This window comes from Ruditapes philippinarum, unplaced genomic scaffold (assembly GCF_026571515.1).
Source record: "Ruditapes philippinarum isolate M1 unplaced genomic scaffold, ASM2657151v2 ctg328_1_1_1_1, whole genome shotgun sequence".
Lineage (NCBI taxonomy): Eukaryota > Metazoa > Mollusca > Bivalvia > Venerida > Veneridae > Ruditapes > Ruditapes philippinarum.
The window spans coordinates 194,784-265,010 of NW_026857729.1; the positions used below are offsets into that span (position 1 = coordinate 194,784).

General features: G+C 34.2%; 4 protein-coding genes across 5 annotated transcripts; all 4 read right to left on the reverse strand.

Moving 5' to 3' along the window:
- Nucleotides 1-12,701: 12,701 nt before the first annotated feature.
- On the reverse strand, nucleotides 12,702-28,853 carry LOC132750727 (mucin-2-like). 2 transcript variants are annotated; one of them, XM_060740762.1, is made up of 9 exons: nucleotides 28,496-28,853; nucleotides 21,987-22,109; nucleotides 21,594-21,748; nucleotides 18,151-18,254; nucleotides 16,136-16,377; nucleotides 15,219-15,551; nucleotides 14,937-15,010; nucleotides 14,226-14,414; nucleotides 12,702-13,363 (listed from the first exon to the last, which is right to left on the reverse strand). In XM_060740762.1, the coding sequence occupies exons 1-9, from the start codon at nucleotides 28,649-28,651 to the stop codon at nucleotides 13,129-13,131; spliced, it is 1,611 nt and encodes a 536-aa protein (XP_060596745.1). In that variant the 5' UTR covers nucleotides 28,652-28,853; the 3' UTR covers nucleotides 12,702-13,128. The 2 variants fall into 2 exon arrangements, with proteins under 2 accessions (XP_060596745.1, XP_060596744.1); XM_060740761.1 differs by lacking the exon at nucleotides 28,496-28,853 and adding an exon at nucleotides 24,732-25,072.
- Nucleotides 28,854-39,452: 10,599 nt separating this feature from the next.
- Nucleotides 39,453-44,515, reverse strand: LOC132750728 (salivary glue protein Sgs-3-like). Its single transcript, XM_060740763.1, has 4 exons — nucleotides 44,172-44,515; nucleotides 42,657-42,739; nucleotides 41,790-41,972; nucleotides 39,453-40,023 (listed from the first exon to the last, which is right to left on the reverse strand). Exons 1-4 carry the CDS (start codon nucleotides 44,433-44,435, stop codon nucleotides 39,789-39,791), a joined length of 765 nt encoding a protein of 254 aa, XP_060596746.1. The 5' UTR covers nucleotides 44,436-44,515; the 3' UTR covers nucleotides 39,453-39,788.
- A 1,025-nt stretch (nucleotides 44,516-45,540) lies between these two features.
- On the reverse strand, nucleotides 45,541-51,595 carry LOC132750735 (uncharacterized). The gene is made up of 5 exons (XM_060740770.1): nucleotides 51,374-51,595; nucleotides 48,262-48,375; nucleotides 47,188-47,342; nucleotides 46,723-46,826; nucleotides 45,541-45,737 (listed from the first exon to the last, which is right to left on the reverse strand). Exons 1-5 carry the CDS (start codon nucleotides 51,530-51,532, stop codon nucleotides 45,541-45,543), a joined length of 729 nt encoding a protein of 242 aa, XP_060596753.1. The 5' UTR covers nucleotides 51,533-51,595.
- A 9,855-nt stretch (nucleotides 51,596-61,450) lies between these two features.
- On the reverse strand, nucleotides 61,451-69,022 carry LOC132750729 (uncharacterized). The gene is made up of 5 exons (XM_060740764.1): nucleotides 68,417-69,022; nucleotides 65,265-65,458; nucleotides 64,421-64,626; nucleotides 63,481-63,658; nucleotides 61,451-63,160 (listed from the first exon to the last, which is right to left on the reverse strand). The coding sequence occupies exons 1-5, from the start codon at nucleotides 68,588-68,590 to the stop codon at nucleotides 62,347-62,349; spliced, it is 1,566 nt and encodes a 521-aa protein (XP_060596747.1). The 5' UTR covers nucleotides 68,591-69,022; the 3' UTR covers nucleotides 61,451-62,346.
- Between the last annotated feature and the right edge of the window lie 1,205 nt (nucleotides 69,023-70,227).

Consider the following 70,227-nt stretch of genomic DNA (forward strand, 5'->3'; position numbering starts at 1 on the left):
TTTCTCTTACTGAATTTCAGAGTGTGTGTTTTGTTTTTTTTACTAGGGGACCGTGTGCCGTTTTTCATGGAATGGCACTTACGTGTCACATTGAAGGTTCCTTGATAATCGCCTTATTAACACTTCTGCGGATGTTTCAAAATTCAAAATTGTACCAGTTCATGTTAAATGTTGAATTTTGCTTAAACCGGTGCTTGGGGGCGTGGACGGTAACTTGCACTTTCCATTATCGTCCATGAACAGGCTCAACTGCAACATTCTCAATTTTGTCGTTTTGAGCGTTCTTTAGGGATTCTTATTTTCTCTATTTTACAGAAAGTAACATGATAAACTTTAAAACGAAAAGTTAATTCATTTTGATTTAATTCATTTTTATTTTTAGGCGTTATATAATTATATATCATAAATCGTATGAAGCACACTTTTATTTTAATCCAAAATTATCAAAATTGATTACGAGATAAAAAAAGTTTGGAGGGAACGCCGTGGTTTTCTAACAAATTCGAAACTGTCATTTTAAGAGGAAAAATGATAAATTTTGCAACAAACATTTCAATACATCTACTTAATTCATTTGTATTTCTGAGGCACTCATAGAAAGCTTATGGAGTAATCTTTCATTTGATACCAAAAATATTTGACTTTTTATAGAAATAAAAAAAGTTAGAATGGACGCCGTGTTTTCCTTCACTTTATTGAGAAATAGGAGAGAGGCGACGGGTATTATACCTGTCCGTACATCTCCGTGATAGAAGATCGTAAATACTCAGAGAGGGGCGGGGCGTCATGCATGAGTTAAAATCGTTTAACTTTGTGAATCTACTTTTGTCATTTTAAACATGTTACTGTGTAAACGTACTGTTGTAGTTCTACGACTGGAAACACGTTTTATTAAATTCTATTTTCTGTATTCGAGTTTTACATTTCATTTGTATTTTTCAGGTACATATAGATATCTACAAGTGTGCAAAAATGCTTATGTGGAAGATACGAACTTGTAAATTTGTTGTTGTTCTCCATGTTAGGTCAGTTGTTAAGATTTACATGTAAACTTGTTATTTAAAAGCGGGTGCCTTCAATTTAAAGACGGGATTAAGAGGCATATCATTTGCTGTGCACGAATATAATAAAAAATGCTAGACATACCCGTTCGCATTTTCAAAAGTAGTTTTCAAAAGGAACACATTACATGTCTGGAATTTTGGCAACGATCGCCCTCCATAGTAAAATTTGTTGTTACTCACAAGAAATAACTCCATTCTAATATATCTGTTATTATTTATGAGTTAGTTCTCTGATTTCATAGTACATATCTAAAATCCTATGTATGACCCATGGATCCAGACCAGCCTTTGCACCCGCGCAGTTTGATCTCTACTTGTTATAGGGTTTGTAAGCGAACAGCATGGATCCTGATCAGACTCAAACCCATTATGTTGGTTTTGTCATGACACGGCTCATGCAACTATTTACAAAATGCATGCAAAACATCGTTTTACTTATGTATGGCAAATACGAGTATGTCCTAATTTATCATCATTTATTTAACTGCATACCTGTATTCTGAACACGAATTTGTGACAAATTATGACATTTTTGGAGATTGTTAATAATTTACAGCCCCATTATGCTCCAGAAATTCTTAAGTTTTTATTCCTCAAAAGCTTTATATATATATTTTTTGTGTACTTTAAAAGTTTCCAAAATGTTACAAATGGCCAATTATCAATGGCCATTTTTCGTCTGTTTCTTTTTATGCAATATGTACAGTTATAGTGATTTAGTATTTTGTATGGAAATCTTACTACTACTTTGTTTACATTTTACTACTTTATTGACAATTATTTTACATTTATCGCTACATCAGGTAACAAACACCTTACATGTTCTAAAAGCATTATCTAAACATTATAAAACACGTACTTTCTAAAGAAGTAAAATATTATTCTGAAGCATAATGTGCCTTTAAGGACAGCTCAAGGTCGCTTGAGTAATTCAATATTTTATCAAATCAAACGATGGTATTTGACTTGTACGTAATTTACTGAATGGAGTCCGAGTTTATATTTACCGTGATTTTAGTTCGTGATCATTTAAAGCTTATGTCTTTCTGTAGTTGAAATAGGATGCTAGGATAGTGCAGGTATTTTCTCTCTATGTATAAATTATTTAAGTGAATATCAGACAAGTTATACTTATTAGTGTTCAACATTATTTGCCGACCAATTAAATCGATCCAATTTCAGCACAAAGAAATTCCTTCTTATGATCAATAGATAGAACAGGCACGTTGTTTTATATATATCAAATCGAACACTTAATACAATGGTAAGAAGCCCCGCCTTATCATTGACGACGTGACATCGGTGAATTTCTAGAGAACGAAGTCCACGTTTATTCACAGAACCCGTTTTTTGTGGCGTTTATGATCCACGGAGTAGATATAGACACACCCAAACATTTTGGTCATTGTAAACAGCCATAAATGGATGATGCACTCAGTTAGGCACATGAAGGGTAAAGTTTTACTCCCCTTCGCATCGTTTAGGGATATAATATTATTTCAGTACACTTCACATGGACGTGTTCTCAATCAGAGAGAATATCTGTGGAAATCTATTGTAGATAGCATATTTACAAAGTTTAGAACAAACAGTCCTGGTGATTGGTTTTGTGTCTTAATTTGATTTTCAAAAAGTTTTCGGTAACCTGTCGCAATGTAAATTGTTTACATAAGATAATAGAGAAAATACAATGTAACTTGCGCGTATTGACTCCCATGTATTCCAATTCACGCAGATTTGACAATTATATTGAAGCAAAGATACGTAACTAGTACTCTACTATTAAAGTTAAAAATTAAGGAGTTATCTTTCTTCATCAAAAGTCATTTTTTGTGTGTTCAAATGTGTCCTTTGCTAATGAGCTATAGTAACAGGTAGACTTCCACTATGTATTGATCACCATATTAAATGTACAATACTGGTGCAAACGCGTATGTATGACTGAAAATACAAATCTATTTCATGACTAAACAGCAGGATAGCTTGGTTGAACAATATGGCCTTACTTTTATATTGAGTCCAAAAATGCAAACGCTTGTGTAATAACCATGTGAATCAAATGTCTTATACGGTTAGATCAATAGTCGAAACTAACTCCGATCCTTTATGGCTACTTAAAAATAAATTTAATGGTTTTGTAGCGCGATATTGCCTTTCAAAATTAAATGTTTAGCGTTTAATAGAAGAAAGAGTCAACCGTTTTTAAGAACATTAAGATTTTAAACTAGACGGCTCTCGTACCAAAACTCATTTGTAAACGTTGTCAATATATTAGAGATTTTCGACCATTTACATACACAGAGCATGTAAGGAAAGTGGCCGTTCACCCTCTTACGAGAAATAAACAAAGAGTTGTGCTCCCTTTTACAACAGGGCAGATTTTAAGGCAGCCATCTCAAGCTGATTTCGTAGCTCGAACCCACGACATCTGTGTTTGCTGAATGAAAAACGTATACAACTTTGTTTTACCACAAAGGGGCTCTTTGGCATATGTTGTGGTCGTCAATTCATAATACCGACTAATTAAGATGACTTTAATTTCTCAATAACTATGTACACCACAGCAGATCCTTTCTATGAGATAGATAGATAGTCCCTAGATCACCTACAAAACGTTAATATTGTCATTATACGAGTTGTTTAACATGATATTAGATATTGCGACATTTAACGGCAGTGCTGTGACATTTAACGGTAAGGGACAATGGTGGGACATTAAACGGTAGTGTTGCGACATTTAGAGGCAACAGTGCGACATTTACCGGCAAGTGCAACATTTAGCGTCGTTGGGCCACACTGTATTCAAAAATTATTTGGCTTCTAAAACATGTGATTAAGTCTTTAGTCACAGTTTACAGTGTTGCAGACATTTTGACCAGTATTTTAGTACGGAATGCCGTTAGGGTCATCGCCTATGAATGGTTTAATCTGAAACGCGATACTCGACAGTACGATGAAGAAAACGCGAAATCACGAAACTACGATGTTGAAAACGCGACAGTACGATGGTGAAAACACGATAGTTTATCGCGTTTTCATCATCGTAGTATCGTACTGTCGCGTTTTCATGATCGTACTATCGCGTTTTCATCATCTTAATTTTGCGTTTTCACCATCGTAGATTAGTAATTTCGCGTTTTCACCATCGTACTATCGACTATTGCGTTTCAGATCAACACATTCATAGGCGATGGCCCTAACGGCATTCCGTATTTTAGAGCTCTATGACTGTGTTGTGTGTTTGTTATGTATGTACAATTTTGTTTGCATGTTTCACACTGTCTTTTAATTACATGTATTTAAAGCGGCCAAATAAAGCATGAGTGTTAAAATTGAGTCCTCTAGTTTGGAAGAAGTCCAAACCATTGTTTTTATGTTTTGTAAATATAGTTAGAAATTGTTACAAATCCCTTTGCCTTTTAAGCTGCATGAGTCCAGATTAGTTGAACAGTTTTCAAAAAAAAGATGTACTAAGATTTTAAGAAAAGTAAAAAATATTAATAATTCAAATAATAATTTACTTGTAACATGCAATGAATGACTGATTTTGCGGTATCTATGGCCATGTTAGATTAACGAAATAATGGATTTTTTTGCATATTATTACATTTATTTTGTTATTTACGTGGAATAAAAATGACGCTTTGCAATGGGTAAAAGTTTCTTTGTTCACTTGAAACAAATAACTTCTAACAACATTTTTCTTCAAGATTTTCATGAAAATAAGTTGGAATCTAATAGCAAGCTGCTAATAGGAAGAATTTTCTAATTTTTTGTTGTTGAAACTGGTTGGCATCTTCACTAAATTCTATATGTATTTGAGATATGAACGACAGCAATATTCACTCAGCTGGTTTATCAGTTGGCAGGAATATGATAAGAAGTTATTTGTAATTAAAATGTTTTAATGATGATAAAAAAAGATTTCTTTATTTCTTCACACCATTTATAACACATGGAATGTATAATAACATGTCACCACCTTGACATTACATTAAATTCGTAATATAAAAAACTATCAAAAAACCCTTTTATTGCTAACGATGAACAAACCACTTGCATCGTTATAATGGTTATTGGCCAGCAACCTGCACGTCATATATACACTTGGAAATAAGTTAAGCACACCCCGGAAAGTTGTGTAACCGCCACGTGCCCGGATGATAGCCCCAATCCTTCTCCTCATACTACTAGTTAGGTTTCTAATGCAATTTTAGCCATTCTTGGTACAGAGATTCTTCCAGCTGTTGCATGTTGACTTCAGGTGGTTCGTACTATTGCCCAAATAAAATTTAAAATTTCAGTTGTGGTCATGTCAGAATTGAGGCAAAATGCTGGGTGTGAGGAGAAGGATTGAGGCTATCATACGGGCACGTGGCGGCTACACACGCTATTAAATATTTGGCTGCATAATGTCATTTTAGGTTGCGTTATCTACGACATGCACCAGTGAATGTTTGGTAAACGCTCCAACACCATATTTTTGGCAAAAAAACAACACATTTGCTTATGCTTAAATAATTTGATTAAGAATAAACTAAACTCATAAATTTACTGGTTTATGATTACTAAATTGGTATCACTACTTATCACATTACTATTTCTTAGCTCAATTTTAAAAGTCGTCATCTACTGACAGTGCTTTCAATCGCAACAAATTTAAAATTTCCGGGGGAGGCTTAACTTATTTCCAGGTGTATAGTTAAATATCACCAAAATTATTCTTTACACCCCGAGTATACACCCCAAGTATTTACTATATAGAGATTGATATGAATATAACGAAAAAATTCCTGAAAAAATAACCCTTATATTTGGCATCCTCCATAACATTTACTGTATTTTGGACCGGAGGTCGAAATGTTGAGTTGTGTTGAAATCATTACGTTTAATAAACTGATCTCCCTCGTCGATTTTTTGTTTGTTTGTGCAAGTTTATTTATTAAAACATTACATCATTACATGCTCTTTTCTGCGGTGTTTTACTGTTATAGAAAACACGACGATTTGATGTTACAGTTTAATTGTGTTGAAGTCCACTCATAATTCGATAGACAAAGATATCTTTTCATTAAAATTTCCAGTTTGTTCAAAACAACACTTTAAATATTTCGTCACCATAATCTCACTTCTTTAATGCATTTGGAATAGATTTGTTATGTTGCTAATATCCAGTGCCCACTTTAAAAACATGATCTTCAGGAAACATACGTATTATTTTCATTTCAATGAAAACAGTTTGAAATTACTGTTTGATCTTTGTTTGTCCCACACATCTATTTTCCTCAACACAGAAATGCGTACATGCTTTAATCTTACCAATACAAAATTGCTGACTCAAGAAAAAAATATTCAACAAAGAAAACTACGATTTTTCTGTGTCTTAAATGAAGAAATTACGTATATCATCATATTCGCGTAGTAGCGACACACATCAGCACATATGAGCGACACATATCAGCACACAGCAGCGACACTTACCATCCACGCAAAGCAGCGATAAACGTCGGTGCAAACTGACGACAAATGAAAGCGCGTAGCAGCGACAATTATCAGCGCGTAGCAGAGACAATTATCAGCGCGAAACAGCAACAATTATCAGCGCGAAAAAGCAAAAATTATCAGCGTGTAGCAGCGACAGTTATCAGCGCATAGCAGCGACAATTATCAGCGCGTAGCAGCAACAAATATCAGCGCGTAGCAGCAACAATTATCAGCGCGTAGCAGCGACAATTATCAGCGCGTAGCAGCGACCCTCATGACCGGAGCTTCGATAATTATCAATGCGTAGCAGCGACAATTATCAGCGCGTAGCAGCGACAATCATGAGCGTGAAACAGCGACAATTGAAAGCGCATAGCAGTGACAATTATCAGCGCATAGCAGCAACAATTATCAGCGCATAGCAGCAACAATTATCAGCGTGAAACAACGACAATTAAAAGCGCGTAGCAGCGACAATTATCAGCGCATAGCAGCAACAAATATCAGCGTGTAGCAGCAACAAATATCAGCGTGTAGCAGAAACAATTTTCAGCGCGTAGCAGCAACAATTATCAGCGCGAAGCAGCAACAATTATCAGCGTGTAGCAGCAACAGTTATCAGCGCGTAGCAGCAACAATTATCAGCGCGTAGCAGAGACAATTATCAGCGCGTAGCAGCAACAATTATCAGCGCGTAGCAGCAACAATTATCAGCGCGTAACAGCAACAATTATCAGCGCGTAGCAGCGACAATTATCAGCGTGAAACAGCGACAATTAAAAGCGCGTAGTAGCAACAAATATCAGCGTGTAGCAGAAACAATTTTCAGCGCGTAGCGGCAACAATTATCAGCGCGTAGCAGCAACAATTATCAGCGCGTAGCAGCAACAGCTTATCAGCGCATAGCAGCAACAATTATCAGCGCGTAGCAGCGACAATCATCAGTGTGTATCAGCGACAATCATGAGTTTGTGTCAGCGACAATCATGCAAAGCAGTAACAATGATCAGCGCAAAGCAGCGAAAATACCAGAACTTATCTGCAGCAAAATATTTATTTTCGGTGATGCGCAGTTATACATCATTTTTGTTTGTACAGTCAAAGAAAATGGAAGCACAGATGTTCTTACCTTAGAAAAGGCTATTCGGTTTTTATTTTTGGATGCTTTGTGTCGCTCGTCTATCGCAGTTTTCATCAACCGTTTCTTTGCCTTACATTTCCTTTCTCTCTTCATAGATTTTGATCAAATTTGAAACGATATAACTTTGATATATTTTGGTATTTACTGTATCCTATAAGTCCACTATAGGAGATTTATAAATAATATTTCCAGGGTCGAAATAAGTCTTGTTAAGAGGTTCACTTGTTTTATATAGAAGACAAGCACATTTTAATATTCTTGTACATGACCCAAAGCTTACAATGTTAACATGAAGCACTGTCCAGTAAACATAGTACAAATGCTATTAAAATCTGGAGAAAGAGTAATCCCTCGGAAGCATTAATCACAACAAAATTGCATTACTCGGTCTTATTGAGTCTGTATATAAGGGGAAAAGTGAAACATCACTCATGCCCCATAGCACCGGCTTGACAGTCAACGCTTAAAAGTGTTGGAATAAATGAACTCGAAGGACCAGAAAAATATAATATTCTTCTGTAGCATTTGCATACACGTTTAAAAATGTTTGCCGTCTCAAAAGATGCGTTTAAAATAATCTAAACACGTCGTTTTAAACAGAAACTCATTGCAAATTCAAATTTAAACTGGTTTAGGAATATAATACCTTTGGTCAAGACTTACAATTCTAGGACGTTTGGGTAAAATATCTTCGAATATATTATTTCAAAGTTGTACACCAGTCACATTTTAATATGAAGACAACATTTTTTTACAAACTAAGGGCAAGATCGAGAAACAGGATGTAATATCTTTTAAGTACCGTGCGGATATCAATTCAAAAATTTCAGCTATAGATCAGGCCGTAAGAGTGATTTTTCTTTAATCTTAGACGATGAGAGCGCAAGGAAGGAGGTGATTATTTCGCAACCAGCTACCTAAGAATATATAATCAGAGTAAATTGACTAAACATTGATTTCATGTTTCTTTTCTGCAAATCTTAGTCTTATTCCAGCACATTTAGTGTTAAAGATTGGTTATTGCTTCAGCCGGTGTTAGGGGGTGTGATATATGTTGTACATCATATTCCTTGGTGTACAGTCTCAATCAAATCCGAGTCTGCAATTTTCAAATATTTTTGTCGTTTTCAATACTTCCGATGGATCTTCCTTTCCTGTTATGTATAACATTATTTTGTAACAGTTGTTGTTTGGTTACAAACAGCACAGTAATGGTGATTTTCCAACTGAGTTGACGTTGTAAGAACCCAAGGTACCCTTTTATTTTATCATGCTCCCTTTGCATGCTCCCCGACGGGAGAGCATATAGTCGCCGCCTTGTCCGTCCGTCCGTCTGTCCCTCTGCCCGTTCGTTGTCTTGTCCGGAACATAACTTGAAAACCCTTGGAGATAATTTGTTTAAACTTCACATAGTGGTAGAGGGCCTTGAGGGGGAGTGCATTGTTGAACACAAAACTCTATTTTGCACCGTTTTTGAATGATCTCCCCTTTTAAACAAAATCTTGTCCGGGACTAATTTTGGAGTTATTGTCCTTTGTTCATTTTAACACTTTGAACTTTTTCCGGGACATAACTCTAAAATCATAAGAGACATCAACATGAAACTTTGTAGGTAGATAGATCTCATTGGGTAAAATTGCAGTGCAAAAGAACTATAAATCTATTTCGCCCCATTTTTGAATTATCTTCACTTTTAGAAAAGTTTTGTACGGAAAATAACTCTAAGACTATGAGATATATCAACATGAAACTATGTAGGTAGATAGATCTCAATGAGTAAATGTGCAGTGCTAAGAACCATAACTCTGCTTTGCCTACTTTTGGAGTTATTGCCCTTTCTTTATTTTTACACTCGGAACTTTGTCCGGAACGTAACTAAGATTATAAGAGATATCAGCATGAAACTTAATTCGTAGGTAGATAGATCTCATTGGGTAGAAGTGCAGTGTAAAAGATTCATCTGTTTTGCCCCATTTTTTAATTATCTCCCATTTTAGAAAATTTTTGTCCTGGACATAACTCTAAAGTTATAAGAGATATCAACAAAGAAACTATGTCGGTAGATAGATCTCAATGGGTAGATGTGCCGTGCACAAGAACCATAACTCTATTTTGCCTAATTTTGTAGTTATTGCCCTTTGTTGTCCCCCGCCTTTTCGAAGAAAAAGGGGGATATAGAAATAGGCTCCGTCCGTCTGTCCGTCTGTCCGTCCGTCTGTCCGTCCGTCACACTTTCGTGTCCGGTCCATAACTTTGTCATTTATGAAAGGAATTTGAAATAACTTGGCACAAATGTTTATTATAATAAGACGATGTGTCATGCGCAACAACCAGACCCCTACCTCCAGGGTCAAGGTCACACTTGCTCATTCAAGGTCAAAATTGCCTATTTGAGGGTATATGTCGTGTCCGGTCCATAACTTTCTTATCTATGAAGGGATTTTGTAAATACTTGCCATAATTGTTCACAATAATCAGACGATGTGTCATGCGCAAAAACCAGTCACCTACCTTCAAGGTCAAGGTCACACTTGGAGGTCAAATACTTACATAGTCTGTTACAGGGTATATTTCGTGTCCGGTCCATAACTTTCTTATCTATGAAGGGATTTTGTAAATACTTGCCATAATTGTTCACAATTATCAGACGATGTGTCATGCGGAAAAAGCAGTCACCTACCTTCAAGGTCAAGGTCACACTTGGAGGTCAAATATTAACATATTCTGTTACAGGGTATATTTCCTGTCCGGTCCATAACTTTCTTATCTATGAAGGGTTTTTGTAAATACTTGCCATAATTGTTCATAATAATCAGACGATGTGTCATGCGCAAAAACCAGTTGCCTACCTTCAGGGTCAAGGTCACACTTGGAGGTCAAATATTAACATAGTCTGTTACAGGGTATATTTCGTGTCCGGTCCATAACTTTGTCATTTATCAAAGGAATTTGAGATAACTTGGCACAAATGTTTGTTATAATAAGACGATGTGTCATGCGCAACAACCAGACCCGTACCTTCAGGGTCAAGGTCGTACTTGTTCATTCAAGGTCAACATTGTCTATTTGAGGGTATATGTCGTGTCCAGTCCATAACTTTCTTATCTATGAAGGACTTTTGTAAATACTTGCCATAATCGTTAACAATAATCAGATGATGTGTCATGCGCAAAAACCGGTCACCTACCTCAAAGGTCAAGGTCACACTTGGAGGTCAGATACTTACATAGTCTGTTACAGGGTATATTTTGTGTCAGGTCTATAATTTTTTCATAGATCAAAGGATTGTGAAAATACTTCGCACAAATAGTCACTATAATAAGAGGATGTATCATGCGCAACACCTGCATCCCTACCTCCAAGGTCAAGGTCACACTTAGAGGTCAAAAATTAACATAGTCTGTTATAGGGTATATTTTGTGTTGAATCTAGAACTTCTTCATAGTTCAAGGGATTTTGAAATAACTTGGCACAAATAGTCACAATAATAAGACGTTATGTCATGCACAACACCTGCTCCCCTACCTCCAAGGTCAAGTTCACACTTAGATTTTTAAATTCCGTGTTTCATTTTATTTTTTTAACAAATTTATTGTTACATTTGCAGATCTAGCATTGATCATAATTTTGGACTGAATGTCCTGAGATCCATACCTCAATCTTTTGAAATAGCACAATTTTATGCTTCATATAAAACTCCCGGGGCGGGGGACGTTGGTAACTCTGTTACAAATTCTTGTTAATTTTAACACTTTGAACTTTGTCCGGAACATAACTCTAAAACTATAAGAGATATCAAGATGAAACATTGTAGGTAGATAGATCACATTGGTTAGAAGAGCAGTGCAAAAGAGCAATAACTCTATTAAGCCCCGTTACATGTATCTACCCTTTAAGAAATATCTTGTCCGGGACATAATTCTAAAACAATAAGAGGTATCAACAAGAATCTTTGTAGGTAGATAGATCTTATTTATTAGAAGTCCAGTGCAAAGAACAGTGACTCTGACGTGCCTAATTCTAGAACTATCTCACTTTAAACTTTGTCCAGGAACATAGCTCTGAAACTACAAGAGGTGTACAGTTCAAACCGGGCTCCTGTTTACTTTGTTTTCGGTTGTTTGAATAAGTCATAATCAAAATCAATGATGTTTTCATTTTGTCTAGAAGAGGATACAAACACACTGTATTATTATAGTATGAGATTCCATATTAAGGTATGGCCATCCTAATGCATTATTTGGATCCTTCCTAATACCGGACAAAATATGATGTTTTTTCGTTGTAACTTTAATTTAGAACCATGAATAAACAATGAAGTTTTACCCAAATGATTTTGGGCGCCTAACTCACGTAAAACTTACATATTAAACCAAAATTTAAATAGTGTCTTCACAAAGGGGGCATTGTAAGAAAAAACATATCATAGTTAACAAAAGGGCATGTACGTATATAAAAACTGAATCAACAATATTTATCCGAGAGTGGTTTTGTTGTTATTTACTTCGAAATGGTAAGTGTGTGTTTGTGCGATTAAGACCGGATGATCGAAACGAAAATACAAAATTGTAAAACACTTTTCGACAGGTATAAATTTTGTCCGGTAAACTGATTGTCCGGTTAATATGAAGGATCCCAGTACGTCCGCTTTGAAGAGTATCCAAACAGTCAACTACAATGTACATTGAAACTTTCGGCCCAGAAGAGTCAATTTTTTTGTCTTTTTTTTCTTTGTTTTTAACATTATTTATGTATCGATCATATCCCTTTCTGTAAAGTTTGTTTAAATTTTGCATAAAGGTGTATGTATCTGACCTATGTTGCCAATTTTTCAGTTCAATAGTAAAACAGGGAACAGTGAATTCGTTTTTAATAATGACGTGGTTATTATCAAATAGTATACAAATATCGGTTTATTTGATTGTAAAAATGTTAAAATGGAATATCGGTTTGATCGGTTGTAGAATTTTATATGCTCTTATTATTCTACGACAATTAAGTCAACACAAGAGTTTGGGACAATGTTTTTATTTTGACACACACAAAAAAAGAAAAGACATTATCTAGCGAAAGACATCCATTACTTTGGACGGAAGTGTTTCATAACTATCTTCAAACTTGTAGAGTTGTAAATAATTCTACGCTTGTTGTTCCGGCTTTAAAAATGGAATACATTTTGCAAACATACGTGATCCCACAGAATTGATGATAAAAACATTTTGAAGAACAAATGTTAATTTTTCTTTGAATGGTTTAATAAAAAAATAAACTGTAAATTCATTGAAGACTTTGTTCAGAATAAATTGTTATGTTTCCTGGAAAAAAACTATGTATAAGACATTGGAGAAAGGCATATTTTGCAATTGAGAAAACAACCATTGTGTCTGATTTTTTTTACATAAAATGCAAATGTAATCCAAAAATCCATCTCCAATCTATTTATAAACCACATCTACAGTATACACTTTCACAAGCACCCCTGTCACAGGATTGTTGGCACCAAGTATCCCAGTAATCTCCGCTCCCGACCGATCCGCTTGACACGCACTTGCCTAATGACGTCACATCCGGTTTTCTAGTTGTTGTTGTTGTTGTAGTGGTTGGCTGAACTACTGCTTCGGTGCATTCACAATTTGCTTTTGGACACACGCCTCTATTACATTCGTTAGTGCACCTGAAAAAAAGTGCGAAATTTAAAATTTCATATTTTACATAAAAAATGTTTTTCAACATTTTCTCATCGTGAATGACACCGTTTCATTACATCACTTTTTAAGTCACTTGGACCATGATAGCCTTTGAAAGATTTAGTAGCTATACTAGCTATATATCTTTATTGACTTAAATTAAAGAGGTAACATGATTTGTGAAAAAGACTGAGGTATTTTGAAAGGATTAAGAATATATACTCGTATATAGAGGATATTTGTTTAGTTCAGTGTAAGATCGGAATATATTTCACCGAGTGAGCACCAAAAGGTATATTTCACGAGTGAAATATGAACTTTTTGTGTTCACAGGGTGAAATATATTATGATCTTACACTAAACTAAACAAATTTTCTTTTTATTTTATGCAAATAAACGTTTTAAAAAGACATTAAACCTAATATTGAATGAAAAGCGCGCCAAATAATAATACAACGTGACGTCATTTACGACGTCACGTCATTAAGTTGGTACCCAGTACTGTGCACGCTGGTATTTCACTGAAACAACGTTAGGGGCTTAAATTCAAAACAGTGAAATTATCAAAGTGGTAATTTCACTGTTTCAAACAATATTGAGGTTTGTGATATGGGTCTGGATTAAAAATTTGGTGCAAAATATACACTCAATCTTTTTTTAAGAGATAATTTTTTGAACTGTGCAAAATGACCGAAAGGGAGGCGTTTTAAATGTTTAGATTCAAATCAGGGTAAAATGCACATTTGCTCCCGTTTTATGTGCACGAGATGATAAATGTATGATTTTTATGCTTTTCTGTCTTTTGGTTTCAGTTGAGTTCCTTAAGGAATCGATAATAACCAGTCATACCAAATATCAAAAACGTCATTTCCGGCAAAAGAACCTTTAGCACGGCACACTTTTCTGACATGCGTCACTGGCTTTGTTGTTTCAGGGAGAAGAGTGGTCGTAGTTGACTGTGTGATTACTTTTTGAACTAAATCACATTTGCACGATTCTGGTGGACAGTTTCCTCGAGCGCATGAGTCTGCACAAACTCTGAAATGAAAAAGTATTTTTCATTATTTTGATATTTTATTTTCTTCTCCTTTTTGTCGTTTTTAATCATGGCAATTTTCAATTTACATAATCAACTTGCTGATTTTCTTTTTCTTTTCATATTTCAAGTTTTATTTAGTTCATACAAATTTATTTAAATCCGATGGTGTTGGAAGCTGAAACCTTTATATTGAAACACTCTTGAATGCGATCCTAGAACCAACCAGTACTAAGCAATGACTGTAAAGTTTCTTGCTCAAGGAAGCAACGGCTTGCTCCTGACAGGGTTTGGGTTTTATTTATAGACAGAAATGTTAATAAGCGGGTAAAATGGGGTTCATTTAGATAGAATGATTGGAACAAAATAGCTTACAGTCCAATATCTTCCGTAGAATGTCAGAAGAGACGCAAAGGCGCAAACAAAAGCAAACAATACCAAATGAAATGTTTAACTTGACAGGGTTGCATAAACGGCTAGTGTACGAAGTAATGTGGATGTTGTAGAACAGAAAATAATAATACCTGTCGAAATATGAATTTCCTGCCCAGTTATTTACTGCTTTACATTCAACACGGTTAACAATCTGTTGGTTTGGCTGAAATATAACATATATATAGTGTATCTTGTCTATAAATTATTCAAAATTATTCAAAGGAATTAAAAAAAATCATATTTGACAATAAAAATAGAACTTCGCGTAACGTTTCGTGTTTTATTCAATTGTAACAGCAGTTGATTTATATCGTAATGAAGAAATGTTATTTTTTTATAATTATATATATCAATTTATTGGTGTTATTTACCTTATCTGTGATTACATGGCCCGTAGAAGTTTTTGGTCTAGGCGTAGTTGTTGTAGTTGTAGGTGTGGTCGTTGTAGTTGTGGACGTGGTCGATGTAGTAGTAGGCGTGGTCGATGTAGTAGTAGGCGTGGTTGATGTAGTGGTAGGTTTTGGTGTGGTTGGTCGTTGCGTCGTCGTTGGCTTATCAGTTACAAGCTGTTGACTTCCGGAACAGTCACATGCGTAGACTGGACAATTTCCAATAGCACAATTGTCTGTACACCATTTATCTAGATTAGGATCATTGGCCCAGTTGTGAATTCCTTTACAAGACATCTTCATTCCGATGAATTCCTGTAGTTAGAAAGTAAAAGTGAGTAAAACTTAATTGAATGTGATATTCATCGTGATATTCATCGTCAAAGTCAGTAAAGCAGAATGGACATATCCTGTAACCAATTGGTATATTATTGGAGAATCCAGTATTATAACATAATGAAAGTAAACCGCCACTAAATTTGACAATGAGTGCCAGGAAATATGTATTTGCAATTTGATCTAGGTATAATAGTCAATTTTAATACATTTATAGAACAACAGTTTGCTAGAAGAATTAAGAAACTCCCGCCAAGTTTGCACAAAACTATCAAGCAATCTTTATGATAATTCACGACAAAACAAGTCAGTTTTACATAACCCTGGTTTAATAATTATATTATCCGAGGAGTTTTTGTCACAGATTTTAATATTAATTACCATTAATGTAATACATTATGATTTCTTAGAAATATTTAGGATTTATTTTGTTAGTACACGCAATACTATTTTTCTAGCAATCACATTAAAAACAGAATATATCTAATACTATACAAGAAGTAAATTCTCTATGGCAAAGAGAAGATACATAATTATTTTAATTCTGCGTGTGTCTGAAATACCTTTGGTGTTGTAAGCGGTGGTTGCGTTGTCGTCTGAACCCTTGGACCTTGTGTCACAACAGGCGGTGGTTGGGTGTATACAACGGGTGGCTGTGTGGGTCTAGGTGTAGGTTTTGGTGTTGTAGTTTGAGGTGCTTGATCGCTGCCATTTATTGCTACATCAGCACAGCCGTAAAACTCTTCTTGGTCCCCACAACCTAGACAAGATTTTCCCGTGTCTCTATCGACACCCCAACTATTTCCTAATTGAAAAAAAAACATGATTTGATTAGATTATACTATTTTGACAGACAAGAGCACCGCAATAATAAACACGTGCACATCCTCATCTGCTTGTAAGAATGATACGGGTTCAAATCTAGCCCGCAATATAAAAGGTGCTTATGCTCGGAAAATTTAATACAAGTTGAATTGTTTAGACTAGCAGTGAAAAATGCCAAAAGATCCTTAAGGCAGTTCTTATCTCAAGTTCATAAGGCAAATTTTTGTCTCATAAACTACTTAATATTTCCTTCTGTAAAAGGGTCATAAAAGTAGCAAAATGTAAATAAATTAGTAGTTTGACTTCTATACTATACTTATTGCCAAAAAGCAACACAAGACAACTATAGCTCAGGTTATTGGCCAATAACTTATGCCTGACCTCAAAAATAAAAAGCTTTTGAAAAAAATAATAATTGCATATCTGTGGCAATATGGGCGTTTAATTTTTTGCTTCTCTCAAAATAGAGTCTACATTAAAAAAATGTAATTGCTTTTATAACCTATTTTTAGTATCAAAACCGCAATATGCATGTTTCCCAATAGGACCTACCGTGTTGCTGTCAGTGCATTTCACCTCACAGTTTTAGGAGAAAAAAATAATTATATAACATCGTCGCTAGAGACAGTAAATTGTGACCATGTGTATTAAATTTAACAGCCTCAGTAACTAGGAAACATAAAGGTTAAAAAAGTTTTTTTCCTATTTAACGTGTAAACTTTTAAAGTCAATGGTACATATCTCAATTAGTTTGTCCTAGCCGTTACCGAAACAAGTTCTGCTTTTCCAAAGTACGTTAATGTATGAAAGTGGTAATGCGGTTTCAAATATACTCGTACTCTATGTCGTTAATGTGATAAGAAAATTCGAAACATATTTTGTTTAAATGACAGCCAATTTTCTTATGTCGCATAATATATAAATAAATAAATAAATAAAAAATAAAAATAAATAAATAAATAAATAAATAAATAAATAAATAAATAAACAAATAAATAAATAAATAAATAAATAAATAAATAAATTTAGTAATAAATATATAAATAAATAAAAAATAAAAAAAAATATATAAATTAATCAAATAATTAATTAATTGATCATGAATAAACAAATAAATTTATTTATTATATACTTACAAATGAAATATTGAGAAATATTGATGAAATAAAATGCGTATTTTCATTTTCCGTATTTTCACTGTAAAAATTTATTTTTCACTGCAGTGAAACATATTTTCCGTATTTTCACTGGTGTCTTGCCGGTGTAGCGTGAGATTCGTCAGACCCGTGAAAAATGTAAGATCTTACGAATCTCACGGGAGGGTCGTGAAAAATGTCAGACGTGAGAAACGTAAGACTATTTTAGTGGAGAACATTTCCTGTTGCAATTAAATTAAATACTGTCAATATTTCATTGCATCAATAAAGTAATAGTTAAAGCGAAGGAAAATTTAAGGGAAAGTCTTTCAAATTTTAATGTCAAAAATGTATATAATAAACAGAAAATTCAAGTTTTTTTCTATAAATACATGATTTATTTTCATCTTGTGGCATGAAAATTACCATATTTCACTCGTGGCTATCGCCACTCATGAAATATTTATTTTCATACCACTCGATGAAAATAAATCATGTATTTATAGACAAAACTTGAATATCCTCTATATATAAAATTAAATAAATTAAATAATAAATAAATCAGATTGAAATCACAATTTTACAATTTATATTGAACATTGATGTTAAATATTTACCAGCATGATACTTCCATTGTATAACACATTGTGTACATGTCATTCCTTTCGGTAGCTTGTAAGCCATTATCCATTGGCCAGTGCGTCTGTCATTGATCATTGTCCTAGAAAAACAGAACATGTCTTTATTGAACTCAAGTAACAATTATAAGAATCTTACACCGGCTTCCGGTACAGACCGGAATATCTAGCTCAAAGGTAACTGTTTACGGCGGTAACGAGGCTCTGCCGAGTTTCCGCTAAACAGTTACCCGAGAGCTAGATATTCCCGTCTGTACCAACAGCCGGTGTTTAATTCTTTTTATTGCATATAACATGTCAATTATTTTCGGAACAGAAATTATGAAAACTGATATTCTCATTACGCACTTTTTTCTTATAGTAGAGTATGAACTTACAACTTCATTCATAACGGAAGAATGACGTCATCCTAAGAACGTGATTCATTCATAAAAGGCGCGTGTCAATGACGTCATTTAAAGCACACGACTTGTCTTACATGGGGGGTGTAAGACAGATTTTTTCTTGCATATCAGGCAGGATTATCTATCGTTTACACCGGTGCTAGAAAACTCTGTCTTACACCCCCCATGTAAGACAAGTCGCGTGCTTTAAATGACGTCATTGACGCGCGCTTTTTATGAATGAATCGCGTTCTTAAGATGACGTCATTTTTCCGTTATGAATGAAGTTGTATGTTCATACGCTACTATAAGAAAAAAGTGCGTAATGAGAATATCAGTTTTTATAATTTCTGTTCCGAAAATAATTGACATGTAATATACAAGAAAAAGAATCAAACACCGGCTGCCGGTACAAACGGGAATATCTAGCTCTCGGGTAACTGTTTAGCGAAAACTCGGCAGAGCCTCGTTACCGCTGTAAACAGTTACCCTTGAGCTAGATATTCCGGTCTGTACCGGCAGCCGGTGTAAGATTCTTATATTTTAGCACCGGTGTAAACGGTAGATAATCCTGTCTGATATGCAAGAAAATGTTAATATGCAACACACGAGTTGCATAAAAGTAATATAACACATAGCTATTTTTCATTACAACACATGGCGTTTGTTTAATTTCTTGCATACCGGTATCAGACAGGATTTTCTTGCATATCAGACAGGATAATCTACCGTTTACACCGGGGCTAGAAATAGAGGATATTGAATGAGTGTAAGTTCCATACTGAATTTATTGCACGAGTTGAATAAAATTATATTATGCGAGCCTCTGGCGAGCATAATATTATTTTATTTAACGAGTGCAATAAATTCAGTATGGAACTTACACGAATTTAATATTCTATTTATCACATACCCATAATAAAGACCATTGAAAGTGAAATAACAGCCATTTTTCAGTATAACGCTAACATTTAGCGCTATGTTTGTATAACGCTAATGACGTCACGTCAAAATATATGCACGGCCGTGCAATACCATATTTACGGAGTCGCAAAATCGGCACGGGTGTGTGATAAAACTCTATCTTACACCCCCTATGTAAGACAAGTCGCGTGTTTTAAATGACGTCATTGACGCGAGCCTTTTATGAATGAATTGCGTTCTTAGGATGACGTCACTTAACCGTTATGAATGAAATTGTCAGTTCATACGCTACTATAAGTAAAAAGTGCATCACGAGAATATCCGTTTTTGTAATTTCTGTTTAAAAATAATTGATATGTTATATGCAAGAAAAAGAATCAAACACCGGCTGTCGGTACAGACAGGAATATCTAGCTTTCGGGTGACTGTTTACGGCGGAAACTCGGCAGAGCCTCGTTACCGCCGTAAACAGTCACCCTCGAGCTAGATATTCCGGTCTGTACCGGCAGCCGGTGAAAGACACTTATAATCTACCGTTTACACCGGTGCTAGAAAACTCTTTCTTACACCCCCATGTAAGACAATATATAAATATAGAATCCCTAAAGAAAGCCCAACACGGCAAAATTGAAAATGTTGCAGGCTCGGTTTGATTGAGCCTGTTCATGGACGGTACTGGAAAGTGCAAGTTACCGTCCACGCCCCCTAGCACCGGCTTAAGCAGAATTCAACATTTAAACATGAAATAGTAAAATTTTGAATTTAGAAACATCCGCAGATGTGTTCATACGGCGGTTATCATGGAACCTTCAATGTGACACTTCCGTGCCATTCCATGAAAAGCGGCGTATGGTCCCCAAGTAATAAAAAGCGTGTGCCCTAAACGAGAAAACAATGGGTGGAACTTAATAAAATGGAATTTTGAAAGGAGATCAGAGGTTATGAAGCCTGCGTATCACAGATAAGACGTCAAAAGACAAATTTAAAAAGCAGGCAACATATCCTAAGGGTGATTAAACATTATTCAAGTAGGAATATTGGAACCACCCAACTAGAAAATGCCGAAAAGTTGAAACTAAAAATACCACAAGCACAACAATAATGACGTGCTGAACGATCTTCAAGGATCGAAAATATAACATCATTGATTAAATGTACGGGGAGACTTTTTACAGCCGCCACACGGCACAAGTAACACGGATGTGATCATAAAATAGATAAATATAGAATCCCTAAAGAAAGCCCAACACGGCAAAATTGAAAATGTTGCAGGCTCGGTTTGATTGAGCCTGTTCATGGACGGTACTGGAAAGTGCAAGTTACCGTCCACGCCCCCTAGCACCGGCTTAAGCAGAATTCAACATTTAAACATGAAATAGTAAAATTTTGAATTTAGAAACATCCGCAGATGTGTTCATACGGCGGTTATCATGGAACCTTCAATGTGACACTTCCGTGCCATTCCATGAAAAGCGGCGTATGGTCCCCAAGTAATAAAAAGCGTGTGCCCTAAACGAGAAAACAATGGGCGGAACTTAATAAAATGGAATTTTGAAAGGAGATCAGAGGTTATGAAGCCTGCGTATCACAGATAAGACGTCAAAAGTCGCGTGCTTTAAATGACGTCATTGACGCGCGCATTTTATGAATGAATTGCGTCTTGGGATGACGTTATTTTACCGTTATGAATGAAGTTGTAAGTTCATGCGCTACTATAAGAAAAAGAGCGCAATGATAATATCAGTTTTCATTATTTCTGTTCTGAAAATAATTGATATGTTATATGCAAGAAAAAGAATCAAATACAGACGGGAATATCTAGCTCTCGGGTAACTGTTTAGCGGAAACTCGGTAGAGCCTCGTTACCGCCGTAAACAGTTACTCTCGAGCTAGATATTCCGGTCTGTACCGGCAGCCAATGTAAGATTCTTATAATATAACTAATAATGATAAATAATAATAATGATAATAATAATAATAGTATGTGAATAAAAAATGAAAATATCTTGTATTGACATTTGTCTGTAACATTGCTTAATTCTTAAATATCACGCAAAATCTTAAAATAAAAAAACAACATCTATTTGTAATGTTATTAATTGGAAAAACATTTACTTGGGTCCAGTGCCGTCTGCCCTTTGAAGCACATGCTGGTCAAGACATTCCTTAGTGACGCGTTTCTTGACGTCATTGTTTGGGCAAATCCTGAATTCCATCCATCCGAAATGGTTTGCAGTAAGGATAATCGTAATATTAAATTCAACCCCCATCTGTAAAGACAAGTCAAACATTTATTTCTTTATCATTATCGGCACGTTTTATGTCGGGTAACAAGTCCTGAAAAAAAAAGTTATGTCATTGAGGTCGCATTTTTTAACGTTAGCCGGTTAGGTTAAAAAACTACACATCAAAGTTCACCCTTTGTGATATGTTTTTTTGCAGGACCTTTCTTTTTCTTTCTTATTTTTCTTCTACATACTTTGTTTATTTGGTACTATCCATACTTACATTGTATGTGTAGACGATAGTGCCTGTAGCATACTTCCCACCAGCCTCGTTATCACGTATGGCGTTTTCACTCACCCAGGGGTCGCCACATATTCCACATTTGTCACCATACCCCATCCTGGTCTAAAACACACAACACAACTATTGTTACATTATAATGTGTATCATTAAGTATAAGATAGAAACAATTTTTCTTATAAAAATTTAGAGTTCTTCACGGGAAAAGTAGAATGACATGGTCAGTACAAGCTGGGAAGTTAAAATTAAATGTACGAGGAGTACGCGGGGTTTTTTGTGTTTTGTTTTTTGTGGGGGAGAGGGGGGGGGGGGGTGTTGAAATAATTAAGTAGCTCCGTATTAGTACTATTTCTTTTTTCTTTTTTGTATCAACTTCCCATTGATACAAACAAGTCAGAGTATTTGTAAATATGTGTAAGTTATTAATGTGATTCCATATTTATATAAAAAAAATCGAAGATGAAAAAGTGCCGCATTTTCCGGGAATTCACTTACTGTTATGAACAAAAATGAAATGTTTGCTGATTTTACCATACGAAAAAAAAAGTTATATTGAGTTGCTTAATCAATTTTAACATCAACCACGGTCATTTCTTTTAAACTGATTGATCCAAAAGTATAGTACACATCATACTTTCTTGAAAATTGTAATTTCGACGCTTAGGAAAAATTGTAATGTTCCAAATTGAACATCTTCCATGTCACTAAAAGTAGTTTTTCCATCAACCGTTTTTATTTCTTTTAAAATGATCCAAAAGTATATATTATACATTCTTGAAAATTGTGATTCTGGGCGTCGAAAAAAATATTGGTGATATTCCTAAGAGAACATTTTTTTCATGACTCTGAAGTATCCATACTTACAACCAACACTCATAAAAAGACATTCTTGAAATATTAAATTTTATAAGTACATTATAATCACCAAGGGGCGTGCACTTTTATCAGATTCTATATCATTCACCTTTATGGCAGATTCCAATGTAAATACTGGGATGACAAAATGTCAAATTGATGGACCCATTAAATCCAGTAAATTCCTACATAATCCGTTAAATATTATTAAGCGATTATTTCAAGATGTATATAAATATATTTGGTGATTATGTGCACCCACGGTGTCGTTGGATATGTGAACAGCCATACTTCACTCCACGTACATAACTCGTACACAAATTCTTTTCAGCCGTACGTCGGAAATTCTAAATCATATACATGTATTCATTGTCTTTCCTTATTTCAGAGATATTTTTAATCATCTTTTTTACAGGATTTTTGTCAGTAATTCAAAGCCAGTAATTTCCTTTGATTTTGATAGGTATATTTAAAGATTATTAAAGAATATTGTTTCATAAATCTTACTAAAAATTATTATCACATTTTTTATGTTAAAGCACGTCCTTTCCGGAGATTTGATTGGCTAATATTTTCCAATTTTTATCCATATCTATATGGTAAGGATGTACATAATTGGATATTATAATCTTACTAAAAATAAAGCTAGCACGCATTAAAGGCACATAATGCCTCAGTAATGAATATTTTTTTCGATTTTTAGAAAGGGCAAACATGAGTTTTAAAATGTTAAATAATGGTTTTAGAGAGTGTTTGATTACTGATCACCTGAAGAAAGTAGCACTGAATTTGAAAAAAAATATCTTAAAAGTAACACAATGTAAACAAAGTAGTAGTTCAAATTCCATACAACACTATAATTGACAAAGGCAACAGATGTTTCAGATACTTGGCCAATAAGTACCATTTTAGAAACTATTAACAGGGCATCAAAATAAAAAGCTTTGGAGGAATAAAATTTAAAGTATTTCTGAAGCATAATGGGCCTTTAAATAAATTATTAAAGATTTTTAAAAAACTTACATAGTTTCACAACAATAATAAAATATTCATCAAAAAACATATAAAAATATTAACAGTGAAAGATTCATTGTTACTATTAATATTTTATGATAAGCCTGCAATTTAATGAAATACTTTTAACGTTTTCAAACACGTAATGTGCATTTAACTTTTATTTTTTAGAGAATTTTAAAAATAAGAATATGATTCAAATGATCTATTCGCGAGAATGTTTTCATTTAAAATAATAAAAATATAAAATGTATGTTCAAAATATTCAATAAATTACTTACAATCGTTTGAACAAAAGACCTATTGTCATTACAAGGAGTCGAATTATTTCCGATATGTGCAAGATTTCTAAACCTTGCGCGTCTTGTTCCTTTTATATTACATGCAACTTTAAAGCGGTGCTGGTGAGAGGGTAATTTCTTGCATTTGTTACGTTTCTAACTTATGCCAAAACAGACAAAAAAGCATACAATTATTGAACTTACTTTTTAAGAAGTATTTATATAGTCCCATGTTTCACAAAGTTAATTCTTTATTAAAATAAATTCTTACAAATTTCACATGTCTTATTTTAAGACATGTCTTATTTTTAAGATTTCGTTGGTTTATTACGATATTAATTTGAAATACGAATTTAACCTTTGTAACAATCTTAAAATCCAAGGATAAACATTGACGGATATTGAATAAAAGATGAATTTATTTCATCGGTAGAAACATTTTTTTTTCAGGAAAGAAAAAAAATAAATAAAAAGCAAACAAAAAATTATAAACCAGGAACAACAAACAACAACCAGGAAACAAACAAAATCAAAAGAAAATAATAATATGATAACCAAGACACACAACAAAACTTACATTAAATCCACCGCAATAAAGCCCCATGTCATTATAATTCTTTGGGGTAGGAAATCCAAATCTCCAAGCGCTTGAGCGGCTAACTGGTTCCATCATCCAGCCATGGCTAGACACTTGTTGAAATATTGCACACGCTAAAATGATTTTTAAAATCATCGTTTAATTAATATTTCTGATGCAGATATAAATAAATAGACAAAGGCACTGAACGATAACAAAATTTATATTAATCAAAATTTACTAATTTCTTCACATGAATGAAGCAAATTATCCCCTCACTCCGAATAATCAGACAATCTGAAAGTAGCGCAGTTTTGCGCTTGATAAATGTAAATGACAAGTCCTTCCAAAAAGCATGTCTTAAATGTCTATGAACGATCACATCCGGCTAATATATACCCGAAGATATCGTTAAAGTACCCGAAATTTGATAAGCCGCATTCAACCTAATTGACACAAGAGGAAATTTCATTGCAAATTAGCCAATGGTAGATAAGCGCTGATTGGTTATTTCTCGTTGTAGTTACACGAACGCCATATTGGAATTCTTTCTTTCTTTCTTCAGGCACCGAAGAAAGGTTTTTCATACCTCAAAAGCTCTTTGTAATGATAGTTATAAAAAAACTCTTAAGTCACTGCGATAATTTTGTAGTGATAAAAAATAGGAAATATAAAAGGGTGTGTTCCTACTTTCCGCTTGTCAATTTCAATTTTTGTGTGTGAACAAGATTATGTCAAAGTGTGCATTTTTGTAAACAATGTCTATCTCCATGCTGATTTGTCCATCAACTGTGTGATATTAATATATATATTTGTTATTTTGAGAATTACATATTGAACAAAATGGTGCACGTTTCAAACAATACACAAAATGAGTTATACCAAACTAAAATTATTGTAATACTATCTGCAATTTAAAAGTCTAACTCCCAAATAGACAACCTTATTTGTTCTTAAAAAAGAACTGTGTTCGGAATTTAACCTGTCATGGAGAAAAGCAGTTCGGTAAAACATACCGAAAAAAACTTTTCAAATACACGCCCCCTTCCCTTGAATTTGTCCCAATCCTGTCGAGTGTCCCACTGGGCACCGTTCCGGTTATTCTATATGACTTGACATTGTCAGGACTGCGTTCTGTAAATGTTGCTTTCCCCAATAAATTGCATTTTGCACGAGCTTTAATGTTGAACATCGAAAACCGCAGGCAGACACAGGCAAAATTTTCATTTCTTAGTTTTTAATTCTGTAAATGCCCTCAAAATGAATATATTAAACAGTCAAAGGAACAAAACATTTTTCCATATAAAGAATAAAATTGTGGTTTCCTTCTTTGACCCACATGGGTAAGGTTAGAGCGTTAGGATTTCACAATAGTTGTCACAGTGAACTCTTGAAATGTTGAAGAACATGTCAAATGAATGACTTAGACTTGTTTAATCATACCATATCCACAATATCTGTTATTGTATCTTCAAGGGTGTGTTCAAGTCACCTGACTTGTTTTAACACTGTTAGGTGATTCTATTGGTAGACCATCTAAATTTTGTTCAACATTTATATATTTACGCTTCAAACCCAAAATATATAGAATTTAAACAGAAATTCATGCTGAAACTTCAAGAAATGTCATTTTAGCGTGATTTGAGTACATAAGATCATTTTAATAGTTTTGTCATTATTTTGCCTGAATATCCCTTAAATGCAATGGACCTGAGAGATGTTGCAATTTCGAGCTGGCACAAATTCACAAATTCGCACAAACAATTTTAGTGTGACCAGCGATCCTTGTGTAACAGTAAAATGTTAATGTCTTAATAATATCTTTAAATAGTTGCGATATAAATGTAACGGAATTTCATTAAAAGTTTTTGTTCATTTGTTTAAAGTTTAAGTAAAGAAAAAAAATAAATTATAAAAAACAAGTATGCTATTTTTAAAGTGACTTTAATTTATATTTTTTTTAATTTGAACTGAATTGGCTTGTGAGGTAAGTGAATAAGGAGAAAAAATTTATAAGATTAATACTTTTCTTGAATATACAAATGTTGATTTGTATTTTATATGTATATATGTATATGTAATTATTCGGAAAATGAATATATTCAAACTAATTGGCTAGTATGTATTTAAAAAAATGACTAATATTTTAATGCTTGATAAAATTGTTAAGGATAGAATTAAATAAAAGTTACTGCCTGAAAATTAAAAAAAAAGACTGAACAGAATCTGGTTAAAATCAGCTCTTAATTAACACTACGTATTAGGATCTGACGGCACGATAAGAGGTCATTTTCTTGTGCTTTATCAAACAGCCAATAATTGGCGAGCTCTCACAATTTTGAAAGCGATGCGGTTTCTAATTTTAACTGCTTGAAAACCAATATATTGTACCACAGATTTATATTATACTCGTATACATATATATGTATTTAATATCCGTGATTGTATATTTTACGATTTCGAGAACAAACATGGCTTTTCCATATTGCCAGCAGGTAAACTGGCAAAATAATCTTGCCCATTAAGATTTGATTGTATTATTTGCAGTTAATTAGTCAATGGCTGATATGCAACAAGTTGTCTCTGAATCTTTGCAAGGGTCAATCCTTTTTGGTTTTAAACAGAGATTGAAATCTCAATCCACCCTTGATATTTCCTGCAACGGTAAACATACAGGGTCCAAATTTTCAGTCAAATATCTTGATGCGACCATTGACCAATCACTATCTTTTGAGGCTATGGCAAGGTCTGTTATCAAGAAGTCAAATACTCCTTTGGAGTTTTTATACCGTACAGGTCAGTTCCTTACTTATTATAAAAGGAGATTACTTGTTATGTCCCTTATTTAATGTCATTTTGATTACACAGCATCAGCCTGGTTTTATGGATTAACACAAGAGTTGAAAAACAAGCTACAGATTTCACAAAATAAACTCATTAGCTTCGTGATGAACATACATCCTAGGTCACATATTGATAAAGAACAATTTTCATCTCTCAAGCTGCTACCTGTTGCAAAAAGGGTGAGATCATCTGGTTCTATGGCATGTTTTTAGAATTAGTTCCAATACTGCCCCTGGTTACATGTGTGAACATTTTACCACAGCTTGTAGCGTTCACAATTATCTAACTAGATTTAGATCTAAAATTCAAGATTCTTACTCAGACCTCAGTGATATGGCAGTGTTTGACAGTAATAGGTTTGCAATTCCTAAAATTAAAGGTTATGGCATTTAAACCAGGGGTGTACATTGTGGAACTCCCTACCTCAACATGTAAGAGATGCCATAACCATGTCATCTTTTAAATATAAAACCAAAGAACACTTCTTTGAAATCATCTAAGCCTTTTTGTTGATTGATTTCCATTAGCTCTGATTCTTCAGTACCTCATAACTGTGATTACATCGGAAAACCAAAATATGGCGAGTTTCGGATAACTTCTATTATGAATTTGGTGACCTGTTTACAACTGCTACTTAACACAAGTGTAGCCAGTGTCATCTGAGTAAATTGCCAAATGATAAAACCATTTATTTATTATATCTTTAACATCCATCATTCTACGTGGATCACTTTTGTCATTCATTATCACAATTCAATTTCTAATTAGGATTGTCACTTCTTATGCATGTATTATATTTATCGCAATGCATTGCATATAAATAAATAAAGAAATAAATAAATAAGTACATAATAATGATAATAGATAAACAACTTACATTAAATTATGATAAGATAACCAAGACACATAACCAAACTTACATTAAATCCACCGCAATAAAGCCCCATGTCATTATAATTCTTTGGAGTCGGAAATCCGATTCTCCAAGCGCTTGAGCGGCTGACTGGATCCCTCATCCAGCCATGACTATACGCTTGTTGAAAAATTGCACACGCAAAAATGATTTTTAAAATCATCGTTTAATTAATATTTCTATAGCAAGTTTAGATAGATAGACACAGGAACTAAACCGTTACAATTTCCTTCTTCACATCAAATGAAGTAAATAATTCTCACTCCGAAAGAGTCAACAAGTTTAAAAGCTGAGAAATTTTGCGCTTGTTATTTAAATGACAATTCGTCCAAAAAGCATGTCTTAAATGTCTATGAACTGTCACACCCGGCTAATATATACCCAATATATCGTACAAGTACTCGAAATTTGATGACACAACAAGGAATTTCATTGCAAATTAGCCAATGGTAGATAAGGGCTAATTGGTTATTTTTCGTTGTAGTAACACGCACGCCATTTTGGAATTCTTTCCTTTTTTCTTAAGGCATCGAACAGTATTTCATACCTTAAAAAGCTCTTTGTTATGATAGTTTAAAAGAACTCTCTTAAGTCACTGCGGTAATTTTTTGGCGATAAAAAATAGGAAATATGAAAGGGTGTGTTCCTACTTTCTACTTGTCAATTTCAGTTTTTGTGTGATGACAAGATTATGTCCAAGTGTGCATTTTTGTACACAGTGTCTATCTCCATGCTGATTTGTCGATCAACTGTGTGATATTAATTTATAAACTTGTTTTGTTATTTTGAGAATTTTATATTGAAAAAATGGTGCACGTTTTAAACAATATACAAATAGAGTTAAGTTTCTTCTATAAAATTATAAACATCATCAAATGCATCTCCTACAACCACCATTCTCGAATACCATTATCAAACCAAGGATATGGAAACTAACTTTCATAACTTTCTGAAGATAGAGAAAAACGGAATCCCTAATTCCATGACAAGCAGCATGTGGTCCCCATGTAAAAGACAGAGTGTGCTCTAAACGCGCGAAAACAATGGACGGAACTAAAAAATGGAATTTTGAAAGGGATTCGGAGGTTAAAAAGCCTTCATATCACAAATAAGACGTCAACAGACAAATTTAAAAAGCAGGCACCATATCCTAAGAGTGATTATACAGTATTCAAGTAGGGATTGCATATGGTCCCAAAGTAAAGTATTAAGCTGTAAAAAAAGTTGCCCCGTACTTCACTTCAGTGTTCTTATATTTTCTGATCCTTCGGGATCATTGATGCCAGCACTATTAAGTGTTGAGAATTGAGTACCGCTCAAGCCAGTACTAGGGGGCGTGGGGGATGTTGCACACATTCATTATCCCTCATGTACAGACTCAATCAAGCCGAGTCTGAAATTCTCTTGTAATTTTGATGTGATTAATACTTCCGAGGGATCACTTTGTTTCCGGAATTTTATACGACAACTGAATTTAAATATCATATTCTCAAATAACAACCTTTTTTGTTCTTATTCGAAATCTTCATTGCAACATATAAAGGAAAATTTCGCGAAATGAACACCAAAGAAACTTTTCAAAGACACGCCCTATGAATGTATGCACAGTTTTCATATACTAGACAAATAGACAGTTTAAGATCTGCATAATATTTTTTTCAACCTAAGCATGTTTTTATTTGTTTGGGTCGTCAGACAAAACAAATAATGGTAGAGAAATTTCATTCTTAGGAATGAAGAATATTTTTGATTTTCCCCAGCTTATCCAACAGCACAGTCACGTCCGCAAAAGGTTAACTAATCGATTTTTGTGAACGGTTGTACACCGTGAAGCTTTGACGGGTAACTGGAAATTACATCGGAAACCCAAATATGGCGAGTTTTGGATAACTTCTATTAGGAATTGGGTGACCGATTTAAAAACTGTTGATTAGCACAGATATATGTATTTGTCACGGGTTAAAGCAATAAAAATTTCAAAATATTTATACGTTAGTCAATGTTTAAGCTAATATAATAGGTCGCTTAACTTTGGAACTCTTGACCCTTTAGTCCACCGATTAAAGTTTATTTCCGAATAGGGGTAATTATTTTATGAGAACACCTCTTAATTCACTTTTAGGGGACAGTGACTTTTCCTATATATGCCTTATGTTGTAACGCAGTAGAAAAAAAATGAAAACAACTGAACACATAGAGTAGTACTTGTGGCCTTTGCCTCAACGCTATGTAAGATTAAAAAATTATTTATTTACTTTTTAGTTGATTTTTTTCTTAGTTTTTCTTTCGACAATTAAGGTTTAAAGACACAATATGCCTCAGAAGTGTTTTTATTTTCTTTTTTTAAGTTACTCATTGACTCATTAACCTCAACAGACTTTTGCATCCTGGCAATAAGTTGATATATATAATATATAGTTATTTGATATTTGTATGGAAGTCAAAATACTACTGATAAAACTTTTGATTGTCCTTCCTAAAGAACGGAAACAAATGTTTCTTGGCATAATGTACCTTTAAGACAGCATATAAGAACCCATGCCGCTTCAATCTAGAAAATCGAAGTTGGACATGTCTTGAGGAAAAAATGTTTGAGTACAATTTGAAGAAGTATTTGTATTGTAACTACATGGCAATAAATTACTGATTTATGGTTCAAATATCAACGACCATACGTAATTCAAATGATCATTTAATCATGAAATGACTTTACATTTTGAAATATTTATGTCCAAATGCGACCAAATACCTTTAATGTAATCTTTTCACATTTTCAAACATCATTGAATACATTGAAGCAAAAATGAGTCACATTTCTTGAACAGGAACAAAAGTCTCTTGTTAGGCACATTAATGGGGCGGAAATACAGAAATTCATGGAAAATTTTACATCTTTGAATTTCTAAAACACAGCTGTCGATGTCGTGTTTATTTAATGCAAGTTTGTTTTAATAAATTTGTTTCATAGATTCAACTTACTGCTATTTGATCCTGTTTGCGGTCAAATTAGGACTATTTTTTATGAACGTTTAAAGAAGTAACAATTTGTTATCAGGTTTACTTATCACACCCTCGGTGGAAACGTAAACATGCGCATTTTTCTTAAGTCGCGTGTTGATACGGTTAAAATATTTCATATGTTTGTTTTTCACATGTCGCTTCTGTAATGCACGTCTGCGATTTGTAGTTGATCAAGATGTTTTGGTATGTTTTTTTTATTCAATGAAAACAAATACGTAAATAATTGTGGCATTGCTGATATTAATATACTTTGTAACGAACGTATCAAATAAACAAAATACATTTGAAACGACATGTCACGTTTGATGATCATCGCAAAATCAATTTAAAGCAGTTCTTTTATGACTCACATTTAACATTAAATATAAGGGGATAATAGATTAAAACGTGCCCTTTCTATCAAATTTCTTTTGATAAATCTAATACTTTGTTTATTTGATTCGTGTTTTTGCGCCGATTTAAAAACATGTTTGGTTATATCTCTGCGTTTATTCACGTAAATTAACCAATTATAAATCCGCGGTGAGAGACAAATGACCTTTTAACGTAAAATATCTGAGATCAACTGTCATGAGAAATTTCGCCTGGTCCGGGGATTGAACCAGCGACCCCTGGGTGGACATAGCGTCTCGTTAAGATATTTTTGCCCCAAATGGGAAATTATAATATGAAGAAAAAAATTGGAACTAGCGCAGAGAATTTTTTTCTAAAAAGCCGGAAAAAGAATGAGGATCGTTCGATCGTTTTCGAATTATCTTCCCTTGAATTGTCGTATATAGGCGCATTAGTTCATTATTTCAAAAGGAAATAACTAGTATATAAGTCTAAATTATATTGTTTTAACTATTATTTTATACTTTTGCTTATTTCATTTTTAGTCACAAAAGAAAGTCCATTAAATTTAACTTTTTTCAGTTTAGGAACAGAGACTGAAAACTTAAAAGATTTTTTGGAAACTGTAAAGAACGGCTATTTTCTTCAGACCAAAAAATGGTACAAGGCTAAGTAAAGAAGAGAAATACACAAACGACTATTTACCATTTCTTGAAATTTCGCACAAATACCCAAAAGGAATACAACTACATAAAAATATGATTATAAATGAAAAGAAAAACGATTTGTTTACCCTAAATGTAAATTATCTGCTCTCGAAATAAGCAAAATATGCAAATTCAAAGGCAGATAACTCGTTAACGTGCCCGGTGACCCACAATTCTTTTTCACTTAAAAACAATTCTAGATCAAACAAAGATTAAATGGATTGTTTTAAAATGTTTTCATTATTTCTATATGTCTAAATGTATGTACCGCGAGTCTCAGGAAGAAAATGCTTGTATCATTACGATGATAAAGGTGTGAGTACATACGTTGATGAGATAAGATTTTTTTCAAATGATTCACGTGATGTTGTTTTTTTTAATTATAAAAATACCAAAGAAAAGTTAAACGTCAACGATGACAATCAGGCAATTGGCACAAATGATCTACGTGTGATCTCCGATGGCACAAATGATCTACGTGTGATCTCCAATGGCACAAATGATCTACGTGTGATCTCCAATGGCACAAATGATCTACGTGTGATGGTCAATGGCACAAATGATCTACGTGTGATGGTCAATGACACAAAAGATCTACGTGTGATGACCAATGGCACAAATGATCTACGTGTGATGGTCAATGGCACAAATGATCTACGTGTGAGGGTCAATGACACAAATGATCTACGAGTGATGGTCAATGGCACAAATGATCTACGAGTGATGGTCAATGACACAAAAAGATCTACGTGTGATGACCAATGGCACAAATGATCTACGTGTGATGGTCAATGGCACAAATGATCTACGTGTGAGGGTCAATGACACAAATGATCTACGAGTGATGGTCAATGGCACAAATGATCTACGTGTGAGGGTCAATGGCACAAATGATATACGAGTGATGGTCAATGGCACAAATGATCTACGTGTGAGGGTCAATGGCACAAATGATCTACGTGTGATGGTCAATGGCACAAATGATCTACGAGTGATGGTCAATGACACAAAAGATCTACGTGTGATGACCAATGGCACAAATGATCTACGTGTGATGGTCAATGGCACAAATGATCTACGTGTGAGGGTCAATGACACAAATGATCTACGAGTGATGGTCAATGACACAAAAGATCTACGTGTGATGACCAATGGCACAAATGATCTACGTGTGAGGGTCAATGGCACAAATGATCTACGTGTGATGGTCAATGGCACAAATGATCTACGAGTGATGGTCAATGACACAAATGATCTACGCGTGAGGTAAAATGGCACAAATGATCTACGTGTGATGGTCAATGGCACAAATGATCTACGTGTGATGGTCAATGGCACAAATGATCTATGTGTGATGGTCAGTGGCACAAATGAATTACGAGTGATGGTCAATGGCACAAATGATCTACGTGTGATGGTCAATGGCACAAATGATCTACGTGTGATGGTCAATGGCACAAATGATCTACGTGTGATGGTCAATGACACAAATGATCTACGTGTGATGATCAATGGCACAAATGATCTACGTGTGATGGTCAATGGCACAAATGATCTACGTGTGAGGGTCAATGGCACAAATGATCTACGAGTGATGGTCAATGACACAAAAGATCTACGTGTGATGACCAATGGCACAAATGATCTACGTGTGATGGTCAATGGCACAAATGATCTACGTGTGAGGGTCAATGGCACAAATGATCTACGAGTGATGGTCAATGACACAAAAGATCTACGTGTGATGACCAATGGCACAAATGATCTACGTGTGATGGTCAATGGCACAAATGATCTACAAGTGATGGTCAATGGCACAAATGATCTACGTGTGATGACCAATGGCACAAATGATCTACGTGTGATGGTCAATGGCACAAATGATCTACGTGTGAGGGTCAATGGCACAAATGATCTACGAGTGATGGCCAATGGAACAATTGATCTACGAATGATGGCCAATGACACAAAAGATCTACGTGTGATGACCAATGGCACAAATGATCTACGAGTGATGGTCAATGGCACAAATGATCTACGAGTGATTTTCAATGGCACATATGATCTACGTGTGATGGCCAATGGCACAAATGATCTACGTGTGATGGTCAATGGCACAAATGATCTACGAGTGATGGTCAATGTGGCACAAATGATCTACGTGTGAGGGTCAATGGCACAAATGATCTACGAGTGATGGCCAATGGAACAATTGATCTACGAATGATGGCCAATGACACAAAAGATCTACGTGTGATGACCAATGGCACAAATGATCTACGAGTGATTTTCAATGGCACATATGATCTACGTGTGATGGCCAATGGCACAAATGATCTACGTGTGATGGTCAATGGCACAAATGATCTACGAGTGATGGTCAATGTGGCACAAATGATCTACGTGTGAGGGTCAATGGCACAAATGATCTACGTGTGATGGCCAATGGAACAATTGATCTACGAATGATGGCCAATGACACAAAAGATCTACGTGTGATGACCAATGACACAAAATATCTACGTCCGATGGTCAATTGCACAAAATATCTACCTGGCACAAATGATCTATGTGTGGTAATCATTGTTGCAAATGATCTACTTGTGATTGCCAATGGCACAATTGAGATATGTCAGATGGCCATTTGCTCAAATGATCTTCGTGCCAAAAATCATTGTTCGCAAATGATCTACGTGTGATGGTCAATGGCACAAAAGATCTACTTGTTATCGCCAATGACACAAATGGTCTACTTGTGATCGCCAATGACACACGTTATCTACGTGTGAATGTCAATGGCACAAAAGATCTACGTGTGATGGTCAATGGCACAAATGATCCACTTGTGATCGTCAATGACACAAATGGTCTACTTGTGATCGTCAATGGCACAAATGATCTACGAGTGATGGCCAATGGAACAATTGATCTACGAATGATGGCCAATGAACACAAAAGATCTACGTGTGATGACCAATGGCACAAATGATCTACGTGTGATGGTCAATGGCACAAATGATCTACGAGTGAGGGTCAATGGCACAAATGATCTACGTGTGATGGTCAATGGCACAAATGATCTACGAGTGATGGTCAATGACACAAAAGATCTACGTGTGATGACCAATGGCACAAATGATCTACGTGTGATGGTCAATGGCAACAAATGATCTACGTGTGATGGTCAATGGCACAAATGATCTACGTGTGATGGTCAATGGCACAAATGATCTACGTGTGATGGTCAATGGCACAAATGATCTACGTGTGATGGTCAATGGCACAAATGATCTACGTGTGATGGTCAATAGCACAAATGAGATACGAGTGATGGTCAATGACACAAAAGATCTACGGTGTGATGACCAATGGCACAAATGATCTACGTGTGATGGTCAATGGCACAAATGATCTACGTGTGAGGGTCAATGGCACAAATGATCTACGAGTGATGGTCAATGACACAAAAGATCTACGTGTGATGACCAATGGCACAAAATGATCTACGTGTGAGGGTCAATGGCACAAATGATCTACGTGTGATGGTCAATGGCACAAATGATCTACGAGTGATGGTCAATGACACAAATGATCTACGAATGATGACCAATGGCACAAATGATCTACGTGTGATGGTCAATGGCACAAATGATCTACGAGTGATGGTCAATGGCACAAATGATCTACGTGTGAGGGTCAATGGCACAAATGATCTACAAGTGATGGCCAATGGAACAATTGATCTACGAATGATGGCCAATGGCACAAAAGATCTACGTGTGATGACCAATGGCACAAATGATCTACGTGTGATGGTCAATGGCAACAAATGATCTACGTGTGATGGTCAATGGCACAAATGATCTACGAGTGATGGCCAATGGAACAATTGATCTACGAATGATGGCCAATGACACAAAAGATCTACGTGTGATGACCAATGGCACAAATGATCTACGAGTGATGGTCAATGGCACAAATGATCTACGAGTGATTTTCAATGGCACATATGATCTACGTGTGATGGCCAATGGCACAAATGATCTACGTGTGATGGTCAATGGCACAAATGATCTACGAGTGATGGTCAATGTGGCACAAATGATCTACGTGTGAGGGTCAATGGCACAAATGATCTACGAGTGATGGCCAATGGAACAATTGATCTACGAATGATGGCCAATGACACAAAAGATCTACGTGTGATGACCAATGACACAAAATATCTACGTCCGATGGTCAATTGCACAAAATATCTACCTGGCACAAATGATCTATGTGTGGTAATCATTGTTGCAAATGATCTACTTGTGATTGCCAATGGCACAATTGAGATATGTCAGATGGCCATTTGCTCAAATGATCTTCGTGCCAAAATCATTGTCGCAAATGATCTACGTGTGATGGTCAATGGCACAAAAGATCTACTTGTGATCGCCAATGACACAAATGGTCTATTTGTGATCGCCAATGACACACGTTATCTACGTGTGAATGTCAATGGCACAAAAGATCTACGTGTGATGGTCAATGGCACAAATGATCCACTTGTGATCGTCAATGACACAAATGGTCTACTTGTGATAGCCAATGACACACGTTATCTACGTGTGATGATCAATGGCACAAAATATCTACGTGCGATGGACATTTGCACAAATGATCCACGTGCGATAATCATTGCCGCAAATGATCAACTTGTGATGACCCATGGCACACATGAGATACGTGAGATGGCAAATGACACAAATGATCTACGTGTGACGGACAATGGCACAAATGATCTACTTGCGATACGTTTTGTCACAGATTTTCTACGTATGCTTGCCAATGGCACAAAAGATCTACCTGAAGATGACCATTGGCACAAGTGATCTACATGCGTTAATCATTGTCAAAAATTAAACACGTGTGATGGCCAATGGCACCAATAATCTACGTGTGATGGCCACTTGCACAAATGATCCATGTGCGATAACCATTGTCGCAAATGATCAACTTGTGATGGCCCATGGCACAAATGAAATACGTGAGATTGCTATTGGCACAAATGATCTACGTGTGATGGCTATTTGCAATAATGATTCTCGTCTGATAACCATTGTCGCAAATGGCGCTCGTAATCACCAATGACACACATGACACTTGACATCACGTGTGTATTAAGGTATACCAGGATCTGCACTCACCAACATTTGTTGTTCATTGAATCTCTCTAACCCTAGTGGGTAATCATAACGGCCGTTTTACCTGCTGAATTTCCATTTTGAAATGTCAATGTTACATATTGGATTGACTTGATAAAAGCTCTCTTTGGACATCGATTATTGTTTTGATCTTAAATGAGTGCACTGGCTGGAGTGTTATGCACTGGAGTGTTAAAAAGAAAAACAATCCTGTAAACTTTATTGAAACTTTGAAGACATTTTGAAATTTCAATCTGCGTAAGAAAAAGAAACGTATATTTAAAGTGCTCGCGCTTGATTGAAACAAACAAGGCTTTTGATATCAATTTTCTTATATGAGAACTCCACTTTAATCTGAAACAAATAAAAATGAAGGTTTGAAATGCTAATAAATGATATGCTTTAATCTGTTTTTGACATTAAGTACCAAAATTTGTGTATTAGATTTTTAGATAAAAGAGTGGTGACGTAAAAGACCTGTTTTAAATGGTTTTAAGTCTCTTTTGAGAAGACAGCTGTCAAAAGGTCATTCAAAATGCCTAAATTGTGATTCAATTTTTCTAAAAAAGGTTTTCGTCCACGAGAATAATAAGAACTTAAACGTTGGAACCAATAAACGCCTTAGTTGCACCTCTAGCAAGAGGGGGACCAGACAATTTATGATTTCCCGCCATTTTTCTTCAAATGCCAGTACAGTTAAATCGTCGCTTTTTTTCGTGCTAAAATGAAAAAGCTAGTGTATTGGTCCAGTAGAGCAATGACTAATAGAAAGAAAATATTCGGCTTATTTCCACAGCTGTCCAAAGCAACCCTCCGGTAGAGGCGTGGCCTGTGTTACACATGGCTGGTCAATAAACAATGATACCATTTCATTATTGGGCGTATAGTAAAGGTATAAATTGTAATTGCGATGAAAGTGTTGCCTTAGTTACGTGAAAAATGGTTTTCATTTACTTACATTTATTTATGACAGGCATTCAAAACTACAAGACATTATAAGAAATTGGCCAAGCTGTAACCACAAATAAAATTGATATGTCAAAGCCACTGTTATTGTTCATTCTCTTTCTAAAAGCGCTACATGTAAAATACTGGATTTTCACAACATTATTTCAGTCGATTTATCGCCACGCATGGAATAAATTAATAATAATAATAATAATAATAATAATAATAATGATAATAATAATAATGATAATGATAATAATAATAATGATAATAGAAATAATAATAATAATGATAATGATAATAATAATAATAATGATAATGATAATGATAATAATAATAATGATAATAATAATAATAATAATAATAACATGGCAACCAACTGAAATTAAATCTGGTACAAATTGAAATGGAGGATTGAAAGCGACGTATTAAAGCAAATTATTGCCAAGAGGAATAGTTAAAATGTTACTCATCTTTTTGTAATTATAACATTGTTGTTAAACATTTTTTTTTTAAATAAATTGAAAATTTACGGTTACAGCAAAACAAGCGTAACTGAAAGATATCGGTCGATTGTAATAAGCGATGAACCCGCATTTTAACACAAAAAGAATAACTATATGAAATTTTATTTGGATTTACAAATGTTTACAATTGTGAAATTCTACTGAATTGACAAATAATTTTGTATCAGACATATATACTCAGTTAAATTTGATATGTTTTATTTGTTTATTTATTTATTTATTTATTTATTGAAATATACGTTTAATGTAATCCTAACACTGACATAGAAACCTGGTATTTAGTGTTCACATTCCTTAACTGCAGAAATGTCATTTGTTATATACAAAAATGCAAATTAAGCAATTTACTTATTTAAAAAAAAAATCAGAAAAAGTAGACAAGGGCGTTAAATAATAGGATAATAATTGATGGATTTCTGATTAATATATCAATATTATTGATTCATTGGTTTTAAAATTGTCAGTCGGCAATCACTCACGTCATACGTCTGACAGTCAGTGAATGCAATCAAGGCGTTATCGGAATAATGGATAAGCTAGGATAAGGGGAATAATTCCTCCAAAATCACTCCCACGTATTAAATATTACAGAAACAGTATCCAATATCGCATTCTCCTTTGTCACATTTTTTCTGGCACCATTCATTCCAATAATCCCCGCCCACTATTTCGTTAGACGTGCACCTGCCTAATGGCGTCGTGTCACTTGTTGTTGTTGTTGGCGGAAATGACGTACTCGCGGGTAAAGCAGTGACTTCCGTACATTGACACGTATCTAGTGGACAGTTACCCTTATTGCATTCCTCCGTACACCTAGAACAAGAAAAATATGTGATTAATTCTTCTGAAAGTACACACAATATTATAATTAAGATGAACCGAACCAGATGCGCAATTTTATACCTCTATTTGTTTCAAATGGTAGCGTATTCGGACCATTTTACCTCGCCCAGATATAGCCACCATATAATAAATGTTACTACCGAAATTCGGATAAGTAATAAAAAGAGCATCGAAACTCGAGGCTATCTGATTTGTACAAAATCAGATTGCTTCGAGTGTTTTGGTGTTCTTTCTCTTTTGTATTATAGTAAAACATAAAAACACGTTCCCTGTTGTCACAAAATGAAACCCCAGAACAAAGTAACCAATGAACGAGCATCTGAATATGATATTTCTATCGCTGCCCTCATAATAAGTAAACCCCAATATGTGTTTTATACCATAATGTTGTTTAATGAAATCAAGAGTTTAATTTAATTATGTAATTTTTTATCCCATTTAATCCGTTAAATAGAACATTTCATAGCCTTGGCGACAAATAAAAGTTTTATAGAGATTTTTTCGTTTGTGTCAAATGAATATTATATAAACACTTATTTGAATGGCTAGGATTGTGACGAGCACTTTAAAGTCCGTGGCCGAGTGGTTAAGGTTTCCTGACTCCCGATCACTTACTCCATAACGGTGTGTTCGAATCCTCGCAAAGAACCTTTGAATTCCATCATCAAGTTGCAGGTGGCTGAATCTACGCAGGTGCCTGCTCCCTCATTAAATAATACATGAAGCGGCACGTGAGGTCTTCTCCATTCCACCAATAAAGCTGGAAAGTCGCCAAATGACCTTTACTAAATCGGTGCAACTTAAAACCCCCCAAAACACTTTAGATTCAAAGTGGCTGTTTGAAAATTTGTTTGATGCCTTATCATTTACATGTGCTTCAATATAAAAACTTTCATGTATTTCAATATACAAATATATCGCAATCTTGGCTCAGTTGTAATTTTATAAAATATGAAAGGGATTGGTTGAGATGAGGGGAGGAGCTAAAGGGCGGAGTTTGAAAATCTGACACTATACGCATATCAATCTTAAAAAAAAATCTTAAAGGTATTTTGACACATCTAATGGAAGGTCTTATCTCAATCACATACAAAATTTACCCGTTCAAATCGGAAACATAATGAAGTAAATCACCACAATGGGTTTTCCTAAAACTGAAATTGGGTTCACTTGTAGTATATATTTCTTACTAAATCTTCATCGAAAAGCAGTAATTAAGCATTGAAAAAAAACATTGATGAAAAGTAATGTTATACTTGGATCAACCGTTGTTTATTTCAGTCGAAATAAAAAAAATGTTAAAATGGCTCCAAGAAGGAAATTATGGGCTGTGTACGGGCGTGTAATTTGTGCCGATTTTAAAGGTGAACAAGTACAATTCAAAATACTTCAAAATGATAAATTCACATTTTGTTGAGATATTCTTATTTAGAAAACTGTCATTTTGCTGTTCTGAGCATTTTAGTGACAGGTAAAAGGGCGGTAGTACAAAACAGGAAAAATTGCAAATTCTAGTTATAGTACAGCGACGAGACTGTAAATGTAATTGTAATGATACCATGGCTTATGGCTGCATCTCGGGTTTTCTCTACAAAAAAAAAAGGATGGAACAAAATAACGTTGTATTTTCGAATTTTAATATTACGTTACTATGCCAGAAACTATAGATGGCTTAAATCGGACACCATATGTAGCAGAACCTTTGAGCTTGTTCTATAAAATATGTAAATACTTACCAATTATCAAACACCTTAATTCCTTTCCAAATGCTAAGAGCCAGACAAACTTTTGTTCCAAGTTTGGGCAATGTTGTAGGTGCTGTAACTGTGGTGGTGGACTGGGTCACAACTTTGTTTACAAAGGTACATTTACATGACATAGAAGGACAGTTTCCCTTTGAGCAAGTATCAGCGCACAGTCTGTAAATACATGTGATATAACATATATACTGTATACATTACCAACCAAAGGTCAAGGTCTCAATAAAGTCAACATCTAAATATTCTTCAGGAGTTTTCCATATATTAATTGGTGAAAGTCAATAACAAATCAAAAATCAAAGTCGAAAATTGTTCCAAAATATTATTTTCTACAATTTTTATTCAAACATGAAACTATAAATATCGTGTAATTAAAGAAAAATACGGTTAGCAGAACGTCTTAGATATGATCATAAATATTATTTACATACATGTATCAAATATACATGTATATTAAGCTAGCTTTTTAGTTAAAAATATCTTAATGAAAGCTATGGTCAATTGTACACAAAATGATTTGACAATCGGTTACATACAACGGGAAAAAACGAACTGCAGTACAACCAAAATGCTGACTTGTACTTCAAGATTGTTAAATAACAATTTAAGGTTACAAATGAAAACCTAATAAAATAATAAAAATAAAAATAATTACTATTTATTATAAAGTATTATATACATTGCCGAATTAAAAGTATGCATTCAACTATAACGTAATCTACGCCTATCCGGTTCACAATAGACTGATCAAGCATTTTTTCTGTCAGGTTGTATTTGTGCATTTGATATAAGGATTAAATATAGTAAAAAGTTATATATGTATAGAAATAATAATAACGGTACCTGTCAAGGTATGAGTTTCCTTCCCAAAGGTTTATAGCTTTACACTCAAGCTGCTTTCCCATACCCCCTGGTGGCAGTTGTGGCTGCAAATATTGGTGTAATCATTTATCATTATTTAGAAAATGGTTTCCAAGAAATGAGTTGGCAATTTCTGCGAAAAAACTTTGAATCTTGGAATGATGGGTACCAGTTATTTGCTTAAAGCTGCACGCCTGCGTGCCAGATGAGCAAAACATATTTCAAGAAAATCAAACTTCAAAAAAATATAATGTACTCAGAATTTAAAAAAAAGAGTAAAGATTTAAGTAAAAAAGCACATGTTATATGCCATTAATGACTGATAAACAATAAGGAAACCCCTCGAAATCCACTCTCTTTATGTAAATTAGTAAAGGTGCGGTCTCACTTACTCCCAGCAGAGCCCAGGACCATCCCGGTAAGTTACCGGGATGATCCGGGACGATCCGGGGTAAAGTTATTGTTGCGGTCACACTTACCCCGGCAGCACTACGGTAGTTCCAAACTAACCAACCAGGATGCGCTCCGGATCATCCAGGCAGAGCCCAGGTGAAGCTACGGTTCATGCCGGTGCTTCCCCGGTCGTTCCCGGATGACGCCGAAAGAGCCCCAGTTGACCCAGGCAGAGCCCCGAGCCCAGGACGATCCAGGCAGAGCCCGGTAGAACCCCGGTGGATTGAAAACGCCCGATAATGATAACATTGATACATAATTTTTATTTAATATAATAATTATTGTTCCAGAATAGTAATTCATGATGATCCTTATGCCATACTGGATAGAAGGGAAATGGGAAGGGTTTTAATACAAACAAGTGCGATCATCATTATTCTTTTGAAATGATCCGGGCTTTGCCGGGACTCTACCGGGATCAACCGTAGCTCTACCTTTATCCTCCGGGGCTTTTCCTGTAGTTACCGGGGCTCTGCCGGCATATACCGGGGCTCTAACATAGCTCTACCGGCTATATCATACCCCGGATCATCCCCGGTTTGTGTCGGCAGAGCTACGGTGCTTCCGCGGTATAACCTCGGTCGTTCCCGGCAGAGCTACGGATGAAGCCAGCAAAGCTATACCTTCCCGGATCATCCCGGACCACCCCGGTGATATTAAATATTTTATTCCATCCGGGGTCGAATGCCGGATGTTTCCGGATCATCCCAGATCATCCCGGACGTTGCCGGCAGAGATACGGATGTACTCCGGTTGTTCCCGACGGACCCCGGTCGTTCCCGGATCACCCCGGACGTCTACCGGGGCTCTGCCGGGATGAAAGTGAGACTGTAGCTTAAAACGGACGATTCGTTTTCCGATCTTCTTTAGTCACTGGCGCGCTATATAAATAACTCTGTGATACGATGCACATTTCCAAGATACAATGACTGAAATACTTATTTTGAAACAACACATAATTGTTTTCACAACAAAGAAATAAAATCTGATTGACAATTTTAATGACCATAAGTGATATGTATATAGAATCAAAGTATTATTTACCGTTGATAATGTCGTACTGGGCAGTGTCGTTGTTGTTGTTGGCCTTGTGGTTGTTGAAGTCGATGTTTGAGTCGTCGTTGTCGTTGTTGTTGGTGGTGGTGGTGGTGCAGATGTTGTTGTTGTCGTTCTTGTTGTTGTTGTTGTTGTTGTTGATGGTTGTTGTGTAGTTGATGCCTTTGTCACGAGTTGTGTCCCATTGCTACAATCACATCCATATACCGGGCAGTTGCCGATGGCACAATTATCTGTACACCATTTGTCCATCTCCGGGTCATTTGTCCAGTTATGTATCCCTCGGCATGGAACTTTCACTCCAGTAAATACCTGAAAGCGACAAAAGTCAAGAGCGATACAATTACTGGTTAAACATTGTCTTTCTATTCTATTAAATGCCCATTATGCCTCAGAAATTATTTTTCTCTGTAGTGCTCAAACGCTATTTATTTTTTGGTCTACTTTTATAGGAAACAAGAGTTGTGCATGCCCTTTTCTATTAATTAAACATTACAAAATATATGTTTGCACTCTCTAAAATGGTAAATATTTATTCGTTATTGAAGCATATTGTGCCTTTATTATTTCAGACTATACAAATTCTCTAAAAGTAGACATTGTGTTAGGTGCAATTTCCCCAAACTCTTCTTTTTGTTTAAAATTTAATCAAAATGGTCCTTTTCTTCAACACAAGCAGCAGACAAATTAGCATATACGTTTCGTTGCTATACATTGAGAGTTATAAGAAGTAAATGCTGGGAAGGATGGATAGAAGGAGACGAAATAATTGAGATAACAAGATAAGTGAGATAATTGTGGTTAGTAAGGTAGTTGAAATTATTAAGATAACAAGATAAGTGAGATAATTGTGATAAGAAAGATAATCATGTGAAATAATTGAGATAACAAGATAAGTGAGATAATTGTGATAAGTAAGATATGTGAAATAATTGAAATAACAAGATAAGTGAGATAATTGTGATTAGTAAGATAGTTGAAATAATTGAGATAACAAGATTAGTGAGTTAATTGTGATAAATAAGATATGTGAAATAATTGAGATAACAAGATAAGTGAGATAATTTTGATAAGAAAGATAATCATGTGAAATAATTGAGATAACAAAATAAGTGTGATAATTGTGATAAGTAAGATATTTGATAACAATTGAGATTACAAGATAAGTGAGATAATTGTGATTAGTAAGATAGTTGTCATAATTGAGATAAGTGAGATAATTGTGATAAGAAAGATAATCATGTGAAATAATTGAGATAACAAGATAAGTGAGATAATTGTGATAAGAAAGATAATTATGTGAAATAATTGAGATAACAAGATAAATGAGCCGAATGAGGTAAAGAATTACTGGTTCTCAAAACAAATTATAGTGTGAAACAAATACTTGAGCAGTCGAATCAGGTGATTTAGTAGTTAGAGCTCGGGGAGACTTTGGTGTTATATTATTCCCGGTCTCCTGTATAGAAACATCAGCACAACCGTAGAATTGTTCCTGCAATCCACATCCTATACAAGCCTTTCCGGTCACTTCATCTACACCCCACGTGTCACCTAGGATACATATGGATAATAAAGATGATCGATGATATTTGTATAAACTTAAGAGTACAAAAAATAGACAATACCGGAGAATCAGTACTAGGGTGAACAAAGATGTTTTTCGCAATTTATGAGTTAAAACAGTGGGATTATTACAACAAGGTTTGTTTTGAGTTGGAAATCTGTACACTTTAAAAATATATTACATAAACAGAAAAAGTTTTCGGGACAAATAATTTACTTCTTTTTTATGGGTTGTAGGGGGAGGGGGAATAAAGAAGTCATACTCATTATATATACGTATCGAGTGAACGTGGGTTCCAACAATTAGCAAGTCATATGTTCACAAAGAAAAAAACCCATCAGGACCAGTATTAATAAATTTTGATGTTCTTTGCAGTTTTATCAAACCAAAACATCTTGGTAAATATTGTAAATGATACAAGCTGTCACAGTTTTAAATATTAAATAAAAAAAGTTGAAAGTATAAAAATAAAAAAAAAGATAATAAAAAAAAAATGAAATATTTGGATCAGAATACGGATCAATTTTATGCTAGCGATCTTAACTTGGATTAACTTTTAAAGCATGTATTATAAAATTATTGATTTTAAGTATTTGAATCAGTTAGGATTACAAATATAACCTTTAAAGGCATAAAATACGGAGATCTTTTAGGAGATAAAACTTTAATACTGATGTTATTTTAATAATGAAAATACGTATTATCATTTATTTGCGCACGCAGCTAAACATTAACAGAGAAGAAAGCACGCATTTATAAGCACGCGCTATTGTTGCACGTTTTAGATATGCGTTAGTCAAAAACCGGACTGCATCAACGGCCCTGGTAACTGACATTGGTAAACTTTTAAACAGACGCGGGCTTTGAATGCGTCCTAGTGTTTCTACAGATATTTATGCACGAGAAAAAGGTGCATTAGCCCTTTATCACCTGAGTATGGTAAGACGTATGATAATTCTATTTCAGTTATACCTGTGTTATATTTCCACTGTAAAACACACTGTGTACATTTCATGTCGGTTGGTAATTTATACGTCATATTCCATACGCCGTACCGCTTTACCGTGATATATGTCCTGAAAAAGAAGGTCAATGGTCATTACGTACTCGTTTATTGTTGGACACATCTTTGCTAGATCGATTTTGTTTTAAATTATTCAGATCAATTTGATCATATGAAAACTTAAGGTTTATTAGGACAATGATGTCATATATTGAGACGCGGTCAATATGTTCAAACCCGAAATTGGTTTGTATGACAATTTACTTAACCGTTAGAAAATGAGATAATTATGAAATGTAGATAGATAATTTCTTTCTTTTTTTCTTCTGAATTTTTTTTTTAAAAAAATATAAAAAAAACACAAAATAACAAACAACCAAACAAAACAAAAAACGATGCAGAAACGATAAAAAGCAAACAAAAGATAAGAATACTTAGTGCCGTTGCCGTCAGCTCGCTGTAGCACGTGCGCGTTCAGACAATCATGGGTGACGGCTTTCGTGGCGTCATTGTTCGGGCAGATTCTAAATTCCATCCATCCGTACCGATTACTGGTAATGTCAACTTGTAAATTGATGGTTTGTCCAATCTTAAACGTGGAAATACCAAACGAAATAATTAGATAGCAATAGAAATTATGCAAAAAGTAATGTCATGTGTATGCTTGTACATACCGGTATGTTCTAAAAATAACCTTAATCACTTCAGTATTGTTATATTTTTCTGGTCCTTCGGGATCATTGATGCCAGCACTGTTGAGAATTGAGTACCGCTCAAGCTGGTGCTAGGGGGCGTGAGGGATGTTGCACATATTCATTATCCCTCATGTACAGACTCAATCAAACCGAGTCTGCAATTCTCTTGTAATTTTGTTGTGTTTAATGCTTCCGAGGGATCACTTCGTTTCCAGATTTTTGGTAACGACCTGGTTGTGCGGTACCCTCTGGAAATGGGGATATATTCTTTTAATGAAATTGCTTCATCGATCCATTTTCTTCTACTTCAACTGCTACCGTTGTGTCATTTAGCATTAATATTTTGTACAAGATATGCTGGCAGATCTATAAGATTCTCAGCACAAGGACTCAGCACAAGGATCGATACAAAAACGGAATTCATTATTTCATAGACAGTTCTAAAAACGGACGTGTACTATCTTTTTTTCTTCGACTGCAGTGTCAATGATATTGGATAGATATCAATTATTACTCCTTACCACGACTAAATATCTTAAATGAACTTGTCCACCTTTCAGTCTGGACAAAACCATTTACCCTTTTAAAGGAAAATACCAAACAAGTACTGACTGAATGGCGGACAGTACTGTAAACGGTGGACCGGTTGAACTTGGTCTACACTGGGCGTTTTTGTAGAATCAGTTTTAGGGTTAAAACAAAATACATGTAAATGAGAGGATTGGTTTGTAAATATAAACAACAAATTAGCCCAATGAGATGTTTAAAGATATATATGTATTAAGTTGATATTTCGGGAACCAAAAAGCTTACAGAATATTTCCTAACAATAGTTCCTGTTGCGTATTTCCCACCAGCCTCGTTTTCGCGCTTGCCATTCCAGGGATCCCCACAGACGCCACATTTCCCGCCATTTGATAATTGTGTCTAAAGTAAAATATAAATAATTTTTAAAAAAAAGATAAAAAGTGAATATAACAGATAAATTCTGAACGCATATTTTAATATTTAATGAGAATGTGTATATTGTGTAGCAAATTTTGACGTTTGACCACACTCGGAACACCCCGGACAACTTCACAAAGTCATTTCACACGAAGTTGTCGGAGAAAGTCGATTTGTTAATACGTTTTGGTCGACCATTTATAACACACGGAAACTGTCGAAAATTACCGATTATATACGAACGAATGGTAGGTGAATAAATAGCTTATTAATACGTATGTATTAGCATGTTATCCGTCTGTTTTGGTTACCGTGGAGATTAGCCCGGCTGTTACCCGTTATCTTCCTTTCTGTCTCACAGTGACATGTTTGCCCGCTATTTGTAAACACGGTCGTTATTGAATGTCAATTTTGGTAACTTGCGGCATCATACACCGATCTGCTGTAATCCATACGGGGAATCTTTCGGATTAATAAGATCTGGTTTAATGAAATTGTTATGTCAGTTATGCAGGTCATGTCTTTAATTCACTGATCTTTGAAAAGCCATACCTCCACCTTTTTAAAGTTTATCGATAGAAAACCTAAAGAATGCATAACAAAGATTTTGGACCCCAAGGTCTCCCCGTTCATGCATTATCTATATAAGGCACAAGCCGAAGTTCTGAAACCCAGCAGAAAGAATCTGTCCTTGGTTGGATTCGAACTCACAGCTGTTATGGTCAGGTAATTTGAAGTCAAAGACTATAGCTACGAACGCCCTATACAATTGCAATTTTACGCGTTTCGCTAGTGTTCTTTGCGTGTCGCTATAACGTGTACTGGTCATTCTACCAAACGTTATACATCAGAGGGACCCAGTTGCTCAAAACATTGAATAGAATTAACCAGTGGACCGGTTCCTGATTCTGGAAACAAAATGGCCGATTAATTGATGAAGAATCAGGAAGTTCCGAAAGAATTTATTTTGGGATTATATTTATTATTATATAAAAGGCAAACGTATGTTGGCTGATTTGCGCGTTGCGTTGTCGATAGCGACAACACAACCAATATCGTTATTGCCTTTTCGTCTTGTCCCATATATATATATATAGCGTGCATAGTTAGCGACAGGACGACAAGACGAAAGTCCGACAACGCACAGTTTGACGCTTTGTCGTGTTGTCGCTAGCGACAACAAGACGCACAAAAGTGTTCCAAATCAGCCATCATACAAACGTTTGTCTGATAATATTGTCAAATGGATTTAGAATATGTGAGATCTTCTGAGTAACAAAATGTTAACAAAGTCGTATTTTGACTTCCATAGAAAATTCTGTATCACTGTTTAAGCAACTGTTTGCAAGATGCAAAAGAAGCAAAAAATAAGGGTTAATAAGTAACATTTTTGAAACTGTTACAGGAATAAATAAATAAATAAATAAATAAATAAATAAATAAATAAATAAATAAATAAATAAAATAAGATTAAAATTAAAAGATAAATGAATAAATACATGTATATGATTAAACAAATAATTAAATAAAAATTTGAAATAAATAACAAATCGATTTATCTTTTAATTAATTAATAATTCTAACACTATCGGAAATTTTCCTAAATAGACAAAGAAGGCCGGAAGCGTGCATTATTCTACAACAATGCACTCGCCGTTCTTATTATCTCCCTGTATATTTTCACATTGAGGGCGCCATTTTGTTTAAAAATCTGATAAATAAAAACAATTTTTTGTCGAATTTTGTTGTGAAAACTATCTAGAATGATAGAAAATGGTCTAACTAAGAAAATGAATCCGAACACCAATATCTTTAATTCAGTCGTTAACGCTGTACAGACGTTTAAAGTGTTGTTTACGTGACGTCACAATGTAGCACGTGCAAAACAATCAAATCAAGTACGTTATTTTAATATCGCAGACGAGTTAGGTTTAACATTTATTTCACTTTTAATAATTTGTATTTCGCTTGAAAAATTATAGAGTGAAATAAAATGAACAACCAAAGTTTTATCAACGTTTTCAAAATTCGTTATTCTCAAAATGTTTCTACACACAGTAGATTTAACGACAGTTTTTTTTTTCAATCCACTGGAACAGCCTTTAAAGAACGTTTCTATTGGAAACTCTGAGGCGAAAACAAATTTAACCACCAAACATAAAGTCCAACTTTATAATAATAATTATACTTTTTCTTGACGTGTTAGAATGGAAATAGATATTAATTCTTCGTGCATTATTGTATAATAATGCACGTTTTTCGTTCAAATGCGTTGTAATTAATCACTCAGGCCTATCGGCCTTCGTGATTATATTACTACGCATTTGAACTCAAGCCGTGCATTATTCTACAACAATGCACTCAGAATTGATATCTATTTCCTAAATAAAAAATAAAAGAAACAAAATAAAAATAAAATATAAAAAAAAATAGTAAAAATAGATATTCATTAACTTTAACTTTACAAAAGTTATCGATCCTTCGATCGGTATTGCAAGACATCCTTTGTTCTCAATAAATGGAAACTACCCAGATCAAGAATAATACCAAACTTTTTCTACTTAAATGTGACAAAATGGTTTAGATCTATTGCTATGAGTTCAAATGTTCATAAATCTTAAAACTGTTATACCAGGAACGCGGCAGTGGTTACTTCCCTTGATAAGTATACAAAAACGAAGCGTGCGTAGAGTTTGGGAGCACACGAATAAGTGCCTGCCATGTTTCACATATTTCCGGTACTTGAATAAAGTATACAACGGCTTTTCAGATGACACTTTATTTGTGAGCTAGAGTAATGCAATTTAATCAATGCAGGTAAAAGAATCGGTGGTTGCATAGTACAAAGAATCCATGCAAATATCCAATATAACATGTCGCCTATTGGTGACTTAATATAAACATTTGTTAATTAAAGATGATACTTTTGTGTCCAACTGGTAAATCAACAATTCTGTCCTTTTAGCATTTACATACTTACCAGAAATCCACCACAAGACAAATTGTCATCGATGTTATTACGTGGAGTCTGAAATCCATCACGCCAAGCGCTTGACCGACCTGGAGGATCTATAAGTCTTCCGCCATTTCCAGAAGCTTGGTTAATAATCGCGCAAAATGCTAATATTCTGAGCAACATTCTCTTATATGTTTTATAGACCGAAAAGAAAACCCACAACAAACAAGCCTTTCAATTTTAAGAGATGTTAGTACGATTGTTTTTTAATGTAATTGAAACTTTTCGAAATTGTCTTGATTCGAAAATGATTCGAAATATTTTTAATCAAAAGAGAAGCTAATTTTAATCCAACTCTGGCGACAGCACTGTATTTCACTTAAATATGATACTTTGGGTCAATTTCATATCGTAGCCTACCCTAATACAATTAACGAAGAGACAGGGGGATGTTCCATCGGAAATTAAACAGGATTAGATAAGCCAAGTTTGTTTATAAATTACACACGTGGTGACCTTTCCGCCATTTTGGAATTTTTGGACAGTTTTTGTGCGTTTTTCAACAAGTAAGGTCAGAAAATAAAATATTAAATAATGATAAATCAGATAGCTTTCGGGCGATAGAAAAATGCGAATGTCCACGTTTTGTTCCCGTCATTCAGCGTCAGTTTGACCGGTATAGTAGATAGGCTGAATAGTACTATAGTCTGTCCCATCAAATTTGAACATTCCATTTTTTATTTAATATAATAGTAAAATCATTTAAATTAATGTCATCTTAACCCTGACGTCAATATCTCTAGGCATGTTTTTCATTTTTTTCATAAAGTCAGTAATATGGTCGAAATGTTAAAATTTATATTTTTCCCCGTTGACTTACGTTGTAACCTGACGTGACGTCCATTTCAAAATGGCGGCGCCCATATAGACGTCATTTAGGGTTCGTCTCACAATTACGGTGAAATGTAGCTCGTTTAATTATACAAATTTGATTTATATTTATTTACTTACTGATCAATAGCTAAATGTTATCATTAAAATGAAAAATGAGAACAAAGTTTGGTGTCAAAAAGGCAATTTTACTAGCAAACTATTATTAAAATAATCAAAATCATTTAAAGCTAAAATATCGCTAACCGCTTTATAAATTCTTACACACAAAGATTAAATTAATAACCATGATAAACTGTCGTAATTTTTAAGATAAAAAAGAACAATGAAGTGATTTGATTAGATAGCTTTCCAATAAAAAGCGTATCTTACCGCAGTTTGTCGTAGGGAGCGGGAACACTACTAGAATATAATAAACAATATCAACAAGGAAAGGCGGCGTTCAATGAACGTAACCCCGCATGACACAGCTAAAAGACTATAAAAAATGGTTCTTTGCTAATTAATGTTTTAATTTACACAATTCTTTAGTTGTCTGAAAATTCTGTCCCATTAGTATCGTATCACTTCTATTCAAGAAATAATTAAATTGACCAGGTTCGATGGGATACAAGAATATGTTACCTTCTTATTTCGGGTGGCGATGTCCGTGCGGCTAAAACTTTTCCGTATGTTTCAACTTTCACAAAAAATCGCCAACAAATACTACTTATCATGCAAATCTGACAAGAAATATATAGAAAGGAAAACTGATTCACTATACGTTCAGAATTGTTTTGCTTGTTACACAGTTTCTTCTTTAACTAACTCCCTGGCTAATGAGAGAACACAGACTCGCGTTCGAAGGAAAATGTTAAATTATAAGAATATATATAATATCATGCTTTCTAGTTTGAGCAATCAAACGTAGGCCTATACACTTTAAGTTTGTAAATACAAATTTAACTTCCCGTCTCACAATTCCACAAAATGTCAGTGATTTCACTGGATTTGATATTATTAAGAATAAGTTTGAATAAATTGAATTGGAGTGTTCAATAAGCGACAATAAGTGTGTTTTTTAAGACCAAAGTGTTACATATAATTATTATGTTAATATGAAGGGAGATCGAGTCAAAAGAGAAACACCGAGTGACTTTCTCAATAATTTTAGCCTTCCTAAAATTTAAAAATATTCAGTGAAAAATACTATAGATCTAGCATATTTTTTCGCGGGAGAAAAATACGGCATATTGAATATTTTGTAGCTAAAATAGTAGGATTTTTACAGAAGTCATGAAAACGAGATATATGTAGGGAAATTATTTCTGAGAAATATGTAAAATAGTTTAAAAACATAAAATCAAAACGAATGTAGTATGTAATTAATGGAAGAAGTAATTATTCTGTTGTAGATTCATGTCATTAAGTGTGTTTAAAATTATCTAGATGATCTAAATGTTATCAAAAAGTTTTATTATTCATATATGAATTGAAGGTGTATTTTTTTACAGTTAAGTTGCAAAAATCTGGGTAGGCCTATACAAAAATTATTTTAATTCCATCAAGACAAATTCATCTCACGCTAAAATTATCTGTTTGAGGTTACATAATGCCTAGCCGCTCCTGTCAATGCCGCAACTGGAATCGCGAGGCATTTTTGTTACGTCATATATTTTCGTAAATTGTTGTTGACGTAATAAAGTTTCGTCTGGAATCCATTTTCAAGAGTTATAAGCATTGTGATGTTGACAACTAAAATTGATGGGCCGTTCTTGAATTATGGATTTGGAACATAATGGATTATGATGTGTTTCATTTACATATTTCATTTGCTAACCCAGATAACTCCACAAATTGAACAATGTTTTAATAATGAGACGGATTAACAGTTTAAAAAATCTGGATCATCATAAGTGCGTGTAGGAGTCATGTCATTTAGGAGTTTCGAAGTAGAAAAAATCGGATCTACGGAACTGGATAGATACTGGCAATGAAGGAATCTTCAGAAGGGACGTTTATAAATATCTATTCCGAAATTCATAGGAATTCTATTCAGCTTAAAAGTAAGTGTAATTTCTAGATATTTTATCCATTTGACTCGGTGTTCTTGTTGCTTATTTTTCATTTTTTTAAAGTTTTTCATCATGCATTGCAACTAAACTGTTACATCTTGTAGATCCAGCTTTGTAAAATAATCATGAAACGACCCCGAGAACCTCATGTATATTTTAGAAACATGACACGTGCTTTCTCCTGTTCATCTTCAAATGAAGAGTACTTCGGCAATGGCTACGGAAAATAAACAGCAGAGATTTTCCATAGAGAAATCAAAATTTGCTTTCACAAGAAAAGTAGACATTTTAGAGTAAAATCCTGAAAAATCTCGAGGGTGACTTTTTTTTAGTTTACAAAAATAGTTAAATTTTTATTCAACCTCGTTTTGTTAATTCACACCAGGCAAAAGTTCATTTCCATTTTTAATGGGACAGACTATAGTAACCGACAGTAAGTTAGAGAAAATACCAAAAAAACTTAAACATTTAAAGGCGCCATTCAAACCTTAAGGAGATAGTGACTAATGTAAAAGTTTGATGTTTGATTCTCACACATACACAAATAAAGATTTCACGCTAAAATGTTTCCCTTTTATATGTATGGAGTTTCTGATGCCATGAACAAACCTTTCATTTAACCCATACTTTATATTTTAAATGGATGTCAATTTTCCAATCTAGACAAAACCAACCATCATTTTGAGGAAAATTTCAAAATATATACTCACAGAATAACGAACAGTGTGGACCATGGAATTGTTCTGCACTGGTCACATGGGTAGACTGCGTTGCCGACAGAAGAATAGAAGGTAAAATGAGTGTTAAAATCGCTTTGTTTTGATCGTTGTGATTTCCTTTATTTAACATCGTACTTTTCCTCTTTTATCAGTGTACATCTTACTTTTCGCCTTTTTCCATCGTATTACTGTTGCGTATTCACAATCGTACATCCGTACTTTGATCATCGTACTTTTGCGTTTTCATCATCGTACTTTCGCCTTTTCATCATCGTACTTTTGCGGCTATTTAATATTACTAACACGTTTTCATCATCGTACTTTCGCGCTTTCACCATAGTACTTTTGTGGGGTTTTTTTTATAATTAACGCGTTAACAGCATCGTACTTTTGCGAGTACAACATTGTACTTTCGCGTTTTCATCATCGTACTTCTGTGGGTTTTTTTTTTTTGTACATTATTTCGCCTTTTTAATAATTGTGCTTTCCTTTATTTAACATCGTACTTTTCGTCTTTTATCATCGTACATCTTTTTTTTTTTCGCATTTTTTTTTTCATCGCCTTACTGTTGCGTATTCACCATCGTATATTCGTATTTTCATCATCGTACTTTCGCCTTTTCATCGTCGTACTTTTGCGGTTATTTAATATTACTAACGCGTTTTCTTCATCGTACTTTCGCGCTTTCACCATAGTACTTGTGTTTTTTTTAATTTACGCGTTAACAGCATCGTACTTTTGAGATGACAACATGGTACTTTCGCGTTATCATCATAGTACTTATGCGGGGGTTTTTGTACATTATTTCGCGTTTTCTCCATCGTACTGTCGCGTTTTCGCGTTTAGGAATTTAAAGACGAATATGCCGAAGAGTGATTTCACTGTGCATAAAATGAGCCGTGTCACGACAAAACCAACGTAATGCGTTTGCGATCAACATCCGCGCAGTATGATCAGGATCCATGCTGTTCGCTATCAGTTTTGCTACTTGTAATAGGGTTGGTAAGCGAACAGCATGGATTCAGATCAGACTGCGCTGATCGCAAATGCATTATGTTTGTTTTGTCGTGAGGCGGCTCAAATCATTTTTATGAGACATCGAATATGACGAATTGTCAGCGCTTTTTACAAAGTAGTAAACAAAATTGCTCTACTAATGTAAATATCGCACAATGCGACAAAGACGCGTGGCGAATTACGAATGGCACAAATCAGCCACCATACAAAATTAAAAATGACAACACTATGGCCAACCATTTTGTAGTGAAGTTGAAACCCATCGTCTTTGCAGAACGGGCGGCTGTAAGCAATTGATTAACTATAAAGATGCTTGTTATCTAAAGGAAATAGCACTAAATGTGATATACATTTTCACATAAGTAGCAGCAAAATGTAAACAAAGAAATATTGTGACTTCCATACAAAGTAATAAATCACTTTAATTGTACTTATTGCCTTAAAAGAAGAAAAAAAGATGGTTCAGGTAATTGGTCCATGAGTAGTTTTTTTTTGGAAACTATAAAAGTGCACCGAATATAATAAAAATGAAAGATTTTAAGAAATAAAAATAAAAGCGTTTCTGGGGCATTATGGGCCTTTAATTAAGATACAGGAATGATATACAATAAGAAAGAGAATATAGGTAAGCATGTCCATTAGGTCTTTCAATACATTGTGTAAGTGCAACATTAAATGATTGTTTTGCATGATGTTTGGTAGGAGGTAATGAGATGAAAAGTTAGGATGAAGTTGGACTTTTAAGTTTATAACGATTTGTATTGTATATCGCATGGGGGGATAGGATAGTTGTTCTTCCGACTTTCATAGTTACCTGACGGGAAGCAGGAATTTATGATATAAGCATGAACATGTATGGTTTATTAAGAGATAAAGTATGGTCCAACAGAAACGCCGGCTCCCGTACCTACTAAAATAAAATGGGAGGGGAAATTGAATAAATTGACAAACAATTTGATTTTTCTATACCGTGGTAAGATTACTCTCTATATTTATGGAGATAAGATGAGTTTATTTTCTGATAAATTGGCAGGACTGTCGAACGGTAATGAGTGTTTCCTGGGATACGGATAGAGGTTATTAGGATTTAACTGATGTAAACTGGTATTTGAAACGCACTTGGGTTTAAGCACCACATTTTTCTACTTGTGAAATAAACATTTACATATTTTGTTAAGTCGTACGTAGATATGGTTTGAAATATTTTAGCAAGTGAACTGTTTAGTTTTTGTTTGCATTTTAACATGCATGTTGAAAGCAAATACATTAAAAACATTAATCTGTTCCTTACTTCAAGTAGAGAGGTCCACAATGGGCACATTGGGCGTCTGATTTATAACTATATGAAATATCAGATCATGTATCTCACAAACAACTTTCATGTATACTTCTTTCGTGGTTTGTTGTTATGTCTGTGGTGGTGCCGTTATACACATATAAAACGCCGCTTAATGACGTCATTGCCGCTAAATGCGCAACCGCTGCTAAATGTCGCAAAATTTCTGTTGTTAAATGACGTAAAACTACCGTCACATGTCGCAAGATGTATATTCATGATAAGATGTAATAAGCTAGTGGTATTAAATTACAACAAGCATATAGTAAATGTTTGTATCTATTCAAATGTGATATGTTTGTGACATAAAGAAATGTCCCGATCCATCTGCAGACTCAAGATGAAAAATGCTTTAAAAGTGGATTGGTCAACAATAGGCAAATTTTCAAGAAATATTTCATATGTTGATAAAAACAATAGAAATGTATCATTTGGATATTCTTACAAAATATTTCTTTTAACTAGATCTATACTTGATTTAATAATACATTTGTGATCATGTATCGCACATTTACATATATTAATGGTTTGTTATCACACACGATATTGCATACCAATTCACTTTAAATGTCCTTTTTGTTTGCAATTAAAATGTAAAAACCATTGATTAATGCATACTATGCAACTACGCTGCATGTAAGGTGCGTCTTTAAATATATGTCCCTCAACGAAGTAGGTTCGCATTACATTAAAATATAAAGAATGAGCTCAACAGTGAGTGACATAACCGATAAGGCTTAGTAACATCCATAGGAAAATGAATGTAAAATGCGTGTCAATGTCAAAAGCATTTTTGGTGCACCTTTTGCAAAAACATCCTTTCTGTCATATACAATGATAGTTTAAAGCCTCGTCTGTGGATAAAGGTACGATACAAATAAAACAAAATAATAAGCGAGTGAGCTTGATGTTCTGTCAGAACGATAGTCACTTTCAGAGCATACATTTCTGCCTACATCGGTAGCATTTTATTTCGACCGGGCTAGTATGAACGCCTGTAATATTCTGAAGAAAAGACACTCTGCATTTGTGACCTTAATTAATGATTTTGCATCAATGAAATTTGTAGAACTGTAATATGAATATGGCAAAGTTATAATACCTAAAGGGTCAAACCTGTATTAACGATAAAACCGCAAACATGCTTGAATTTTAATTTAAAAATCTTTCTAGAATAAACTTCTCGGTGTATTAGATCCATCTCAAGCTGATACCGTAGCTTGAATCCACAACATATTGGCTGTTAAAAAAACAACAACAAAAGACAAACAAAAAAAACAAAAACAAAACACCAAGTGAATCTTTGCCATAAATTATGGTCGTCAACTTGTAATACCGCGAAAGATGATTTCATTTTTAACCAATCATTTTGTACATCACAACAAAGAAAGCTAATCCCAGATTATTTTCATAACGTTTATATAAACAAAGATGTTTAACACGAATTTATATACTGCGGCATTTAACGATGGTGTTGTCACACTTAACGGTAAGGGAAATTGATGCGACATTTAACGTCGTCATTGCGACATTTAATAAGAAACTATTTTGAGACATTTAGCGGCGGTTGCAACATTAACGACATGTAGTGGTGAGTGCGACAGTTTACGTCGCTGCAACTTTTAACGGCATCAAAATCTACTCAGTGTCTTTACGAAAAAGAAGTCACGAATTCAGATGAGGCCCTCGTGCAATAGGCCTCGAACATCCGGTATCATTTTTCAGTTTCATCTATTTTTATGAGATAAACAGTTGATTTCTTTTGATTGGAATATATTCCACATAACATCATCATCATCATCATCATCATCATCATCATCATCATCATCATCATCATCATCATCATCATCATCATCTTCTTCTTCTTCTTCTTCTTCTTCTTCTTCTTCTTCATCATCATCATCATCATCATCATCACCATCATCATCATCACCAGCATCATCATCAACATCATCATCATCATCATCATCATCAACAACAACAACAAAACCGCATACTTGGCTTTGACTTGTTTGTGATATAATTATTATATTCATCTTGTATGTCTACGATCACATGTTTTCTTACATAAATTAGATTTCGTAAAAGTTTAGTATGTTGGACAATTAACTGAACGGCAGGATAGAATGGTTTGAATGTTAATTCATTTCTTAAAGGCCCATCAAAGCCCTAAAAATGCGAAAAATTTTAATTTCTTAAAGGAACTCCACTAAAGTTCAAAAGCCTAAAAGCATAAAATTTGAATTTCTAACGTAGATCAGCTGAACCATTTAAAAAGGAAAGATGCACAATCAATTAAGGAATATACTTAGAAATTAATCAGAAATTTTAGATACATTTGTTTTGTAATTGCGAAATCATTAAACAGTTTTTGCAACAATTGCAATCATATATCAAGGAAAAAATGTGATATTAATTTCACTAAATGGAGTATTTTTGATATCTTATTTGGTAATATTAATATAGATAGCATTCCAAATAAGATTATACTGCTAGCAAAACAGTACATATTCTACAACAGATTGAAGACAATAAGGCATTCTTTGGAAATTTTCAAGAAACAAATAGTTTCTAGTCACACTACTGAAAAATATAGTGCCAAACAACTGTTTCAATATGAAAATTTTTCACTTTCCTGACAGAACTTCTATCAGTGACATTTACTGATATGAAGAAAAATGTCATAAATTTGGAAATAAATACTCCAAGTTTAGACCAAAAACCTTTTATTTTTAGTGGAGATTTATATAGGTAAATGAAAACGTTTTCCTCTGAATGAGATGAAATTGAACCTCAAACTTGTTTTTGCCTTTTTCCTATACTTGTTGCCTTAGATTCAGTAACTTAAATGTAACGATGTTGTATAGTTGTCACTTTTGTATTCTGTCTTAAAACGAGGTTGTCTTTGTTTTGTTTCTTTAGCATATATATATAATAAATTGAATATAGGAAAATGTTACTTCAGCAAAAAATCACAAAACCCCATTTAAGCTATTATTGATTATATTAGCATATCAATATTGTATCTATTTAATTAATATTTTAAATATACGATGATATATGCCATGAAATATCAATGTAAGATACAGTAGGGGCTCCGACCCCACTGTACCAATTACGGGGAAAATAAATGGGGAACATGTTGTTGAAACGTTTTTGCATGTAATGTTACTTATATGATTTCACATTCAATGCTGCTCACTTCATGTGATACCGATTTGCATTTTCTTCAGAGGAAAAGTCGAACTAATTTTGAAGCTTAATATGTCTTTAATAAGGAGTGGTATTCAATAATTTGGTTTAGCACTGGCAGATACAGATCATATGAATTGTTTTCTTTTCTTTGAGCTTCTTTTGATGCTATATTTTTATTATAAGGGGGACAAATACATTTGGATGCTATTCAAGTCTCGCAAGAGTTGTCTCTCTTGCTACATTTGATGCGATTTTCAACATAATAGCGTTTTTTATGTAGCCCATTTTATACATAAAAAGAAATTCAATGATTAAAAGTTTAATGATATTATTAATTATAATAATAATAATAATAATAATAATAGCAATAATAATAATAATAATAATAATAATAATAATAATAATAAGAAGAAGAAGAAGAAGAAGAAGAAGAAGAAGAAGAAGAAGAAGAAGAAGAAGAGAAGAATAAGAAGAAGAATAAGAATAATAATAATACAAAATGTGATATGTTCTTCATTCAACCATGAATATTCCAATATTTAATGATTTCATCCTCTGTAACCCATGTGTACTCGTTACGTATATAGTTGAGCGGATTCAGTACCCGTGGGTTCCGACGATAGTTGGTTTAAACATATTTATTTAAGCTCGATTGTGAAACAAGTTCATGCAACTTATATTTATCACTCCGAGGCCGCTTCCTGGAACCAACCAGTACCGGTGTCATGTGAATAAACGTGGTTGTAATCCGAGTACGGCTCGAACTCTGTCACCCAAGATCTCTGGGTTGAGAGGCAGACACCTTAACCACTAGGCCACCGCTCTCAGGCGATAATGATTGTATGAAAGATTTATTATATACTCGATTATAAAAAACAAATCACTCTATAAATCAAACTCAGTTTTTATTAATTATAATTTATATTTGTACATGTATATGAATGCAATAAATGATTGTAATAAATGATTGTATAAATGAATGAACACAGATCAATTACATCTAAAATCCGATATTTCAACAAATGTTTTAGAAAAGCTATCAAATTACGCATTTAAATAAAGTACATAGTTATATTAAAAAGCCACATTAAAGCAATTATTAACAAAAGTCATATAAAATAATTTGGTTTAGTAAATTATTAAAATCAATTTAATTATGAGTTAAAACATCAAAGCCTAGGATCAATATAACTATAAAATGAAATCAATTTTGAATTTCAAATTTCTTTTTTAAACTCTATAAAGGCATTTAAGTAAGGTCTTTAAATTAAAAAGTGGAATCACATTTCACATTCTGTTAAAAACTGCATTTCATTTAAGATCTAAAAACATTCACTTGTTTATTCATTCGATCAAATCAAGTTAACCTTCATTAGTCTATTTCTTTAGAAATTTTAAAGCAAAAACAATACAAGACCATTTTACATTGAAGTATAAAGGTCAAGTCACATGTTAAAAGTTTATGTTATACATTTTAACACATTACTATGCTTTTATCCTACCGCTTTTAGAATTGATTCGTAAAAACGGTATTGCACGACGGTGCATATGTTATACTATTTTATAGTATTTTGTCGTGACGTCATGTATGCCTTCTATACAAATTCGTTTCCCTTCAAATAGAAATTCATGCAGTTAAGACTCTCATTTATGAATACTGAATGAGTTTCCTTTGCATACATTATAAAATAACCCCTGATACATGAAAAAGTTACTGATTTGTTTACCATGAAAGACGCTGCGTATTAATACTGAACACTCGTCACGGACTAATTTTTCCCACATCAGGAACAAACGCAGTGACTTGACGGACAATATCCTCTCTGACAATTGTCACAGCACCACTTTGGCATGCCGGGAGTAGCCGAGTATGGTAAAATAGCTCTACATGTTAGACTTTTCGAACATACCATGACTGTATTTCCGGTTTTTGGTTTTACTGTTGTTGTTGTTGATGTTGTTGTTGTTGTTGTTGTTGTTGAAGATGATGAAGATGATGGTGTTGATAATGACGTAGTTTGTGACGTCGTTGATGTTGTTGTGGGTGATGTCGTAGTTTGTGACGTTGATGTTGTTGTTGGTGATGATGACGTAGTTTGTGACGTTGTTGATGTTGTTGAGGGTGATGACGTAGTTTGTGACGTTGATGTTGTTGTGGGTGATGTCGTAGTTTGTGACGTTGATGTTGTTGTTGGTGATGACGTAGTTTGTGACGTTGTTGATGTTGTTAAGGGTGATGACGTAGTTTGTGACGTTGATGTTGTTGTTGGTGATGACGTAGTTTGTGACGTTGTTGATGTTGTTGAGGGTGATGACGCAGTTTGTGACGTTGATGTTGTTGTTGTTGGTGATGATGTAGTTTGTGACGTCGTTGATGTTGTTGTTGGTGATGACGTAGTTTGTGACGTTGATGTTGTTGCTGTTGGTGATGATGTAGTTTGTGACGTCGTTGATGTTGTTGTTGTTGGTGGTGATAATGATGTAGTTTGTGACGTCGTTGATGTTGTTGTAGATGATGTTAACGATGAGGAATGGGTTGATTCTAAAGTTGAAGAAGATGACGCAGCAGGTGATGTCGTCATTGTTGATGTTGATGTGCTGAAATAGATCAGAACAGAAGTGCATCTATTTTTATTTCTCAAAAGCATTTTGTTCTTTACATTTCATTAATAGTTTCCTCCGGCAATTACATCTGTCTTAACTACAATTTTCTTCATTTTTTTGCAATAAGTCGATAGAACTGTTATATAGTGATTTTGTATGGAAGTAAAATTACTACATGTACTTTGTTTTCATTTTGCTTCTTTCATGACAAATAATTTCAAAGTTTTAGCGCAACTTTGAAATTGCTAAAGTATTTAGAGGATATTGGCTTTTACATAAAAGATTTTATGTTGCTGCAGCTATAGAAGGCTTACCTGGAATATGATGACGTCAGCACCTTCATAGTGGTTGATTGGCGGACAGTAGAACTACTTGTTGTGGTGGATGAATTCGTGAGTATGTCATCAATCTTGATATCAGCGCAGTTAACAAAGTTCTCCTGGTTTCCACGGCCTAATGCACAAACACCGGCATCACAACCCCAACTATTTCCTATAAATAGTGATAGAATTAAATTTTATAACCAATATCTTTTATTCTCTCTTTCGAAATCCAGTCACAATTTATAAAAAAAACTAAATTTTTCACAAATGCATCAACCTAAAACGTTTCGAGGGGTTTAATCCCTCTTTGACAAGGAGTTTGCTGTCAACGGCGATTTACGGTAAACTTCTCAAAGTTTTTCAAATTTATCAAACTAAAGCTACACCGGGGTATATTTTTCACAAGTCACTTCACGCTGATCCTTGTATTGATTATTTGTAAACAGGATAAATTATAATTTTGTGATTTATAAGATAAACAGTAAAGTCCTTGAAAAAGAGGAGTTTTGCCGTTTTGGGCGTTTATTAGGGATTCTGTTGTTCATTATATACATTATGATTACATCATGTGATTTCTACAAAACATATCTAAAAATAATAGGTACTGCAAACTTTCACCATGATATTTATCAACACCAATATATTAAGTTAGATAAGGTTTTTCAACTAGAACTTTGTGTCGGCATGGCCGAATGGTAAACGCGTCGTACTAGTATTCTAGTGATCGCTAGCTGCATGGAGTCAAACCATGTCAGGGGCAAGTCCTTGATTTCTTGAGCAAGTCACAACTCAGTGGTTCAAGGAACGGATTCGAAAGTGTCTCTATAAGCTTATAGCTTCCTTTACAATCGAACTAAAATAAATTCTGCATAAAACAAATTGAGCGTATAGTCAATGTTTCTCCTTGAATCAGATAGTTAAAATTACAAACCAGTGTTGTATTTCCATTGTAGCACGCATTTCTCACATGATATGATATCAGGTAACTGTAGTTCTATCTCGAATATCTCCACACCTGTTCCTTGTTTAATATCCTTCAAAATAATCCGTGTAGTGCTCGAACCCGCTACCATCAGTAGGTTCTGGTTTAAGCACTCCTGTGTGACCACAGTGGTGGGAGTTTCCAGTGGGCATAGTCTGCAATAAACTTAGCGAAATTAATAAAAAAACGAATTAAGTAACTATGTTATAGTGACATTTTCTCCAACTCTTCGCTATTTCCTCTAACCAAACGAAGTAATACCCCCCCCCCCCATAAAAAATTCAAAAGAAAAAGAAAATTAAAAATTGTATTTTAATTGCGATGGGCATACATGTAATTGTAACAAAAAAGATAACTTAACAGCAGCCGACAATTTGTTGATAAATCTTTCTTTCTTTCCTTCTTTACATTATTATCATTGTGTTTGTTCAAAATTCAAATTCATTCCCCTTTAGACGTCATATTCAGTAATTCATTAGAAAGTGTTTTATGCTTCTGTTTATATCAATCAACTTTATCGTTTAAAATCTTCGTTCAGAATTCATGTAAGTCCATATCAAACATGTAGCAAAATTAATGTCGATTATTCATATTCAGTTTTAAACATTGTGTAGACAGTATAGATTAAAAGGAATATTTCAGAAATGTGCTGGTTTTATTGGATGAACCACTATCTGTGAGCTCGTGATCTCGACTATCCGTATATATTTATCAAATATGTACAGAAATTTGCTATTTTTATCTTTAGGTCATAATGTACCAGTATTAAGGATGCTATTTAAAAGCCACATACCTGAATTCAAACCAGCCTTTATGGTACGCCGTAATATCAACTTTTGCCGTCAGAATATCACCTTTGACGTAACTTCCGGTTATGACGCCATTCTTTACGTATTTACCGTCGGCATCTTCGTTTGGTTTAACTGCAGCACTAAATGGGTCACCACAAACACCACAACGGCCTTTGTTGACGGCGTTATACTGTACCTGTATATAAATAAGAAATACACATTTTAAGAAACTTTATTATTATCATTATTATTATTATTATTATTATTATTACTATTATTATTATTATTATTATTATTATTATTATTATTATTATTATTATTATTATTATTATCATAACTTAATTTACAGAATTGCGATATTGTACGGATTTGTCATTCCATACATTCAGAGTGACCAGCTCATAATTTCAATTATGTTTTATTCTGGATAATAGCGGTTCGCTAAGATCAACATACATTATAATTTGAGTGAATTCGTTTGAAATCATGTATTCGTGATGTTGAAATCGTGAATTCTTGAAGTAGAAATCCTGAATTCTGTATGTTGAAAACACGATTCACGAAGTTAACATTTTGAATTAACGAAGGTAAAATCGGGAATTCATGAAGTTGAAATGGCCCCACCGGTCTACGAAAGACCGGTAGGGCCATTTCAACTTCATGAATTCCCGATTTCATCTTCATGAATACACAATTTAAACTTCGTGAATTCCCGTTTTCAAAACACGGAATTCAAGAATTCACGATTCAGCTTCATGAATTCACGACTTCAACTTCATGAATTCATGACTTCAACTTCACGAATTCACGATTTCAAATTCATGATTTCACGATTTCAACTTCACGATTTTACGATTTCAACTTCACGAATTCACGATTTCAATTTCATGAATTCACAATTTCAACTTCAATGAATTTAACTTCAGGAATTCACGATTTCAACTTCACGAATTCACGATTTCAACTTCATGAATTCACAATTTCAACTTCATGAATTCACAATTTCAACTTCATGAATTCAACTTCAGGAATTCACGATTTCATCTTCATGAATTCACGATTTCAACTTCATGAATTCACGATTTCAACTTCATGAATTCAACTTCACGAATTCACGATTTCAACTTCACGAATTCACGATTTCAACTTCACGAAGTTGAAATTGTGAATTCGTGAAGTTGAAATCGTAAAATCATTAAGTTGAAATCGTGAATTCATGAAGTTGAAATCGTGAATTCTTGAAGTTGATATCGAGAATTCATGAAGCTGAAATCGGGAATTCATGACGTTGAAATGTCCCTACCGGTCTTTCGTACCGGTCTTTCGTAAATTTCTCCGCTACTAATTAGTACACATTTAAGTAATGTGAATAATTCTTTGCACTGAATATATTCGATTAATGTTATCTGACAAATGAAAATGTGTGCCTTTAAAGATATAACAATTCACGACAATGCAAGTTCATTTCAAAACTGTAAGGTTTAAAAATGATTTTATATCGCCCTTGATCAATATTGTGATTGAATTTTGTATCTATTTATAACCGGGTATTTAAAATGAAAAGCGCGTGTCCATTGTAAAAGGAGTGTTGCTATATATAGCCAACGTATCATGCATGGTTCAAGGAGTTTAAACCTTAGATCATATCGCATTAAATATACACCCCACGGGAGTGGACCGTCCTACATAAACATTAAGTTAACATTAATGATCAAGATACTATCGAAGAAAGTTTTTGTACGACCCCAGCATTAAGCTGGCAAAGAAAATAATACGCGCACTGCAAACGACACTTACAACCCATGTAAATTACCAAAAAAGTGATCAAAATATATGCAAAATTAGCCCTTACTGCGTTAGTAACACAGTAGAATTATGGTGAAAATTACTGAAAAATCGGCCATTTATCGCGAATTACATGGGAATTATTCCTTTTATCTTCAGTATTTTTTACTTTTCATAAAACCTCAATGCATTTTTCTCAAGTGTGACTTCTTGAAATATTTTGGCTCATCTGGAGGCATGCAGTTTTAAGCCAACTTTTGAAAATAAAAAATTGTTGGATATAAACATGTTTATCATTGTAACAAAATGTTGTTACATCGAAACTATCTCCAGCACATTTTTGTAAAACTGGCCTCATCAAAGCTATTGGCTCCTTTAAAGGCTCATTATGCCCCCCAAAATGCTTTAATTTTTATTTCTCAAATTATTTTTCATTGTTGGTATTCTTTCAAAATTTTCAACAAGTTACTCTTTGGCTTTATCACCTAATGGTACTTTGTATAAAAGTCAAAATACTACTTTGTTTACATTTTTCTACATTTATGACATATTTTATTACATTTTGTGCTATTTTTTCTTCAGGTAGCATGCTTTTAAACGTTTACTTAAACATTTTATAAAACTTGTGTTTGATCTTTCTAAAGAAATAAATATTTATTCATTCTAATGCATAATGTGCCTTTAAGGGTATTGACCTGTATGCATATTTTTGCATACTTTTATTTTATTGTGTTTTTTTCTTTTTCGTTGTTTCAAGATACTGGTTGCTTTTATTTATTAGTAAGTTTTAGGACTTTAGCAAATTAATATTTTGATAATGTTCGCAAACAATTTTTAGTATTTCATTTCACTTTAAAATCATTTAGGGAATATGGACATTTTTTTTATACGAGTGTGCAGAAATAAAGAGACGCATAATTATATCAAAACTGTGGCCCATTTATGCCCAAACCTTTGTTTGTATTAAAGTTCAATATTTGATTTATCCTTGGTTTGATCAAAATAAACATTTGTTAAAAATGCACATACTTTTACCTATATACACATCGTGATTGAAAGGCACATTATGCTTAATAATTGATTTTACCATATTTTATATAGGACAAACATGTTTTGATAACTTTTGATAAAGTTTGTACATAAAGGTTCTAGTCTATTTTAGATATATATCACCTAAAGAATGTAGCGCTGAATAGCAAAAATGTAAACAAAGTAATATTTTGAGTTCCATAGAAAAATATTAAATCACTGTTACTGTAAAATAAATTGCTTAAAAGCAACTTTTTGTATGCTATGTAAAACATGAACATATTTGAATGGAATAACAACAACAAAAACAACAACAACAACAACAAATGTAATAACTTACCGCGAACCCACCACAGAACAACTCGTTATCGTTGTAATTTTTCGGGTTATCGTACCCAAACCTCCAAGCAGACGACCTCTGTGCCGGTTGAATCAAGCGTCCATGTGATGCCACGTGCCAAGTCTGAGACAATATGGCCGCCATTCCAATCCAAAAGATTTTAAACGTAAACATTTTGGTCTCTTTTTTAGTTATTACTATATTTTTTTTTTTTCTTCTTACTAATATTTTCAATTCAAAATCTGTTTGTAAATTTTAACCCTTTCTTTTACTTTTTAAAACAATAATTTAATATTTTTGTAAATAAATCTTTATACTAAAACAAAAATGAAGCTGTTTTAGAAACTTCCCGATTGAATGTACAAACACGATAAATGTATATTAACTTCTCAAATGCGCTTTTTATAGGCCGAAATCAGGCCGAAAATAGAAATTAATGTTGTCTCGATAGATAGATCAAGTTAATCTAATTCGTCTCGGTTTAGTCAACCATTTTATACAGTTACAGGCGATATGTTTGTACCCGATAGCACCCCGATGACGAAACACAAAAACTATTTTCCTACCCGGATTATAAATTTGATAATAAAGTACGTCACACGATTCTTACAATAGATTTGACTAATCAAATATTGGTATTAATTTATGATACATTATATATCATTATATAGTACTTATCGTACGTGTTATTTATGTATTGAAGTCACTTAAACACAAGCTAATCTATGGAGAAGTTGATAGTTTAAAAGACAAAGCTTTCGTCTCATGTAAAAGTAAATGTTTATTTTATATATAATGTCATAAACAGGGCCTTGTTTTACAGTGTATCTTTTGCCGTGCGAAATGTCCTTTAGTCAGAAAACCCTTCTAAACCGGGCAATAATTTTGACCAAGAAGTCACCAGATTTAGAGAGGTTGTATTTGTATAGGATAAAAGATAGTACTGGTATTTAGCGAACTATGGTACTGTAGATATAAAATGGTATGATTTAACAGGTTCAAAGTAAAATTGTAAAACAAATGAATGCAGAACGGCCATAAAAAACGTTCTTAGCGTATTCATGTCAACCAAACAGTGCAAACTTTCGTTATGCGCCTTTAAACATGCTTATTTGTTTATCTATAATGAATTTGCAAGTCGCACCGTTACAGAACGGGTCAATTGTATCATTTTTGTATTGGCCCTATTTGAAGCCCCTTCAAATCAACGTTCATAATAAATTTTTACGAGTAAACTAATGAAAAACATTGTAGGCAACGTTTAAATCTAGATATATCAACTAAAATTAAAGCATTTTTAGAAAAGGGGGAACAAATGCGCCTCCTTTCAGCATTGAACGGTTAAGTCGCTTGGATTAAAAGGTATGATCTCGATACCTTTAAGACATGAGGAGTCGATGGTTGACATAAGAACCATCGGCATTGTGCCTTCCTCATTCACACAATGCTTATGTTTGTTACTATTATTGATATATTAAGGGGGCCTTTGTGGCCGAGAGGTTAAGATCGCTGACTTGAGCTCACAGGTCCCTCACCACTGCAGGTTCCATCCTCACTCGGGTCGAAATCTTTCACACGAGGAAGTCACCGAGCTGGCTTACGGAAGGTCGGTGGTTCTACCCAGGTGCCCGCTCGTGGCTGAAATAATGCCCGGAGGGACACCTGGGGTCTTCCTCCACCAATAAAGCTGGAAAAAATCGACGAAAATAATCTCGGCGGGACGCTCTAGGATCGTCCGCCTCGTCTGAGTGTACGGTCGCCCATATGGGCTTTCCGGCGACGACCTATAAACGCATTAAAAAATTGTTACT

Coding starts and splice junctions, on each gene's coding strand:
- LOC132750735 (XM_060740770.1), bottom strand. CDS start 51,532: ATGTTGCTCAGAATATTAGCATTTTGCGCGATTATTAACCAAGCTTCT. Junction 47,343..48,261: donor CTATTGTTAGGAAATATTCT/GTAAGCTTTTTG, acceptor TCCACGTTTAAG/ATTGGACAAACCATCAATTT. Junction 46,827..47,187: donor GCTGACGGCAACGGCACTAA/GTATTCTTATCT, acceptor CTTCTTTTTCAG/GACATATATCACGGTAAAGC.
- LOC132750727 (XM_060740762.1), bottom strand. CDS start 28,651: ATGATTTTAAAAATCATTTTTGCGTGTGCAATTTTTCAACAAGCGTAT. Junction 22,110..28,495: donor TTTATTGCGGTGGATTTAAT/GTAAGTTTGGTT, acceptor TGTGTGTTTTAG/ACCAGGATGGGGTATGGTGA. Junction 13,364..14,225: donor AATGACGTTTTTGATATTTG/GTATGACTGGTT, acceptor ACTTTTTTTCAG/GTGCACTAACGAATGTAATA.
- LOC132750728 (XM_060740763.1), bottom strand. CDS start 44,435: ATGGACAAATGGTGTACAGATAATTGTGCCATCGGCAACTGCCCGGTA. Junction 41,973..42,656: donor GGAAACTCATACCTTGACAG/GTACCGTTATTA, acceptor ATGTATTTACAG/ACTGTGCGCTGATACTTGCT. Junction 40,024..41,789: donor ATTAAGGTGTTTGATAATTG/GTAAGTATTTAC, acceptor TTCTTGTTCTAG/GTGTACGGAGGAATGCAATA.
- LOC132750729 (XM_060740764.1), bottom strand. CDS start 68,590: ATGTTTACGTTTAAAATCTTTTGGATTGGAATGGCGGCCATATTGTCT. Junction 64,627..65,264: donor AAAGGCTGGTTTGAATTCAG/GTATGTGGCTTT, acceptor AGTTTATTGCAG/ACTATGCCCACTGGAAACTC. Junction 63,161..63,480: donor CTGACGTCATCATATTCCAG/GTAAGCCTTCTA, acceptor GATCTATTTCAG/CACATCAACATCAACAATGA.